At 40.2% G+C, this 72,089-nt stretch overlaps 1 protein-coding gene across 1 annotated transcript; it reads left to right on the top strand.

Moving 5' to 3' along the window:
* Positions 1 to 17,609: 17,609 nt before the first annotated feature.
* LOC112641869 (uncharacterized) lies at positions 17,610 to 63,959 on the top strand. The gene is given in 10 exon segments (XM_049092605.1): positions 17,610 to 17,762; positions 51,218 to 51,512; positions 52,529 to 53,083; positions 53,086 to 53,394; positions 53,397 to 54,626; positions 54,792 to 55,748; positions 55,751 to 55,921; positions 55,924 to 56,079; positions 62,558 to 62,713; positions 63,931 to 63,959. Coding segments are annotated over 10 exon segments (4,011 nt in total).
* The last annotated feature ends 8,130 nt before the right edge of the window (positions 63,960 to 72,089 follow it).

Raw genomic sequence — 72,089 nt, 5'->3', positions numbered from 1 at the left:
GACTACATGCCTAACCAAGTAAACTGCTTGGCCCCAGTCTTCCCAATTAAAAAAAAAAAAATCATGTTGTTAAAACATTAAGGACAGAGTAATTAAATCTAATGGATAATTGAGATAATAACGATGAACCTGATTCTCCCTCTGCTTTGAGGAACAGCTCCGCATCAACCCCTGCTTTCTTACCCTGTGGGCAAAAGCTAACTTGTAAACTTGGCCACACCAGCTTCAGTTATCAGACCTCAATTTCTGCTTTAAGAACAGACAAATATCAGGTCCAATAATAAGAACAAGTGTTATAGGGGAAATCAATGTTTGCTAATGCTTTCAGATCTTGATTGAAAACTGCCTGGGGGAGAACATTTTTTAATAATTATGTTTGCATTCTGTTCACATAAATTCACTCAATTTTCAGTGTGGTTGAAGTTCAGCTCACCCTCAAGTTTTTTCTATTACATTCTACCTTGAGAAAAATCTTGCAGAAGCATGTTTGGGGTGTTGTTTTGTTATTGTTACTTTTTTTTTTTTTTTTTTGCAAAGTAGGTTTTGAGAAATTCCTTTTTCCTAGAAGATAAAAATTTGTAACTGAACAGTAGTTGACAACATCCTGTTAAAAAAAAAAAAAAAAAAAAAAACGTATACCCTGCCTCTAGACAAGGCAGATTTAGGCAGCCTCAGTTAACATCCCTGAAAACAGGGATAGACAACATAATGAAAGCACGATAGATGTGGGCAGGGACAATTATAATAAACTCACCCGACTGTCCAATTAATAAATTTTTTTAAAAAAAGAAGCAGATCTTACCAAATGCCAATGGAGCTTTCATTTCAAACCATTTGTTTAATTTCATGCACAAATCATGGAGATGCATTTGTTTCCAAACTATTGAAACAGATTTTGGAGCCATGTTGTTTGAAGTGACTGTAGTTCAGAAACATCTCTTTTCAATTAGCTCTGAAACCTCTTTCAACAGCCTTTCATAAATAGGCCAACATCAATGGCATGCTCAGATTCAGTGCGGATCTCTAATGGAAATGCACAATGGGCCTTGCGCCATGCCTGCAGGGGCAAACAGCTTCCATTTCAGACAGATCCAATGAGAAGTTCTGCCAGCTATTCTGGGTCTCTCACTTTTCGGTCTCAGGTTTAGCTCATCGCTAATCGATGCCTGTGCTTTTTAATTACATTGTACAGTCAGTAATGATTTGTCACTCGTTGAACCTGGGCGGTCTTCTGAGCTATCACTGATGTAAACAACTGCAAAGGCAAGGTAACCTTAGCTGCCAGGACGCCACAATGCAAAAGAAAGAAATTTCCCTGATAAAAGGCAATGCTGAGTTTGTTAGAAAGGAAGGAAGGGTAATACCCTCATATTTAAATTGTACCAAATACTAGAGGCTTATCTTTTCACTGTCCAGAATCCTGGACTGGAAACACCTGCCCACCAAAGGGTTTATGTAACTCTTATGTCTTCTGTAGTGCTTATCAACGACCTGGGTGAAATTAGACACTCAGTAAATATCTATTGACTGATTAAGAACAAGTTTTATCTTCTTTTTTATGTTGACTTTTCCCTCTGGTAGATAGAAGAGAAATGCTGAAATTGACTTTATGTTCCATTAACTAGGGATGCAATACTGCATGGCACTTGTGAATAAAAATCTTATTTTCCAAAAATGAATAACTATCTCATAATATGAGGTGACCAGTCAATATATTTGTTATTGGACAGTAATCAATAAGAATATTTAACCAATCAGAATGGACACCAACCAGTATGCCATAGCAATACTTATATCAGTCATTGATGCTAAACAAAAAACAAAAAAGGAAAAAGGAAAATCCTTGTAAAGACAAGGAAATAAAAAGCTAAGTTTTGAAATCTCTCACTATGTCTTCATTTTTCTTTACTGTTTTAAAGACATAGTGTATTTCTACCAAAATACACTATTTCTATCAAAATACACTATAACACAAATACAAGACTCCAGTTGCACAAACATTATATGTTCTGATTCATTTGGGGAATATAAATAATAGTGAAAGGGAATATAAGGGAAGGGGGAAGAAATGTGTGGGAAATATCAGAAAGGGAGACAGAACGTAAAGACTGCTAACTCTGGGAAACGAACTAGGGGTGTTGGAAGGGGAGGAGGGCGGGGGGTGGGAGTGAATGGGTGATGGGCACTGGGGGTTATTCTGTATGTTAGTAAATTGAACACCAATAAAAAATAAAAAAATAAAAGAAAAAAAAAATAAACCCAGAAAAAAAAAAAAAAGACTCCAGTTGCAAAAGTGAGTAACCAGGCAATAAAATTTCTGTATTCATTTGGATGCTGTACCTCCAACAGATTTAATTCTACTATTCCCAAGGATAGCAAGAAGAGGACGAGTTATGTATTAATATAATGAGTGAGAGAAGCAAGATACTGGTATACTACTTCTAACATAAAATTAATAAGTAAAGGTATGTCTTGTTTTACACAGATAAATTAATAGGTAATTACTCCATTTGCAAAATATACATCAATTGTGCTCTTACAATCCCTTTAAATAGCAAGAATCTGCAGTGCCTTTAAAAATATGCTGTTTCCATGAAACACTAGAGGCATTCACACTAGAGTTGGGAAGAAAGACAAGGAAGTATTTAGGCTCACCTCATCTAAAAGATCTGGCCAGTACAATAATAAGAAAAAGAAGTAAGAGGTATAAAGGTCAGAGAGGAGACATACTATTTCTTTATTTTATTTTTCTTTAAGATTTTATTTATTTATTCATGAGAGATACACAGAGAGAGAGGCAGAGACACAGGCAGAGGGAGAAGCAGGCTCCATGCAGGGAGCCTGACGTGAGACTCGATCCCAGGTCTCCAGGATCACACCCTGGGCTAAAGTCAGCGCTAAACCACTGAGCCACCCGGGCTGCCCTCATATTTCTTTATTTTAATATGATGTGATTGCCTATGAAAAAATATGATTATCAATGAAGGATCAATGTGAACATCTAGTCGAAGTATTAGAATGTAAATATTAATTTCTTTCATATTTCAAAGAAATTACAGTTTAGAAAAAGGAATTGTAACTTAACAATGAATACTAAAAATTTGCAATACTGAAAAATATAAAATATCTAGAATTAAACTTAATAATATATTAGTACAATCCCAAACTAAGAAAACTGGACCATAAAAGAAGATCTAATTAATGGAAAAATGCATCCTACCTTGGTCTGAAAAAAAAGATAGTTTTGGAAAGGTACCAGTTCTTCCTTAATTTAGCCTGTGAATTTAATTCTATTTGAACTTATAATGTGGATTTTATAATAAAGAAAATATATCTAAAGTTCATTCAAAAGAAAAGCCTGGAGAAAACTACCAAGATTTTTTTTTTTTTTTTTTTTTTACCAAGAACTTTTATGAAGAAGAATAATTAAAGAAGACATCTACTAAATATCAAATTATATAGCAAAAGTACAGTAACTTCTAATACTGTGGTAGTGCCATAACAATTAATTAACAGAAACATTGAGCCTCATAGAAAGCTAAAAAAATAGATCATTACATATGTGAATTTAGTTATGTAAAAAATCGTTTCAAATCAATGGAGAAAAGAAATTCTTCTGATAAATGATATTCACAGAGGAGATCCAGGGGGAAAAATGATATTCACAAAATCAGTTAATTATTTAGAGGGAAACTTAGATCTCTATACTAAACAAAATAACAAAATATAAATTTTAAATTGACTAACGGGTTAAATGGAAAAACCAAAATCAAAAAAATTAGGTAAAATAATGAATGACTCAAAAGGAGTCATGCAATAACATCAATATTAAATGTATATTGCCAACTAAAAGAAGCCAGTCCTAGAAGACTATGTATTGTAGACTCCATTTATAAGGCATTCTGGAAAAGGTAAAACTATATAGAGAGGGAGAACAGATCAGTGGTGGCCAGGGATTTGAATATGAGAGGACATTGAAAAGGTGAAGCACCAAGAATTTTTAAGGCTATGAAATTATTCCATATGGTACTGCTATGGTGGACACAGGACACTGTGCATTTGTCAAAATTCATACACCACCTTACTGTATGCAAATTAAAATATCAACCGGAAGGGTGGAGGATCGCAGAATGCAATGCTGGTGTAATAAAAGAATCTATCTGTATCACAGATGTGTGATGTAACCTCAGTGTAGACGTGGGGAAAAAGAAGTACTGACCTGAGTAACTTGAGAAATGACTGGAAAGAGGATCCCTGGGTGGCTCAGCGGTTTAGCGCCGCCTTCAGCCCAGGGCATAATCCTGAAGTCCTGGGACCCAAGTCCCACGTAGGGCTCCCTGCATGGAGCCTGCTTCTCCCTCTGCCTGTGTCTCTGCCCCTCTCTCTCTCTCTCAATCTGTGTCTCTCATGAATAAATAAATAAAATTTTTTTAAAAAAGAAATTACTGGAAATAAGCTAAAGAAATGTAACTACATATGCATCGCACTCTAGCTGGAAAATTGTTTCCCATGGGTTATAGGTTAACAAGTGAAACCACTATACATGTATACTTGGAATGAACAAATAAGTAAATGGAGAGTGGATGGTGGGAGCCAGATTTCTTATTATCGGAATGTGGATAAACAAGGGGCTAAAGCTAGAGGGAACCAGTTGGTAATAGATTAGAATTGGAGACATCAGTATGACCTCATGTTTAGCTTTAAAAAGATACTGATAAATATAACTGAAAATAGCTATAGCAATTAAAATTATTATAATTACAAAATTTTAATTATACATAAATGAATACACACAGGTTAGTATACATACTCTATATCCTCTCGCTCTATTAGCTGAGAGGGCCTACAAACAGTGACTCCCCAATGGCACCAAGTACACCCAGGACTCAAATCTTGGTCTCTGATACTACTCTACAAGAAAAGGAAGCAGGGCCCCTTAGAGAACTGACTGATCCTAGGGCTGGAGAAGGGAATATACAAAATGAGCCTGGAACATCTTAGTATCCAAAAGTAAGGCTCAACAAGCAAAATGAGTGGAGGATGTCAAAGGGACACAGAAGTCAATTGACAGAGCTCCTAATGGCCAAGACTGAAACAATTAGAGCAACAAAACAAATAATATGATACTGAAATTATAACCCAAGGCATAAAATATATGTCCACCAGTGCAAAGAGACATAAATAAAACAATGAATATGTAAACACATGGGAAGAAACGACTCATCTCCTATAGAGAATTCCAAATAATCTATAAAGATACTCCCTCTGACAAAGAGGTGAAACATTACTCTCCACAACTTAAATGTGAGATATGCATAATAACATCCTTTCAAAGATTACAATATGGAGAAGGAGAGTAGGAGAGAAAAACTGTAGAGTAGACAAATCTGATGACCACTACCTTAGCAGGCAGTTAAGTCTCAACAAAAAAAAGGATGTCACACTGATAGTATGAATCCTTGATGTCATATGATACAATAGAATTCCTCTTCTGTGTTCTTTCTCCCAAAACCCTATAATCTCAGTCTAATCATGAGGAGGGAAAAAATCAGACTAACTCAAATTAAGGGACATTCTACAAAATATCTGACCAATACATCTAAAAATACCAACATTATGAAAAACAATAACAGTATTAGGAAATGTCACACCAGAGGAGCTTAAAGAAGCATGATAACAAATGCAATATGGTATCCTGGGTAGGATTCTGGAAAAAAAGTACTTCATTTGAAACTAGGGAAACCTGAATAAAGTACAGCCTTTAGTTAATAATAATGTATGGATGAATTAGTTGTGACAAATGTGCCATAGCTGGGTAAGAAATTAAACTGAGCTCAGAGTTATGGGAAATCTCTGTATTATCTTTGCAACTTCTCTGTAAAACTATTCTTTTTTTTTTTATTTTAAAGTTTTACTTGAATTCCTGTTTGTTAACACAGTATAATATTAGTTTCAGGTGTACAAGATAGTGATTCAACCCTTGGATTCAATGCCTGGTACTCATCCCAGGTGCCCTCCGTCATCCCCATCCCCTATTTCTTTTTTCTTTTTTTTTTTATTGGAGTTCAATTTACCAACATATAGCATAACACGCAGTGCTCATACCATCAAGTGCCCCCCTCAGTGCCCGTGTAAAACTATTCTAAAATTAAAAGTTTGTTTTTAATAAATGAATGGATATTTATCTGATTCCAAGTGAAGTCCTTTCTAATAGAACATATTGCATCTATAACTAAAAGATTAACAAATTTGACCACAAAAAAAAAAAAAAAAGAACTCATAACACAATGAAAAGGCAAATTAGGAGCACCTGGGTGACTCAGTCAGTTAAGCATATGCCTTTGGCTCAGGTCATGATCCCAAGGTCCTGGAATCGAGCCCCACATTGGGCTCCTTGCTCAACCGAGTCTGCTTCTCCCTCTGCCTCTGCCTGCTGCTCTGCATGCTTGTGCGCTCTCTCTCTGTCAAATGAATAAATAAAATCTTTAAAAAAAGACAAATGAACTGAGAAGAAAATTTTTTTTGAGAAGAAAATTTTTGCAACATATACTTTAGAAAAAAGTTTTAGTATCTTTAACATTTAGAGAATGCTTTTACACCAATAAAACCAATTTTTAAGAGCAACCTCATAACTTAGTAATTCTCAAAGAAAATGCAAACGCTCAGTAAGTACAGGAAAAATGTTCAGCCTTACTAAATAAATGCAAATAAAATCAAAAGGAGCTAATTTTAACCACGATTATTAAATATTATAAAGTATCCTAGTTAGGGCAAAAAGAAATGGGTACAGTTGTAGGTACAACTCTGGCTGAGCACAAACTCTAGTATGCTTCTGGAAACAAAATTTGGCCACATGTATATAAAAGCTTTAACATAAAAGTTCTATTTATTGGAAGTCATCTTAAGGAGGATACAAAAAATTATCATTAAAGATCTACAATAATAGGGATTTAATAAAGTCAATTGTAATACATGAAACATAAAACTGTGTGACTAATAAAATCAGTATGGATGATTCTTTAATATGAAAATATTTATAATGTGTGAGAAACAAAAGTTGCTATCTATTTCTAAAAACATACACATATAGGCAAAAACAAAGCAAAACACCAAATAGCAGCTTCTCTATGGGAAGGACTGAATGTGGGGGAGGACAGAAAGGTTTTTATCTTCTTAATTTAAAAATTGTATTATTTAGGTTTTTAAATGTTTTAGGTTTTTAAATGTGTTACTTTATAATTTTAAAACTAATAAAGATGATGTTTTTACAAGCCAGTTACCAAAAAAGCACTGCCTGAGAAATCCCAGTTTATATTTTGGGTATGTAACCTTAGAAAAAAGTAGCTGGAAAAATATACACTGAAATGTTAACAATGTTACTTTCTAATTACAAGATTACTGAAGATTTTTTTGCATGTTTCTAAATTTTCCAATTTTTAAGGAGATAAGCTATAAAAATAGATTTTGTTAGAAAAACAGAAATAAGGTAATTTAAAAATCCTTTTTAAAATTCAAAAACAATACATGCAAATATATTTATTTTAATATGAAATCTAGAGTACTAGAATTATCCTTAGAAGACTAAATCTCATTTTATTTTGCTTCATGGATTCACTTATTCAAGTATTTATTGATCCAACCTCTAAATGAAAAACAATTTCAAAAAACAGATAAGATACCCAAGATTAAAGAGAAATAAAAATTAAAGTTTAAAAATCTAAGAAGGGACTCCTGGGTGGCTCAGTGGTTGAGCATCTGCTTTCCGCTCAGGTCATGATCCTGGGGTCCTGGGACCGAGTCCCACATCAGGCTCCCTGGGGAGAGCCTGCTTCTCCCTCTGCCTATGTCTCTGCCTCTTTTTCTGTGCCTCTCATGAATAAATAAATAAAATCTTTAAACAAATAAAATAAAATCTAAGAAAAGCCAAAAGTAGAGAAATTTTATTTTTATAGGTTATGGCATATAATTTTTTGGCTATTCAGAAGTTTTAAATTCTTGAAATTAAACATGGACCATATTTGCAAAACTGTAACATAACTGGTCAGCATAATTTACTATTAATGGTGACGGAACTAATATTTCTAAATTCTCCTATTGCTCATGGAACAAAAGAGATAAGGCAGGGTGAAGTAATTTAATCTATAGTCATGAATTAAAACCTTTAGAGAATTCTGAACTCAGTGATCAAATATCAGAATCACCTGTAGAGCTTTTTTTCTTTAAACAAATAGCACAGTCCCATCCCAGTACTGAGGAGTTCAAGTCTCAGTGACAGGCTCCAACACAGGCATTTTCCAAAAGCTCCAAAGATCAGTCTGATACACACGCCAGCATTGCAAACTTGGGCTCTAGTAGATATGTTGTGCTTGAGCCTAAATTTTTCACTGAGAGAACTACAGAAATGGGAGTTTGTAAACAATTATTCACCTAGCTCCCAGTGTCTTTCTTTTAGTCACTAAATAAATATGACATCTTCTTACATCTCACTGGTTGCTTACTTTGCACCACAAATTGAGTTGGCTCTTATCCAAAACTCACTATCTTCCAAAAGAATCTGTAGGACGTAATAGATTTTCTTTCTTTAAGAAAGTAGATATATTTATTTTTTCTTAAGATTTTATTTATTCATGAAAGACACTGAAAGAGAGGCAGAGACATAGGCAGAGGGAGAAGCAGGCTCCTCGCAGGGAGCCCAATGGGGGGACTCGATCCTGAGACACTGGGATTGCACCCTGAGCCAAAGGCAGATAGATGCTCAACCACTGAGCCACCCAGGTGTCCCGAAAGTAGATATACTTAATTGCTACAATATTGTATAACTAGATTTGAACTACTATGATTATAAAACATATAGAGTTTCTAAGGCAATTAAATGTAGTATTTGGCCATGATGCCCACAAGGTAAAAACAGTAAGGGGGGTGCTAAATTAATGATACTGAAGCCTCTGGAAGTTACAACCCTATAATACTTTGATAAAATAGTATAAGATTTTTGAAGTAGGAGCCAAATTTGTAATCAAAAGGAATTTCTGAGGATAGTCACCTCCTCCAAATTAAAAAAAAAAAATCAGCAAATTATAACAATCTATCTAAGGTGAATAATCCCTAAAAAGTACCTAATATATATATTTTTTTTTCCATAGGGAAGTGCAATTGTGCTTTTAAAATAGGCAAGAGGAAGTGATTTGGAATTAACTGCTTTAACCAAGTTTAACTTGAGGAAATTTTCCTATTAAATGTCACCTATTCTTTTAATAGAATCAAAATTTAGGTCCTACCGGTCAGCTGAGATCAAAACAGAAGGCTGTGTCTAATCAGCATACCGATGTTAGCCAAAATTATGCCTCTGAATGACGAGAGCTAATAGGTACACAGGGCAATTCCCTCCCAGAGGATATTAAAAAATATGTCCTGCTTTTCCCAAAGCCGTTGTTGCCTTTTATTGGGCTACTTGCTCTTTGCATTTTTCAAAGGAAGTTACAAAATGAGCTGATTTTCACACACAATTTAGTCTCCTTATCATCAAATTCTCCTATTAAGGCCTTTGAGGCATTGCTTTAGGAGCTCTGGACTTTAGTCCTTTTTAGAACAAATTAATTATACGAGCAGCACCCCTGCACATCAGTTTCCTTATCTGAAAAATGAGAGTTGCAAACTCTCATTTCAAATACTCCTTACAGTTTTCTGTCTTTTTGGTCTCAAAATAAGTGAGTTTATTTAACTGACAGATATCAGTTTTTAAATAGCCTCACTAAATCTCTGAACCAAAGCATATTATTTCCTAGACTATAGAGGTGTTACAGACATAGAAGTGTATTGGTCAACTATTGCTTTTCTAATGCTGCATAACAAAGCAGCCCCAAAAATCTGCAGTTTAAACAACATTATTTATCATCTCACTCACAGTGCCTGGGAATTCTCTGCTTCAGCCTGTAGATGTTGGGTGTCTGGGGCAACTCTGCTCTGTTTGTCTCATGCAAAGGCCCAAGTTGGAAGGGTCGCAAATACCTAGATTATGTTCTATTAATGTAGAAGTTTGGAGGCTCCCAAACTTCTACAAGAGGCAGGTGGAAAGAGACTAATGCTTCCTAAGATGTCTACTCAAAATTAGCAGATTGTCACTTCCATCTACTCCTGTTAGTCAAAGCTGGTGCATGGCCAAGTTTAACCTGAATAAGGCAGGAAGCAGACCTCTTCCACTGAGGTGAGGAGTTGGAAAGGGAGTAAGTATTTATGGAAAAAAAATCTAATCTATTTACAATGTCAGACAGCCAGAAGAGGAAGGAATTCATGGAAGCAATTATCTAGGTGACTTAATCCAGGGAATAATTATCTTTCACTTACTCAACAAACATTGCAGAGGCCTTTCTATGTGTCAGGCACTATTCTAAAGGTAACAGACTTGCTGACAGATTAGACATGAAAGATAAAGGAATAAAGGAAGGAATAAAATCTTTTTAAAAGATTATTTATTTATTTATTCATGAGAGACAGAGAGAGAGAGAGAGGGAGAGAGGCAAAGACACAGGCAGAGGGAGAAGCACAGGGAGCCCGACGTGGGATTCGACCCTGGGTCTCAAGGATCACACTCTGGGCCAAAGGCAGCACTAAACCACTGAGCCACCCGGACTGCCCAGGAAGGAATAAAATTAAGGAAGAAGATAGCTCCTAGGTTTTTGGGTTGTATTAGCTGGATGATGGCACCATCTGCTGAAGCAGGAAAGACTCAGGGAGAAGCAATTTTAGGGTGGGATGCATAGGACCTGTTCTGGACTTTGACCACACACACCAGTCTTCATGCTTTACATTTACAAAGTGCTATCCATATATCTTGTCCTGTCAATCTGCACCCTCACAAAGCAAGATGGCTAATAAGCTGTTTTAGTTTTCTATTGCTGCCTTAACAAATTAACACAAATTTGGCACCTTAAAACAATACAAATTCATTATCTCATTATTTCCTTGGGTCAAAAGTCCAAGTACAAGTTACCTGGGTCTTCTGCTCACACCTCACAAGGTGAAATCAATCTGTCAGCCAACTGCATACCCTTAGCTGAGATTTGACATCCTCTTCCAAACCTACTGCTTGATGACAAAATTCATTTCCTTGAGAGTATGGCATTGAGGTCTTTATTGTCTTAATAAAAATCAGGATCCCTCTTAGCTTTTAGAACATACTTGCCTTCATAGACAGGTCACAAGATAGCTGGTCTCTTCCTTACTCTAAGCCCGCAGAAACCTATCTCTCTGATCTATTCTCTTGATGGCTAAGAAAACCCTCTGCTTTTAACAGATTCATGTGATTAAATTAGACCCAAACAGATCATCTCATATTTCAAGGTCAATTAACTTGGGAATTCCATTTCATCTGTAAAATCCCTTCACAGCAATACCTAGATTTATATTTGACTGAATAAGCAGAGGACAGCAATCTTGGGGGGGGGGGGGGGGCATCTTTAGAATTCTAGCTCCTACATAAGCTCACTTTGCAGATGACACAATTAAACCTTGGTCAAATTGACTGCCATCCAAAAGCCTGCCCAATGACAAGGCTTCTTCCTTAATTTGGTCTTGTGATTCAGTCCAGGGCTTCTTTTACCTGATCAGGCCTCCTCTCTTCCCCCAGGAACACTTCCTGCAACAGGGTATGAACCTTCCTATGAACCCTTAAACCATAAACAACACAACATTATACAAAAGTATAATTGCGGTATTATTTACATCTTCATGCATCATATCTAACATAGCACCTAATAAGCACTTGCTATAGGAATTAACCAAAGTAGAAAGTTTTGTTCTGTACATTTACAGAGATCTCAGACACCTGAGAATCATGACTGTGTACATCTGATGTCAGCATTTACTATGCAATGTTTTCACAGCCATAAAAAAGACCAGCATGATATTAGACCAGAATATTAAAGTGGTGCTAGTGTTAATTACATTACTGTGAAAAAAGTTCCATTATCAAATATTCCTGAGAAACACTGAATTAAACAAAATTACTCTAGTAATGCAGAAGCTTTTAAGGCCTTTGATATGCTAATATGTAATACAGCAACAAAAGAGAGATATATTGAACTTAATATAGAACCCTTTTTCTATAGAACATCTCACAATGCCAGCATTCCATAAAATGGTCACTTAGGTAAAACTCTTCCACTTCCTTTCCATTGTGATCACAGTCAAGAAGTTCCCTTATATTTCATGCTTGTAGTCATGGTTAGAAATAGGATGGGAAATCCTATTTACCCAGAGGAACTCTGTGTTCTCAAAATGACTAGACAAGGTTCTGTTGCCCTTCTGACGGTATTCAAGAATAGATTCTTTTGATTTAAAGAATCAAAAAGAGGGACGCCTGGGTGGCTCAGGGGTTGAGCATCTACCTTCAGCTCAAGGCATGATCCTGGAGTCCAGGGATAGAGTTTGCATTGGGCTCCCTGCAGGGAGCCTGCTCCTCCCTCTGCCTGTATCTCTGCCTCTCTCTCTCTCTCTCTCTCTCTCTCTCTCCCTCACATGAATGAATAAATAAAATCTTTAAAAAGAAAAATCAAAGAGAAAAAGCATTAAAACTCACTCTTCTTAGGCCACACAACATACATTTTGGAAATGAACTTGGACAGAACATGAGGTCTAAAATGAATGAGAAAAGAATATATTGGAAGAAAAAGGGGAGGAAAAAAGGCCCTCTAATGCAGACATAAATTCTCATGTCAAGGGACCTGAGAGCCGTATCAAAGTGAATAGTAAATTCGTCCAGGAAAACTCACCTAAAAGACCTAAAAGTCAAATCTGATATCGACCCCCAAAACTTGGTGATAAATCTTTGGCTGGACATAAGAAAGATAATAGACCTAACTTAAACCATGCATATCAGTTTCCAACACACTTAAAGGAGATGTGGGAATATACCACAGGTGACCCTAAATGTACACTAAATGCCAGACAGCTCTTTCCACTCAGGTTTTCAAATTAAGAGACATAATCATAACATTATTTTTCCTTGATCCAAACAGTGAGTTGAGCAACAACAAACAAGGCAACATCTTTCAATTATTAATATTTCTCCAAGTGCCTGCATCTTTCTCCAATGCTCTTTCAACTTTTCTTCATTGTCATCAGGAAAACATTGCTTATAGCCAATTGTAGGGTCTACAGAGAAGAAACCCAACAGACCCACCACGTAGGCTTGCCAGAGATCATGGCAACTCAACTAAGAAATAATTGGAAAATCAAAAAAAAAAAAAAAAAGAAAGAAATAATTGGAAAATCATCACCACATGGCCAATTCACTGCTGCTGCCAATGGACAAAGGAGCATGTCCTATTGCTTACATGCCCATCCTGGGAGCTTAATAAGACCAACACAGAGGCTGTAAGACTTTAATTACTTATATCTAACAGTTAGGAACTGGGTAGTGGGGGAAGTGGGGAGAGAGTGAGTTTTCTTTCAGGTAAAAACACCTTTCTTTGGGCTAACCCACATCCTCTCCATATTCTCCTCCTCTGCTCTTCAGTGCCTGCTCTAAGGAGCCATCATCATCACCCTGAAAACTAAGTTATTTCACTGCTCAGAGGAGATTTTAAACACCAACCTTACAACATCTTCTGGGTCCTTGGCACTCTTCAGCAAACACACTGTGACCAACCTAGAGATAATCACCTTGAAAACAGCAGCTCTAGAAGTGTGCACAGAAAAATTATCCTCCCATATTTTCAAAGAGTGATCAAGGAAGTAGTACATCACTGTTCCAGAAGGTAGTCATGTGTTCCTAGTAGTAGAGTTGACGTGATCCAAAGTTCTATATTCTTCAGTTTGTACAATTATTCATTTATTCAGTGAACACTTTATCACATGTTTAACATGTGCAAACACTGCCCTGGAACTGGAAATACAATGATAAAGGCTAACACGTCCACATCGAGAAGTTCAGTTCAGTAGAGAAACAGAAATTTACCCTACAGATTGATTAGAGGTAGAACAGTAACTCAAAGTAATATGGGATCTTAGAAGCCTAAGAGCTAAACCAAAAGGTAGGAAGGCATGGTCCAACAAGGCAAAGGAGAGGATATTTAAGCTGGGTTTGGAGGATAAGTAGGAGCAGTATTTATTTGTTTGTTTGTTTGTTTGTTTTATATAGTTGGTTACTATGAACCTTGTTCCAGAAAGGATTGAAGGAAATTTTCAAAGATTCATACAATATCAAAGGGTAACAAAAATGCAAAATACATTTCTATTCTTTTTTTAAGAAAGTGGAGGAGGGCAGTAATGGAAAAAAAAGTAGGGAAAACTAGTGGACCTAAAGAAAAAAATGAAATGCACACTATTAGATGTCTATGTATTTGTGAGATGAGGACCACAAATTTGGTTCCGACTGTTGTAGTAATCAAGTCAATAAGGAGAATTTACAGATCATATATGAATCATACAGTCACAAAACAGAGAAAAGAAATAAAAATAAAAGCAAACATTTTTCAGGATAAGCATTTGCAAATGAAAGAAGTCCGGAGGAAGATGAGTAATTTCCCGAGGTTTGAAGCGTAGAGTGGAATGAGAAGGAAATGAGAACTGGTGAAGCTCCCAAGATAAGGGGCTGCCTTGGCATGAAGACACTTTTATGCCACATTAGATGGAGCTATTAAAGGATTTAAGAGGGGTAGACATGGCCAGACATTTTATTTTAGGAAGCCTGTGATCCATCCAGGACAAACTCAAATGATATTGAGGAAGTAGAACTGATAGGACTATAGATAAACAGGAGTGTTGTATGGGTGTACTATACCACCAAGCCTTGGATGTTGCATTTCCCATCTATATGATGGGAATTTGATCTAGCCTAACCACCTATTTTTCATAAAGATAGATATAAAAGTAAAGTCTAATGTGAACTAATTTATCTGATTAATTTCCTCCGCCAGGAAAAGGAGAGAAAACTTTAGAACAAATTGCATTGCAATTGCTTGAGGTAAAATAGTGTGGCTTGGGGAGGGGTTCATAGCTGTGAGCAGCTGGAGAGGCAAGATGAGCACCCCTCTAACAGATTTGGATAAGGAGATGGGGGAGGGGGAGGATAAAGGGAATGGAATGAATTCCAAGATATATTTTACTTGGTTCAAAATTTTGCCCAGGGTTTGCCCAGTGGAGATGAAAGTCATATATATCACATTCAACCATTCAGCAGCATACACATCAGGCAAAACGATTTCACTGATAGAATGATTTGCTTTGAAAATAACATCTCTAGTTCCTGGGATTTTTTTTTCTTTTACTTTTAAAAATTCTGGTTCATTGTGAAGCTATTTCTTTTCACTATTTTTATATCTTTAACATTTCTTTTTCTAGAGCTATTTCTCAGTTTTAAAATTTTGAAATCATTTTTAATAAATGATTCTTTTTATAGCCTTAAATTCAAAGTTCAGGGAAATTAAATAAGTTATATAGAGACAATTGTGGTACAGTAATAATTGATGATGGCTAATATTTATTGGGCACCAATTAGGTACCAGAGACTTTTCTAAAAGTTTTGAATTATTTACAAAATTACCTTAATTTTCGTAGCAACTTTTTGAGCCAATTATCATTAACAGCATCATTTTACAGATGAGGAAATTAAAGCACAGAAAAGTGAAGCACCTTACCCTAGAGCCAACTCTCTTCATGTTTCACCAAAATCACATCTACACTGGAAGAATTTCACCAGGAAAAGTAAACGTGCTAGTTTTCAATAAAATGGGTGATATTTTGAGTGCCTGGGTGGCTCAGTCAAGTCAGTTAAGCATCCAGCTATTGGGTTTGGGCTCAGGTAGCAATCTCGGGATCTTGGGATTCTGAGATCAAGCCCTGCCACAGTGGGACTCCTTGCTCAGCGAGGAGTCTGCTTCCCCTCTGCCTCTGCCCTCCTCCTGCTCATGTACACTCTCTCTGTAAAATAAATAAATAAATAAATATTTTAAAAAATGAATTACATTTGACACTCTCAAGTGTCCTCCTACCCTTATTAATAACAAATGATCATATTAACAATGTATTCCATTTGCTTTCATATTCTGTCCTCATAAGAACACTGTGAGGTTAAATGCACAAAAGCTAAGAATTTGAGGAACCATAGAAAAAGAGACAAAATAGGCGATCCCTGGGTGGCTCAGTGGTTTAGCGCCTGCCTTCGGCCCAGGGAGTGATCCTGGGGTCCCGGGATCAAGTCCCACGTCGGGCTCCCTGCATGGAGTCTGCTTCTCCCTCTGCCTGTGTCTCTGCTTCTCTGTGACTCTCATGAATGAATAAGTAAAATCTTTAAAAAAGAGAGAGAGAGAGAGAGAGAGAGAAAATTGTAATAGAACAGGTCTTCTGGCTTCCATTCTGTGTTTTTCCTAATGTATGAATTATTATTCCTAAAGATATAAACTACTTCTGGTTTCCTCCTGATTTATTATAATACCTTAATAGCTATGAGTCCCCTATCATCATGAATGGTCATCATCCCCTGTTAAATGACACAGAATATTCAGCCAGCTAACTTACAAAAATAGTATTAACTTCCCTGAGTATGTTCAAAAATTCCACAAAGAAATCTCCAGCAAAAGTAATCATGAAACTACACAAAAATCAGAAACTTAAAGACAAACCACTAAAGAAGAGTATAATACTACTACTTCAATTTTAATTTTTTTTTATGTTGCTATTGCAGCTGACATTATTGTTGCCATATACGTCTGAGAGTAGAAATCAGTGCACTCATCAGAAAGGGATTTTGACAGTATCTGTCAAAATCACAAAACGTACACCCACAATATGCACACAATGCCCAAATCCCAGAAAGGTTACATTTGGGATTTGCTCTCACACAGGTACAAAAAATATTTAGATACAGGTATTCATTGCAGCACTGCTTTGAACAGAAAATGATAGAAATAATCAGATAATAGAGAACAGGTCAAATTAATTATAACACATTCAAACAATTGAATACTATACAGGCAAAAGAAAATAAAAAGGGAAAGGCAATTGTACATGTACCAGTAAGGTAAGACCTGTCCCCAAGATATGTGAAGTGAAAAAGCAACAAGTAGGACAATACACATTGTATGCTACCAGCCTTGTTAAGGAAAAGAAGGTAAAGAAAAATATAGAAAAAGCAGGAGAAAGAAAAAAAAAGAGAAGACAAAATATATGAAATACATGAAATGGTTGTATATAAATAAAGAACTCTAGAAGGATACGCAAGAAAGTACCAGCAAGGTTGACTTTGAAGAAGGGCACTGAGTAGATAAGAGGCAGAAGTAGAAAGGACACTTACCCTTAAATACCTATATCAATTTGGGTTGTCCAAGAAGAAGCTTCCCACATGAGATCAGAAGAGAAAACACTTATGAAAGAGAAAAGGGAGAATGGTTAAGAGTAAGCAAGGAGATCCTTCTGACTGGGATACCAACTTGACATCTATGAAAGAAGAGAAGAAAAGAAGGAAGGAAGTTGAGGTAGGAGGATCCTGGGAGGGCACTGCAGCTCTGAAAAACTTGTAGCCAGGTTAACGGGGTAGCACAGAGCAACACAGGTGCCTTTTAGAGGGGTTCTGCATCAGGCAGAAATGGCCTGGTTCCAAAACTCGCTTCATGTCCAGTGCAATCGTGTGCGGCCTCAGCATGAACACAGGGGCATATCCCGAAGTGTGGCAGCTAGAGGCTGTCAGTTCACTACATCCATCACAGGAGCCCATAGAGGAGGCTGAGTGGCATGCCTCCATGGTTACCGAAATACTGTTTCATGTACTGCGATTTTAATTTCCTAGGCCTATGATGGAGCAATTTTATAGAGATGCTGTTGACTAAGAAGCTTAATGACATGAATTGCACATGCAATATTATTAAGCTGAAGAAAGATTTTAAACATAATTTATATGGTGTAACTCCAAACTTTCCAAAACAATATATGATGTATATGAATGCATATATCATGGTATAAATCAAGGCATAATCCCCCAGAAAATGTTGGGAGTGCATGCAATAAAATAACAGCTAAATATTGAGAATAAAAGTCATTCGTTTTATCTTTTCTCTGTACTTTCCATATTTTTTTTTTTTTAAATTATGGTGAAGACAAAGTGCCTTTTTTTGTTTTGTACTGTTTCATTTTCAAAGAAACTCTACCAGATACTACAAACACTATTTGGCTAATTCAAAAGTGTTTTATGCCCCTTCTCATTTTTTCAATAGCTCAGGTAACTCCAGAAGTATGAGCCAATTATACCCTAAAAATAGGCTCTGTGTTCACTCCCTTGAAGTTCACAATGAATTAGACATTCAAGTCAATTCAATGAATGAGATTGTGGTGTACAGAGCTACAGAACCTATTCAGTTGTTCTATGTCTACAGGAAACTCTCTTATGAAGGATGAACTCCATAATATGAGACCAACACACACGAAAGAATAGAGAATCATGGGAATGCAAGGCAAGATTACAGACCTGCCTCTCTAGCACCAAGCCCATGACACACTTTTCAATGTCTACAGACATTACAGAATGAACTTATATTCTGCATACAAACAAGAGAACTGTTTGTATGCATGTCTTACCCTGCTGGTTAGTATATGAGTTCTTTCAAGGCCGAAGAACTGGCTTTATCTATTTGTCCTATCTCTATAGCATCAAGCACTATACCTTGTAATGGTACAAGTGTTGACACTGAGCACTTATAATTACCAGGTATTGCACTGTTTTAGGAACTAATATATAATATCTTATTTAATCTACACAATGGCCTATAAAATATGAATGAAAACTATCCCATTCACAGAAAAGTCACCAGAGGCCCAGGGAGGTTAACTAGCCTGAGATCACAGAGCTGGCAACCGGTAAAACCCATATCCTAAACTATATGAGTCAGCATTTAGTCAGTATTTGCAGCTAAGCATCATATAGCTCATGAGTTAGCAGACTATGGCCCATAGGTCAAATACAACACACGGCCCATTTTTGTATACCCTGCAAGCTAAGAAATGACTTTGTTGTTTTTAAATGGCTAGGGGAAACATTTTTTTTAAAGATTTTATTTATTTATTCATGGGACACACACACACACAGAGAGAGAGAGAGAGAGAGGCAGAGACACAGGCAGAGGGAGAAGCAGGCTCCATGTAGGGAACCTGACATGGGACTCTATCCCGGGTCTCCAGGATCAGGCCCTGGGCTAAAGGTGGTGTGAAACCGCTGAGCCACCCAGGCTGCCCAGAAAGATATTTAAAAAAAAAAAGATTTAAAAAAAATATTTTTGGGGGGGACGGGGGGAGAGATATTGAGAGAGAGATAGAGACTGAGAGAGAGAATGGTGTGAGCACAGGGAGGGAGGGGCAGAGGAAGAGGGAGAGAGAATGAAAGAAGACTCTCCACTGAGTGGAGGACCTTCTGAGATGCGGGGCTTGATTCTGCAACCCTGAGATCACCACCCAAGCTGAAATCAAGAGTCAGAAGCTCAACCAGCTGAGCCAGCCAGGTGCCCCAGAGGAAAAGATTTTAATAATGTAGGCTCAAGTTGCTGTCGTGAATCATTCAGAATTTCTACTAGGAAAAGAAAAGGTTTCTGTTATGGATCCTGGGGAACATCATTATGTAAGCTAGGTGAGGGCTTTCAGAAGAGGCTGAGCAGATGTAGCTAGAGAAGTAAGAGAACAACCAAGGGTGATGTGGGTAGAAACCCTACGAGTATGAAGGAGGTGTACCAAAGTAAGGTGACGTTGAAAGCTGTTCTTGGATTTAGCAACAAGACTGACTTTGGTGAGCTTTGTGACTTAATTTCACTGTGGCAATAGAAGTGGAAGCCAGCTAGCGAGGTCTGAGGAGAGGGCATTGGAGTTTAGGACTGGAATTATTCCTTTAGAGATGCTGTGTTGAAGGAGTTTCTCAGGCCTTCTCAATGTGCTTCTGTTAATGGTGGGAGAGGGTTGGGTGCTAAGGCAGTCTGTCAGCCGCCCTGTGCTAAAGGGAAGCAGCTCATCTGCAAAAACGGACAAGCAGGTTGTAGACGTTACCATTGAACTTGACAAGTAGGAGCCTTCAACATAGTCATTTCCTCCCCCTTAGGATATATTGTTTCTAATGAACTGTGTGCTAGTAGAGAAAGGGGGCTTGTCTCTTCTTAATCCTGTTGATTCCTGAGTGCTTTCATTTTTCCCAGTTTCTATCATGTCAAGGATTGGAGGATGGTTTGTTCCGGAGCATGGAGAGGTCTTCCTTGCCTTATCCACCCCTTTCTACTCAGCTGGAGTAAAAGGGTCCTGAGGAGTAACTGCCCAAGGCCAAAGTACTTGCCGGCTGACCTTCCCAAACTTGGCTGATCACTTGGATCACCTGGGGGAACTTTTTAAAACACAGATTCTTGGCCCTCACTCTTGGGGAGCCTTAACTCAGTAGGTCTGAGCCCTACAAGTCCAGTTTATTTAAAAAAAGAAAAGCACTCTGGATGATTCTGAGGAAGTATTGGGTTAAGGCTTTCCTCTGTAGCAGCAGTGTGCAAGCTTTTTCTGTGAAGGGCCAGATAGTCTCTGTTGCAACTACTCTGCTGCTATAGTATGAAAACAATCCTAGACACTACGTCAATGAACAGGTGAGGCCCCATTATGATAAAACACACTGAAATCAGAATTTCATGTAATTCCTGTGTGTCCCGAAATATTACTTTAAAAAAAAATATTGGGCAGCCAGGGTGGCTCAGTGGTTTAGCTCTGCCTTCGGCCCAGGGCATGATCCTGGGGTCCCGGGATTGAGTCTCACGTTGGGCTCCCTGCATGGAGCCTGCTTCTCCTTCTGCCTGTGTCTCTGCCTCTCTCTCTCTCTCTCTCTCTCTCTCTGTGTGTGTGTGTGTGTGTGTGTGTGTGTCTCATGAATAAATAAATAAAATCTTTAAAAAAAAATGTCTTTCTCTAGGCTGTTTTACTCCTGAGCGGTAGCACGGAGCAGTCGTTAGACAGGGGGAGTCGAAGACAGAATGCTTCTGGTTCTGCTCCTTCCTCTCTGCCTGACTTTGAACAAGTCCTTAACCTCTGTGTCTCTGAGTCCTCCTGTAAGATGAGAATAACAACAATCATTTGCACATCACAGAACTATTGTGAGGGTATGAGTTTTTGGCAGTGGTTCTCAACAGGGGGGCGATTTTACCCCCACCCCTCACAGGACATTTTACAATGTCTAGAGACATTTCTGGCATTAACAACTGGTGGGTGCTACTGGCATGTGGTGGGTAGACTCTAGGGATGCTACTCAAACCTCCTACAAAAATGAACAAGACTGCCTCCATGGCAATGAGTTATCTGGCCCAAAATGTCAACTCTGCTGAGATTGGGAAAGTCCAGTTTATAGATGTAGATTTCATTAGGAAAATATCTGGCACCTAGGAAATACTATGTATGCATTAGTCATTATTGTTATTATATCCAACTGTACCAGGCATTTCTATTTGAATGTGCACGAGCCATCAAATTCAGCATGGGCAAAACTAAACTCATTATTCTTCCATGCACTCTTAATGCATCTCCTGCTGGCCACCCTTCTCAGTGCTGACACAATTGTCCACCCAGAGGAATCACCATCAATTCATTTTTCTCTCTCGCTCAAATCCTAATTGGCCCCAAATCCTGTGGGCTTTACCACCTATAATTGGTCTCAAAACCATCCTGTTCTAGTCCTTTACCAAAATCTTTGCGTTGGCACAGACATTGGTCATTTTCACTCAGATACAGCTATCCCTTTCTCCCTCTCCACAGGCCACATTCTTTCCAGGCCCTTCTTCCTACAGCAGCTGGAACCACCTTTCAAGTAAAGATTCCTAAACAGTCCTAAGCCCTCAGGTTTTCAGGTCCAGGGCAAGAGCAAGAGGAGGTCTGCGGTCTGCAGCCCACTGCTATTACATTCCATTCTCACCCCACCTTCCACCCTCACTGGGAGCTCCACATATGCATGTGCATGCGCACACACACACACACACACACACACACACATCCCCTAAACAGTGTTGGGGCCACCCCTGAGGCCTGGACACTCATGGAGGTGTGAAGCCATCTGTGAAGTAGGCTCAGTGCAGTTTTGGCAGGGACATTGAGGGTCCTAGGTATACAGAATGCGATCTGGAATACAGAGAAATCAACTCTAGTTGGGTATGTCCCTTCATCCCCTAGACTCCTTGCCTCTGAGAAGGAGCGTAGCCATAAGAACAAGTGGGATCCTCTAACAGAACCATTGCATGTGGTTGTGTGGTTTGTTCCCTGAACATGTATGGTGTTGAAACAGCACATTTTCTACCAACCAACTGGGAATGCTGGTAAAGAGTTGTACCCCTGGAGAAGAGGGGCCAGTTTTGTAATTTCATGTAAAAGTACCCTGAAATCTGCTATGCTTAGCATGCACACAAACCTTTTACTCTTAGCTTAGCCCATCTCTCCAAGCTCATCTGTAGCCACTCCCTTTCTGACCTGCAGTTAAACTGACCCCACAATTCTTTCATGTGTGCCATGCTCTCCCTGTCTCCAAGTGTGCATGGTGTCTACAAGCCAGTCCCAACCCTGCCTTATCTACCTCTAAGGCTCAGCTCAGGGATGACCTCTACTGAGAAGATAATCCCTGTTTTATTTCCATGCCTCTGTCCTCACCAAGTCTTCTATTTCTCACATCGGTTTATCTTTTGTCTCTCCCACTAGGGACTAATTTCTTGAGAGCAGAGATTTTGCCTTAATGATCCTTGATGCCTAGGTTGGTGTCTTGCCTAATAGGAGATTCTTGATAAATATTTTTTTTTCTTTTCAAAGATTTTATTTTATTCATGAGACACACACACACACACACACACAGAGGCAGAGACACAGGCAGAGGGAGAAGCAGGCCCCACGCAGGGAACCCGACGCAGGACTCGATCCCAGGTCTCCAGGATCAGGCCCTAGGCTGAAGGCAGTGCTAAACCACTGAGCCACTCAGGCTGCCCAATTATTTTGAAAATAAACAAATGCACACACCTGAATGTACTATCATACTCTGACAATCAGATGATAATAAGAAAATAAAAATAATAATAGCAGCAACATATATTGGATCCTTACTTTTCAGGCATTGTTGTATTTTTAATATACTAACTCATTTAATCATTATCACATGACATAGACAATGATTTTTGCAAACTGAGGCACAAGGATGATAGGTCACTTGTCTGAGTTCAAATAGCTAGTAAGAAGAAAAAAGAATCTGAACCCTCTGGGTTTATCACTCTCAGAGCCCACCCTTTTCATCAATGTATTAATGTATTATATTGCCTCTCATAAAGGAGCAAAATTCTAGACAAGTAAAAATCTATGGATTTGAAAAGTACCAGAAGACTAATATTCTAGTCTAAGTGCAAGCCCAGTTTGCTGAGTATTTGGGGCAAATTATTTTAATTTCAGTGTATTTTTAGAAATAAAGAAGGAAATAAGAAGCCTTCTTATCTCCTCTCAGAAAACATCCAAGCTTCCCTTCCCATGGTCAGTTGACTTGGCCACGCACAGTCAATGTGACAGCTATGCAGCAGGGGCTGGCAGACAGGACAAATACAAAATGTAGCAAGACATCAAGAACTTAGTCCCCTTCTCCCAATACTGCAGCAACACCATCGCTATAACTATTTAAAAAAAAATCTTCAGATTGGGCAAGGGTCAACCAAGCTGGAGAAAAAGTCATCTAAAAACCTAAAAGCCACCATATTACTTCTTAAGCAGGAGGATGTTTAACACAGAATTCCAAGAATGGAATGAATAACCTGAGTTAAACCTTCCCTCACAGGAGTTGGGAAAGGGCCAAAAAGAAAAAGCAGGCGAAAATGATAAATTGTGCTCAATCTTAATAAATTTGCAATTTTGCTTAGAGCCTTTAAGGCAGAAACCATCTGTGTGCCTCTGAGGAAGGGGCTGGTACAGGGAGCAGAACCCAGTCCCATAGGTAAGCCAGTGTGGCTCCAGCCCTGGGTTGGGGCACCCTGTGAAGGGTGTTGCTTCTATTTACTTCCCTCCTGGTGACCATCAGCCATACGGGATCTGCTCCGACTTGTGTTTTCAGCAGAAATGATGAATTATTTTTACTGATTTGTTCCCACCTTCTCTTGCCCTGGTCTCAGCAGCCAAGGGAAATAAGAGAGAACATTGTGCCCGTCGCTGTGCCCTTGTATATATGCATCTGCTGGCCTTGTGAACTCCATCTGTGGCTTCCCAATAAAACAGACACCTCGTCCGGATGCAGAGATGAAACCTACATGCAGCTTCAGAAACAGTAACCAAACAGAAACTAATCAAACTGACCCATCTTGGGAAAGGGCCCCAGGGTGATCACCCCCACTCACTCTCCTTCTCCACCCCTAGGTTTTCCTTCTTCTTCCATGGCCCCACAAATCAATAACATGAAACTTATAACTTAAGCACCTGTGGTGTCTGGGTGAACTGTTAATTATGAAATTTGGATATACCATCTGGGTTAACATTTGGCTGAGGACAGCTGAAGCTCTCAGTGCTTCTGAGAAAAACTATGAATATTTCCTCTATTAATTATTATACTATTTTCCCCAGCTGGCATTTCCTCGCCTGTCCTCTCTGCCTATTCAAATCCTAGCACTCCTCCATGGTCCCGCCAAGCCCTTCCTTCCCAGTATGCTTGCTCTGCCTTTCCAGCCCACGTTAAGAATCCCAGTTGCAGTTTTAGTCAGTATCCAAAAGTTCATTCCTTAAATGTCTTCTAATTGTCTTACATGGAGTAGCTCAGACTCATGAATGCTATGGCCACGCAGCACGTCATCATATTCCTTTTTATCTCTCCTCATCCACAGCACAGGGAATGAATATGCTTTTAGCACTGAATTTCACAGACAGTTCAGGGCATTAACAAAACTGAATCACCAATCTCTTAAGGGCAGGTACCCTAACGTGTTACTCTGTGCAAGAGTCCCAGCACCAACTAAATTATCTGAACTTATGGTAGATGCTCAACGATTTGAAGAATGAAAAAAACCCTGCATGAGGGATCCCTAGGTGGCGCAGCGGTTTGGCGCCTGCCTTCGGCCTAGGGCGTGATCCTGGAGACCCGGGATCGAATCCCACATCGGGCTCCCAGTGCATGGAGCCTGCTTCTCCCTCTGCCTGTGTCTCTGCCTCTCTCTCTCTCTGTGACTATCATAAATAAATAAAAATTAAAAAAAAAAAAAAAAAGCCCTGCATGGGATTCCCAAGACTCAGAATGTATTTTTCTAGTCAAAGCTTTTATTTTTATAGAAAAGAACCAAGAGCCAGTCGGTGGTAAGACAATATCAGGCGTTTCTATTTTAGGACATAGAAATGAGACCCTCCTTTTCTCTGCTTTGTACTCTGAGTTCTTTTGCTATACTTGGGCACATCATTCTTGGCTTCCTGACCCTCAAGTGCCCTCTCTTGACCAGCTAATCACAATTACACACACAGAGACTTAACCACAGGTTATTGGATCCTTTCAATGCCCTCTCCTGATTATGGTTTTCCTCCAGAATCTATAACCAGAATGTCTCCCCAAGACCCAAGGGCATCCTTTCAAAAATTACTCAAAAGTTGGGTTTGGTTGTATATTTGTTTCTACCAAACTCTAATTGTTCGTTTGGTCTTTGATTTTCTCAGACATCATTATGCAGTTACCATTACACTTCTAGCCCGAAGAGCTGGCCACACAGCTCTCCTCAGAACAGCTGCCAAGAGTGCCAGCGGTGCCATTTCCCAGGCTGAGAAGAGCAGGGTAACATTTCTCCCTGTCAGGAACCAGAACTGCTTTGTTTTTTGGTTTTTGTTTTGTTTTGTTTTTAAGCTTGAGGTAAAAGGCTTTCGTCACATTTAAACGAGTACTAAAACCCGCCGCCCCAGCCAGAATGCTATCACGTTCTCTGGACCTGCCATTTCCCTCGCTGCCCTATTTATCAGAATCAGAGGTTCAATGGAAGCTGTCCATGTGAGGGCCCAGTGGGCTCACCCTGACATGCCAAATATTTGGAAGGGTATCAGTTTAACCTCTTGCTCCTAGGTGCCAGATGCTTCCAAACTTTGGCCTATAAACTATGCATAAACTGTATAAACTGTTTTCTAAGAGTATTGTTTGAGTCTTCCATCAACTCTGAGTGAAACGCCAAGAGTGACTAGAGGCATTCTCAAGAAAGAGGTGACAATAGCTCATGCCTTCCCAAATGTTACTAATGGTCTAGACTTTCTGACAGGACTGGTCATTGGCAAAATTGCACCGTTCACCCTTCTCATGATAGGCATCTCCTATTTCGGAGGTTCCTTCCACCTCAGATCCTCAGGGCAGTGATCCCCTGGACGTCTGCAGTTTCTCTATATGCTATTTACCATTATGCTCTCCACTACGAAGGACCCCTAACATTGGACATGTCTGCCCATCCCTCACTCTCAATCAAATTTCACCTGTGTTATCCCCTGAAGGTCCTGATTTCTGATAAAATAAACACACAAGTTATGTAATTCTGAGGAGTTTCCTTATCCTCTCTGCATCCCAGTTTCACCATTTATAAAAAGAGGGTTGGTTAAATTGTTCCAAAGCCTCTTTCTGCTCCATATGATTCTATCATTGAACTATGGCAAGGGGCGGGGGTACAGGAGCTGATTAATATGACTCCCACACTGTACTTGTTCTGGGTACACATTTGATAAGTACCTTCTAGAAATGATATATTTCAGTGAGGGCAAGTTCAGGCCCTGTGGCAGATCAATGACAGAGAAATTTCTGACCAGACAGAATTTCTGGCATCATTTTCAGAGATATCAAGACATGACAGAAAGAGCCCAAGTTTGATGTCACAAAAATCTGGATCTGGATGCAACTCAACCATTTACAAGTAGAGTGACCTTGGGCAATTTACCTCAGCTCACTGAAAGTCAATTTGCTTAACTATAAAGTATCATAATGCTTTTTGCAAAGAGGTGTTATTGTTGTTACTATTGTAATGATGAGTAAAATAAGAAAATGTATAAAGCCTCTAAACAATACTTGGCATACGAAGCATATTCAGTAAACATTAATCCTTTTTTCATTACTAGTTTATCCAAATTTACTTTGCATATGCAAAAACTCCAAATTACTTCTTTTGACTAATCCAAACTATGAATCTTTTCCTTTTCTAGAATGAGGCATGAATTTTTAATGTAGTAAAAATAATACCACCCCACTGATGAGAAAAAGCTAACTGAAAATGACGTATAAAAGACATAACTCAATCCTTCCATAGCTATTTGCTCTGTATTATTTCGGAGATCTGGCTCCAAATTTTCACTGCGCCAGGAGGCCAGATTAGCTGGCCTGACCCCAGAATGTGCTCAATTTGCAACTATCTAAACACACAAAACTCAAAAATGTCCTCTTCCCTAATTCTAATAGGAAAACAAACAAACAAATAAACAAACATACAAATCAAGATTTCTTAAACATGGATATAGCACCTGCCTCCCCCAGCTAGCATCAAACCAAGTCCTAGAAGATAAATATTGCCTCATTTTTTCAGGAAGAAGTCCAAAACCACCTCCATCCTCCTTTCCCTGTAGGCATTTCCTTTTCTCATTATCTTTCTTACAGGGAAATTGGAGTGCACAGTCCAGTGAATCATCACTTGAACAAATATGGCTCCAGCTGTGAGGAAGCTGAGGAGAGAATTCTCAGCATGGACATGGTTGGACTGCATGGGCCTAAAAAGCCCAGATACCTTGGAACCTGGGATTGCAGGCCCTCAAACCCGTAGCAGTAAACTTTAGGAAAAATGAGCATGTTGCTCTATCATCACAATAGAGGAGAAGGCTGCCAGAAACCAGTTATAGGGGCAGAATCATTCTGTTGCTCTCAGAAGTTGCATGCATGCTGGGACATGGCCTTGGGAGTAAGCTATGCTGTCTCCGGTATCCTCTCCCTTAGGCTCATGTACCTCACGCTTGTCCCCACACACCTCAGAGTCTCCCTTCTCACTGACTTCTCCCTCCACCTATCTCCAAACTTCAATTCCCTAATACTCTTAAGATAGATGGAAGGGAAAATATTTGGACATTTAAGCCAATTTAAATATAAATAACTAATCCTTATTAACCCAACTGATAGAATTTAAGACAGTGGGACAAAGTAAAGATTTAGTGCTGGGTGAGATATTCTGAGAAAATGGTCTCCTTCCTTGGTGGCCTTAATCCACCTATGTCAATAATCACTTTCACAGACATATTCTCAGAGTCAAAACCCCGTGAAATCCTTTAGGAGTGAAAGCAGATGAGAAGTGGATGGGTTGTAGTTAAAGAACTCTGATCTCAAATGATCATAAGGTCAGCTTGAAGAGCCACATGATAATATCAACTTTAGAAGGTGTTTTGTTTGTTTTGTTTTGTTTTGTTTTAGGATGCCATGGAGAAGAAAAATAAAAAAACTACTTAGTGGCAGTGGCCATAATCAAATTCAGAAATTTGAACATTTCCAAGAGTTAAAGAATCCAGAAGGATTGGTTGCATCAAAATTGACATGGGCATATGCCGTAAGTTTTTCCATAAGTGACAATCGTTAAGGCTAACATTAACAAAATACCCAGACCTCCTTTTATGAGCTAGGAAATAAGGAAGTAGATCTGAAATGAAAGTAACTGAGGCTCAAACCTATATGTGTGTGTATTTGTATATACTTACACGTGTATATGCACGTATATGTGTATATATGTATATGTGTGTATGGCACATAAATGTATTTTTATATACACATGTGTATATATAGAGATATATATGTGTCTGTGTGTGTATATACCTATGTGTATATATAAGCGTACATATATAAGTATGTGTATATATATATAGTGCATCTATATGTATTTACATAAGCACTTGTATATATATGGACGTGTATGTATATTTAGATAGACATAAATATAGATAGATATGTGACACTACTGACAAAAAATTCAATAGCAACCTGTAAACAGAATTTCCAATCTGAAGTAATTCTGACTAAGCTAGGATTAAACCTTAGCTACCACCATCAGCCTTCCAATTTCAAAGAAACTGTTATCCACTTCCTAGTTTTATAAAGACGTATTCTGAAGCCTTGTTGATTCATCCTTGTGCAGTTCTGACTCACTGTTCTTTCAGGCTGTCCAGAATAATTTGATTATTGGAATGCATATGATAAGGTCAGCTGCCTCTCACCCTCACCCCAAGGGTATTTGCACTTTAACAGGTGAAGGCCAAGATTTTGTTTGTTTAGTTTTGTTTTTTCAAGATGGTCGATTGACCATAGTAGAATATGCCTTCCTTCAGGCCTGCTATGAAATAGTTAAACTGATGATAAGAGATAAAAGTGTTCTTTAAAAGTGAATAAATCCCTAACAATGGAAAAAGAAGAGAGACTCCATAGATTCCTCGAAGACGGACAGGACATGGAAGCACTGTTTTGCAGAAACACAGGAGGAAGCCACAGTCTAGAATACAAGGCAGAAAGAGGCTGTAGAGGAGTGGATTCCTCCGGGTTTTAGGAAAAGTTATTTTGATCCTAATGTTTTCCATTTCTTCCAACTATCAATAAATTGTAATAGGAAAATATAGACATCTTTCATACAAAAAAAAAAAAAAGTTTACCGCCCTCATACCCTTTTTGAGGAAGTGACTTGAAGATAGATACATTCTAACCAAGTAAGTGGGAAGTCCAAGAAAGAAAAAGCCTTGAGCTATAACAGTTTCTGGAATGACTCAAAGCCCAATAAAAATGAATCAGAGGTTGATAGCACCATAGACAACACATAAAGCAATTGCTCCAAATTAGAACAGACACTGAGTGGGCTCCACGGCTAACTTTATAAGCAAGAGAAAGGAACTGATCCCATTCGATAGATGGAATGAGCATGAAGCTGTAAGATCATAATAATATGGTACAGGAGGCTAAATTTCTTCTTCTAGTAATTAGAAACTGTAGGAAATGAAAAATTGCTCAAAAAAGTTATGGTCTAAATATGAAACAAACTCAAATATGACACAATTAGAATATTTGAAAGAATCCAAGTAGACGAAATTCCTTTAACCCTAATGGGTCAAGGGGCACAAAGAGGAAAGGAGGACATGATATTTCCTTAAAGTATAACGAAGCGGTATTTAAATAAGCCTAATAATGTAAAGGCAGTTGTAACGGATTTCAAATTTGAAAATGTATGCACAGGGCAGCCTGGGTGGCTCAGCAGTTTAGTGCTGCCTTCAGCCCAGGGCGTGATTCTGGAGACCTGGGATCAAGTCCCACGTCGGGCTCCCTGCATGGAGTCTGCTTCTCCCTCTGCCTCTCTCTCTCATTCTGTGTGTGTGTGTGTGTGTGTGTGTGTGTGTGTGTGTGTGTCTCATGAATAAATAAATAAAAATTTTTAAAAAATGATTGAAAAGAAAATGTACACACAGATGAAGTAGAGATCTCTGGGGGAAAAAGGCACGCCCAAAAGGTCTGGAGATGTTATGCTAACTTCCTGATCTGCAAAGGAGGGACTGTTTGTCAGTACTAAGAGAAGAGCACCTAGCACTTACATGTGTGAACATGATAAACTTCCAGAGCAGGAAGGAGGTCAGGAGGAAGAGAAGCCTGGTGTGGCAGAAAGAGCACGTACATTACTATTAAGGGTAACTCAGTTCAATCCCGACTCCACAGTCTACTGTGACCAGGGCAATCACATAAGCTTTCTGAACTTCATTTTCCTCATCTATAAAGTTACGTGTATACCTCATGAGATAATACAAAGTTCCTGGCACTTAGAGGTGTCCCATATACGACACTTGCTTTCCTTCACCACAAGTATTTCATGCATCACGCTTCTTCCTCAAAACCCATTCTGAAGAAGTGAGTTCTTTATAAATGCTCACTAGTTCTATCAGGAAATGTGAGATATTTGATTATTGGAATGCGTGTGATAAGTCAGTTCCTCAGTCACTTCCTCTTACCTCTCATCATCTGTCATCAGCTTCCTCACATTACCCTCCTAATAGTAAAAAAAAAAAAAAAAAAAAAAAAAAAAAAACACTGTCTTGATTCCTGAGAGCCTTACAGAAATGCCCAGGATCAAGCAAGTACATTGTGCTGAATACCCTACAGTCAACCAAGACATCAGGCAGGTGACACTGACAAAAAAAATAAAAAACCCAGGCAGATCCTGTAGGCCTGGCTCAGCTTTGTGTCTACACCTTCCCCAACACCCCCACCCCTCCCTCCTCCTCACTGCCACCCTAGGTCCAGAACCCAGCTAGTCTCTCCATCAGCAAATTCAAGCTCAAAATGATGGGTTTGAATATATCCTATAATGTTCGTATTGTAAGGAAACAAAACAAAGAGGAATCTTCAGAAGCAATTCCCGCATATTTCCCCTTCAGACACATCAGCAGTCAGGTAACCCACACATTTGTGGAATACTATGTCTTTAGACATCCCAGGTAACCGTGGGAGAGAGAAAAACACACAACTGGAAGGACGTCAAAGAATCGTTTTCTCACCAGAGGTTTGTCACTTTGCAAGGCAGCACCAAACCTGTGTCCATGAGCAGCTCATCTGCAAACAGAATATTGTCATGGAAGGCAAGCTTCAAAGGGGGAAGGTTAGGGTACTAAAAAAAATAAATAATTTTTTTAAAAAATTAAAATTAAAAAAAAAGAGCTCTGGATCTGGAGTTTGCAGTGGGAGCTGCCTTTAGTCAATGTCTATGAAGTGCTGGAGCCACCAGGCCTTTCAGATACTGACTTCTCTTTAGACTTAGAAATTCCACCTTTCAAAATGTTCCTCACGAATATTTCCCATCATGTCTATCTTGTTATGATTAGGTTGAGAGAAAAAGAATTTTCCACTGGTCAGTCTTCCTCGGTGGATGTACTTTTTAGTAAAAATTCTGAACTTTTCCCTTTATTGATGGTCTCTTAAAAATCATCTTGTTATTATTCCTTTTTTTCTTTAAATGTCGTGGCCAAGAATTACTTCCTGACAGTTTACTGTGGAAAACTCAGATCATCAGTCCACTTAATGTCACTTCACTTTACGGTTTGTGCCAATTAACTAGGTTCAGTAAGAATGCACTATGATGGTGACAACCTGAGTGCATGCTTCTTTGTAGCCAGATAGCATGTGCAGGATTTAACAAGGCAGTAGCCCTTCTCCCATTAACAAGGAGGGAATTTTTAAGTTGAACCCCAAAAAAGAACAAATAGGGCTCAACCATAAAGCTGAGGTCTGAAAATAAGTTAATCATATTTGTTTACACAAATAATACAAAGGCTCCAGGGTCTTACCACTGGGCCTACAAAACCAGCCCACATTAATACACCCAGCCTTGCTTAGTTTTCATAGACATAGCCAGTTCCTCCACCACCTTTTACCATCCCCTTTCCACCACTGCCACCACCAGTATCTCTGGAAGCTTCCAGGAATATCTCGTAGAACTCAGAGTTTCTTCAGGCCAACCATTTAGACCAAAGCCAATTTAGACCACTGAGCTTTTTCAGGGCACTGTCCACACCTGACCATCTTGTAGGATCAGCCCTCATTGCATGCCTTATCATGGCTGTTCTATTTCAGACCTCTGATCCTCTTTGGGGATGCTGCTGTCCCCTAGCCTGTGCTGATGTTGATTCTTGGCAGGGCAGCCAAGTACAACCATGAAAGTTGTATATATACATCGCAGTCTGTGTAAAGGATAATTCCTGAAACTGTGCAATGTACAACCTGCACAACCATACATGACAGCCCTGATGCTAATCCAAACCCTCAGTTCTCACCTCTTACTACTGGAGAAAAACCACTTTCCACTCATTAACTCCCACTTCACAACATTCATACAGAATCCATTTGGCAAAATCCAGAATGAGAACTACTTTAGTTTCTAGACATGTATCATTTAAATAAAGGGGGTATAAAGGACAGTCATATGGCCAGAGGGACTGGGACAATGCACATTCAGATAACAGTTATATACTGTGCCTAGATAGGCTTCTCTTCTCTGACTCTCTTCTATACCCTGCTGCTGAGTAGTTTGATATTCTGTGTTTGGCCCTCCAGTTCTTTCTACTATGTCTATATATCTCTGGACTGCAGTAACTGATCCTGCTCATGGTCTTTTCTCAGATGCTTCTCAAGTCTGTAGGCCTGACACAACAAATGAAGCCTAGTTGAGGGCAAGGTCACCAACCCCTTAGAGTCTACCTTTCCTTTAGACTTCAGTGGGACACCCTGTTAAGTAAACACAGAGACTCACCGGAGTGACATAAGTCTTCTTTTATGTCAAAGAAGCCAAGTAGACACCTCCTTTGCAAAACAGGACTTTGATCTTAAGCAGCAAGAACATAAGAAAATGGTCAGTGTTGGGGCGCCTGGGTGGCTCAGTTGGTTAAGTGTCTGCCTTGGGCTGGGTCATGATCCCAGGGTCCTAGAATTATATTTTTTTTTAATTTTTATTTATTTATGATAGGCACACAGTGAGAGAGAGAGAGGCAGAGACACAGGCAGAGGGAGAAGCAGGCTCCCTGCACCGGGAGCCCGACGTGGGATTCGATCCCGGATCTCCAGGATCACGCCCTGGGCCAAAGGCAGGCGCCAAACCGCTGCGCCACAGGGTCCTAGAATTAAACCTCACATTGGGCTCCCTGCTCAGCAGGGAGTCTATTTGTCCCTCTCTCTCTGTTCATGCTCTCTCTTGCTAACTCTCTCTACCTCTCAAATAAATAAAATCTTAAAAAAAAAAAAAAAAAAGGCAATGGTCAATGTTCATCTTTCTTGCTTTGGGTCTCAGACAATTCTGTTGCCCAGTGCATCCTGCCAGGTCTGCCCTGACTTCTTTTACCCACGATTAGTTCATCAGTGTATATTTAAGCAACAGTTGACAGGTTTGTGAGGTCGGTGAGGATCAGTGAGAGGTCAGCTGGGTGACAGAGTAGAGCACTAATGCTCTCATGTGACCAGCGGAGGATCAAGAGATGTTACGCTAACTTCATGACTTACGGATGTGGGGCCATTTGCTAATTCTCAGAAAAACTATAAAGGATGAGCCAAGAATAGCCTCATTGTTGTTAGATGGTATGAATGCTTAGGGGATACTTTTCAGTAGAATCCTCACTATCAAATGTTGGATTGGTGCACAAAAATAAATTTAAGAATACAAGAGGAACAAGAAGACCCCATTAGGGATAACAGCCAGTGGTGATGATCCTTCTATCCCTTGGGAAAACCACAGAGCAAACAAGAAGGGATTTGAGGCACCTTGGTATTAGTTGATGGGGTAACTATCTTTAAGTGCACAGGAAAGTCACTGGCTTGTCAGCTCTACGAAGACTTACATAAGTGAACTTTAGATACACATTCCATTTGTGAGAACACTATGAATGTTATTTTAAAAAGCATTTTACATTCATTCTCACACCTTCACATATAACCTAAGAAAATAAACTGGTGGTGGGAGGGTGGACCTGGGTGGCTTAGTGGGTAAGTGGCCAGCTCTTTATTTCAGATTGGGTCATGATCTGAGTCAAGGGATCAAGCCCTGCATCATAGGGCTCCATGCTCAGTGGGGAGTGTATATGGGTTCTCTCTCTCACACACACACCCTGTTCCCCTCCCCTCACTCTCTCTAAAATAAATTAAATCTTCAAAAAAGGAAAAAAGAAGAGAAAGAAGAAAGAAAGAAAGAGAAAGAGAGAAAGAAAAAAAGGAAGAAAGGAAGGAAGGAAGGAAGGAAGGAAGGAAGGAAGAAGGAAGAAGAAAGAAAGAAAGAAAGAAAGAAAGAAAGAAAGAAGAAAGAAGAAGAAGAAGGAAGGAAGGAAGGAAGGAAGGAAGGAAGAAGAAAGAAAGAAAGAAAGAAAGAAAGAAAGAAAGAAAGAAAGAAAGAAAGAAAGAAAGAAGGAAAGAAAGAAAGAAAATAAAAAGGAAAAGAAACCAGGGCACCTACCTGGCTCAGTCAGAGGAGTGTGCAACTCTTGATCTCAGGGTTGTAAGTTCGAGCCCTATGTTGTGTGTAGAGATTACTTAAATAAATAAATATAAAAAAAAAAGAAAGAAAAGAAAAAGGAAAATAAACTCATCAATCTAGTATCCAATGTAAGTTTTAGGAACATACCAAAATCCAAGTAGCTTCCCTGTAAAATACATAATTGAGTTTATTTACAAAAAAAAGAAAGAAAGAAAGAAAGAAAGAAAGAAAGAAAGAAAGAAAGAAAGAAGGAAGGAAGGAAGGAAGGAAGGAAGGAAGGAAGGAAGGAAGGAAAGAAAAAAGAAAGAAAGAAAGAAAGAAAGAAAGAAAGAAAGAAAGAAAGAAAGAAAGAAAGAAGAAAAGAAAGAAAGAAAGAAAGAAAGAAAGAAAGAAAGAAAGAAAGAAAGAAAAAACCTTCAAAACTGGAAATAAAATGGAGCTCCAGCTTTGCCCCACAATTTCCAATTTCAATGTGATATGCTATAAAAAAAAATCACAAAAGAGCTTCAGAAACAATCAGAAGGCAAAAAGGCCTCATCATGTAGAAAATTTATTCTAAAGAGTAAGGACAGAGAGAGGAATAAGGAACCACTGTGATGCTGTTTTTCCATAGCACAAATTGTTGATGAAGCCTGTTTCTTAAAAGCTAGATTTTTAAGATTTTACCTGGAAATTTCCTGGACCCTGCCAATCCTTGCAAATTCAAGGGGAGGGGGCGCCCTAATGTTCTCTCATTTAGCATGCACCACCAAGGTGAGACAAAGAGCTCTGTAAATTACTCACTGTTTTTATTTTACCCCTGCTGGGCTCCCTGTGAGCCTTCCTGGGTTTGTTATACTCTGAAATATGGAGCATTAATGACCTTTTAGAAAGTGCCAACACATGTCAGGAGGTGGCTACTTGCTCTGCTCGCCATAAAAAAAGGGTGTTAATAGGCTCCAAAGGGGGCCCTCAGTAAGGAAAAAAGTACTTCAAATCTTTATTAACTGACTGCTATCTTGTAGGGATCCAAAGTAGTGAGCCCTAATTTAGAGAAAGGCTACCATTCAAGAGCAAGGGAGAGAAGGCACTAATGGAGTCCTTTTGTAATTCGAATTAGATATGTGACCTTGTAAAACCCGATTAACTATTGTGTTTTCATCTCCCCCTGTTGACAATTGGTTTGTTAAGTAGCTTCTCTTAATAGTAAAATGAGTGTCACAGAGAGGGTGCTGCTGGTGCTGGAAGCCAGCCTTTCCAATTTCCAGTATGCCACAGATCCTTCTCAGCTGATTTTTGTTCATAAAATTATTTGAAAATAGAAACCAAAATCAGAAGATGGGACCTGTAATAGCCCCATCTCTGCCATTTCCATTTCCATTACAAGAATTTTTAGAACATTTGGATGAGAAGGGTAATAAGATACTGCATTTTTTTGTTGGTTTGTTTTTGGCCTTTCTACCTTTCAGAATAGTATTGCAGATAATGTCTGGCTTGATTAACAATTAACTCCAAATTGCTGAGCTACCACATTTGCATCCCAACAATAAAGCCAGGGAAGGCCAGCCACTACCTCTGCACATAACTGTTCAGGAAACAGTATGTAAGACACTCTATAGAGGCGGCCAGTCCTTGCCAATAGGTGCCTTCACTTGGGCTAATTCAGGGAAGAAATATACCTAAGCTCCTCCCACTCTTCTCATCACCCAGTCACCCCAGTTCACCTATTGATACACTTAATATGGAACTAAGCTTTTTCACTAACATTCTAAATGTTTACTTGAAAGTTGTTTCACTACTCGATTCCAGCCGGGACCAGAAACTGAAGCACTAAAATCCCCTGGGAAAAGCTGATCTCCTGCTATGTCTGGTTGAGACCGGACGCAGTAATATTAGATATCTTGCCAAAGAACCTGTTCTCACGACATTTGTAACTCAACTGTGTAATGCCAAACTCCTGAAGAGTTTTGGACCCAATTACGTGAAAGGAACTAGATACTCCCCCAACTGTCCCATGAGTGAATTATAAGTTAGAGTTGCATGGGCATGTGGCCCCTGTCCTAGATGCACAATTTTGCACACAGGTGAAATGAGGATAAAATGAACATTAAGGCAGCTTTGAAGGAGAAAAGGAATCACAAAGGGCCTCATGCAGTTTAGAAGGAAGGGGCAGTGTGCTGCCTGAATTGACATGGTGATGACAACAGGGAGGTTGGCATTTTGTCTTGGTGTTCTCCGTTGATTGAGCATTTAATTTCACTTTGGTACTAGCTTAGGGAGGGAGTGGGGGGGAAAGGAGCCAGAGCACACTGGGTGACCAAGAGCAGATTACTCCGCCTCTCTGAACCTTTTATTTTCTAGAAAAGTAAATTAAAATTTATGAAAGGCTAATATTAATTAAAGTGAGTGAAATACTTAGCATAATGTCTAGCACACAGTTTAACTTCAGTAAGTAGCCACGGTTTCTTGTGCCAATAAGATTACCACGGTAGGAAGAATAACCGCTCCCCCAAAAGAGAACCACTTTCTAATCTGTGGAGTCTGTGAATGTCACCTTATACAGCACAAGCATTTTGCAGGTGTGATAAGGATTTTAAGATGGGGAGATTATCCTGGATTACCCATGTGGACCCCAAACGAAACCACAAGTGCCTCCTTCATAAGACAAACACGAAGGAAGACGTGATACAGACAGAAGAGAAGAAGGCAATGTGGTAACAGAAGCCGAAACTCGAGTGATATGACCATGAGTCAAAGAAATCCAGCAGCCACTGGAATCTGGAAACAGGAATGGGTTTTTCCTTGGAGCCTCTGGAGGCAAGTCAACCCTGCTGACATGCAGATTTTGGCCCAGTGATACTGATTTCAGACTTCTGGCTTCCAAAATGGTGACAAAATAAACCAATGCTTTAAGCCACTAAACATGTGGTAATTTGTTACACCAGACATAGGAAATAAATACAATTATGCTGAAATATTTTCAGGGTTCTAATCAATGCAACCACCCACGTTAACAGATGGTAAGTAGATCTACAAAGTAATTGGCTCAATCAGATTATCAAAGATTTGGAGAAATGGAGGTCAGCTCCAAAGAGGAATTTGACAAATTCCTGTTTAAGGGCCCCTATCAACAGTTATCAACTACAAGTACTGACAGTTCCCTGCCAATTGCAAGTTTAAAAAGTTAACTGAGTGCTTGCTTCAGCAGCACATATGCTAAAAACGTTAACTCATAACTTCAAAGAATCCAGAGAAGAATCTTAACACTTGTCCAGCTAGCATCTTAATTTTATGCATTAAAACATTCACCAAACAAACATCTACCCTTCACATTACAGACCGCAGGTGAAAAGCAAAATAGGACCAAGTATCTGAATCAAGGAATACCCAACCAACAAGAAAACACTGCTTAAACACCAAATAATGCATGAATGTTTAACTAAGCATTAGCAATTCTGATAGAGATGACAAGTTGTTCCCCAATATCTGTTTTCTTTTTATATGGTAATGAAATTTTCAGGTGGACACATGGCCATTCAGATAAAAAACTAGATTCTTCCCTCCCTTATAGCTAGGTGACCATGATATTCAGTTACAGCCTCTAAGCAATGAGCAGAAGCAACATATGCAACCTCCACTTGGTGCCCATAAGAGACAGGGAATGTGGTGCCTTCATCTCCTTCCTCTGTGTCTCACGTTGGTGAGAGAACTTAGCAAAGCAGGAAAGGGTAACAAGTGCATAACAGATGGAAGATGTCTAGCTCTGGGCCACCTTAAAGCAACCATAGCTTTCCTGTACTATTTATCTACAGTTTTACATGATAAAGAGGGAAATAAAAACTAAAGCTTTGGAGTTTTTTTAAGATTTTATTTATTTACTTATTTACTTATTTATTTTTATTTAGAGGGTGGGGTGGGGCAGAGAGAGAGAGAGAATTCCAAGCAAACTCGGTGCTGAGCACAGAGCCCAACATGGGGCCCAATTTCACGACCCTGAGATCATGATCTGAGCCAAAATCAGGAGTCAGACACAATCAACAGAGCCATCCAGGTGCCCCAAAACAAGTTTTATCTTGTTTAAAATATTATTTTCGTTGTTTCATAGCAACCAAATCTAGACTCAAACCTACAGAGCTATAAGTTCTCAATGATTCAAACTGATAATCTGATATCTGTAGAGACACGTGTATGACAAGAGAAACGGGCCTACCTGGGAATTAATAATACCAAAGTGGAAGCAACTTTATTTTAATTACAATTATAATGCTGCATTTTAGTTGCTTGGACCAGACTGGTTGGAACAGAGAGAGGAACATGAGTAAGAGAGTGCTAGACAGTCCTAAGAAGAATATAAACCCAAATTTGTGAACAAAAACACATGCTTTGTCTTTTACCTTCTGCTCCCAAAGACATGTGTAGAATAATCTGAATAATATTCTGGAATGTGCACAGGATTTGAGGTCAGAAAACCTGAATTCAGTTTCCAGTTCTATAACATACCAGTGTTGTGACCTTAACTCAATTAACTTCTCTGAGTCTCTGTGATCTTCGGTATAATATAGACATAATACTGTCTATGCTACTCAGCACATGTAAAGAAGGAATGCAGTAATAAAAGTGAGCAAATACAGACAACAAAACATTGTATGAGCTACTACTGACAGCAGAGGTTGAAAACTGGGAGTTTGAGCTGAATTCTCCTCTCAGATATGTTTTTGTTTGACCTGCACAGTGCTTTAACATTTTTAATTTGTTGCCAACATTTGAAACCAAGAGATTCCACATAAAAGCAGACTCTCTGCTCTATCTGGAGAAATCTAAGTGTTGAACATTAGGTCCTCTCTGCTGCCTTGCAACAGTCACCCTGTACTGAGCATTTATTGTTTCATTTTTTCAACCAATATTTATCCATAAAGGGCTTTGTGGCAGTCACTGTTCCAGGTACTGAATGGACACAACTGAAAAAACAGATGAGGTGGCTGCTCTCACTGGCCTAGCTTTCTGGGGGTACTCATAAAAGACAGTCACACAGCCCTTTAGACTCCCTGTCTGGCCTCTGTGGGCTCAGGAATATGTGAACCCACACTGCTTCCAGGAAAATGCTTTCTGCAATGAGAAGTGGTAGAGAGATTGCAGAATTTTGTGCCTAGATTGGGGTTTCAGTATTTGGCAGGATGGGGTAGTTAGGCAAAATGAGGAAGAAAACAAAGGAATTTCAGTTTGTGCCAGAATGATATGGTCTCAATCAAATAACTCTCAGAATTAGACAAGATTAGTCACTTTTCTACTCCTTCATCCCCTCATTCAATAAACATTCACTAAATGTGAAGCCTGGGCCAAATACTGTACCAAGGGGGAAGTTATAAGAATAGATTTACACATACATACACACACACACACACAGATAGACAGACATACCTCAGTACATTGACCATTTAATCACCCTCCAAAGCCTGTGAAATACCTCATTCAGACTTAGAGTATTTCAACCCAAGGAGGAACCCCCTCCCCATAATCACTGGCATGACACTAGGTCTATAATTCTTTTTATCCATTAATGACAATACCTGACTTCTTTTCCCATGTGCTCTAACTGCTTCATACCACCCCCACATAGTAAGCATTATTTCATTCCCATTTTATAGCTGCCACTTAAAAATATACTGTTAAAGGCAGCCTGGGTGGCTCAGCGGTTTAGTGCTGCCTTCAGCCCAGGGCGTGATCCTGGAAACCTGGGATGGAGTCCCACATCAGGCTCCCTAAATGGAGCCTGCTTCTCCCTCTGCCTATGTCTCTGCCTCCCTCTCTCTCTCTCTCTCTCTCTCATGAATAAATAAAATCTTTAAAAGTATATATACTGTTAAATCCTACAACCACATTTTACTTTTTTTAAGATCTAGAGTTTCTTCTCTATGATCTGATTTTTTGGACTGGGTATGATAGTTTGTTGTCTGTTTGTTTAAATATCATATCTTTTACAAGCAAAATTTGGTGAAAAGTCATTTTAACTTCTTCACTTACCACTCTCTGCTTTGAGTGATTTTATTACCAGTAGCACTAGAACTAGTTCAATGAAACAATAATAATATTATAAAAAAAAGCTTTTGTTTATTCCAAGTATATAATGCTAGGTACTTCATAGATTTGATCTCACTTCTGCGTCTCTCTTCAGACAAATTAGGAAACTGAGGTTCAAAGAGACAAGTAATTATCCCAGCTCACACATCTGACAAGGATCGGTGCTCAAATATAAGCCAAGACTTCAAACCCACAAACTTCTTTATATGTTCCACATAACATATCCTAAAGGGACTGAAAAGAAAAGTGTAAACAAACAAATAAATAAAATTGAAGTAGAGAACATCAAATTTTTGATGAGTCTGAGGATTTCCATGCAGAGGACTAGGCCTAGTTAGACGAGAATGGGGGATCCTAGAAGAGAAATGGGCTTTCCAAGAGGGGCCACCCCACTAGCAATAATTAGAACAATCCCAAACAGGGACATGGCATCATCTACCCACTGGTGATATGCCTGGTATGGCTTCAGAATCTACCAGTAGAAGCTGAGGTACTCTTTATCTGAAGATATTTTTCAGTAGCATTGGTTTTAATGTTGGCTTCCCTCATGTGGTCATTTTCACCTAATTAAATCATATTCTGTTCAAAATTATATAGAAACAGCTTAAAAAAAAAAAAAGACCTTAGGGGAAACAGGTTCTTCTGGATGAAAAATCAAATTTAGCCACCAATAAACTCAATTCAATGAAAAATGGAAACAAGAAACCAGACTCCCTGGTTACACTGCATGTATGCTAATGTGCCATGAGTATCCAATGCATTAGCACAAGATATCCAGTATGCTTCAGATGTGAAACCATGTACACTAAAAATAAACAGATTCAAATAATAAATGGCAAATGATCACTGTTAATCTTTGAGTCTGATTTTGAAAGTGTGGCACTATCTGGAAGATCAAATAATGCATATGTAATGTTAGAAAAACAAAGTGGCTGATTTATAGTTGGCCTTCATTTAGAGAGGTCCAGTGACTTCAATATGAGTCTTCTACCTCAGCCCTCTAAAAAGAGGAGATATAAAGAAACAAAAAGAAAGGCCAAGAAGGAATTTAAAGAGAAAAACTAGAAAAGGAAACAGTACATGGGGATATTTTTGCTCCCAGCTATGGGCAAGTGTCACACTTTCTCCTGATAACCTTGACCTGCTTTTCCTAGCTCAGCAGTAGCAGCTGTGTCACATCGGCTTAGCATCTGCTTATCAATCTAATTGTGCAAACCTGACTCCCGCTTCCAGTGTCCTTAGCATGCGGGATATCACAGTGACCGGGTTGACTGAGCAGCCTGCAGAACACAGGAAACAATCAGTTCTTAGGGGAAGGAGGGCAAGGCAAGAGTTGGAGAGATGACCAGAATATGGTTTCTTTATTGTTCAATGATCACAAGTGGAAAGAATATTTGTTGGGCAGTACATGGGGCAGGTTGTTCTAAAGTTGCAAAATTAATGGGTTGTTGAATCTTAAAAAGAAAAATGTCATACCACCACATACTTCAGTAAATATGTAATGGTCTGTCAATCCTCTGATGGGATTGTTGCCTTGACACTGTGGCATGATAATCACATCTTCTAAACCAAAAATGGGGACACAGAAATAGGATGAGACTATGAAGCAGAGCTATGGTGATTGAGAGTATGGCTCTCTTGTCAGGCTTCTGAGGTTCAAATTCTGCCTCCACCATTGACCAATCATGTGGCCTTGGAAAAGCTACTGAAACTCAGGAGCACCCTTTGGTTCTGGTGAAGATCAGATGAGTTAATGAATGCCTCTAGTATGGACTCAATATATACGGAATCAGAGAAAATGAGTGCTTACTTTTGGAAGTAAAATAATAGTAACAGCCAACCTAAGACAGACTATTTGAAACTAAATCTGTCTCCTAAAGAAGTCTGGATTATATGATTTATATAGTATATACTCAACCACGGTGAAGTTTACAGTGTGTGATCACTCCTTATCAGAGGATTTCTTATGATCTGGTCTCTTCTTTATTTATCTGTATCTATATCTATCTATCTATCTATCTATATCAAATATATCAAATACCTATGCTTTTTTTTTTTAATTTTTATTTATTTATGATAGTCACAGAGAGAGAGAGAGAGAGAGAGAGAGGCAGAGACATAGGCAGAGGGAGAAGCAGGCTCCATGCACCGGGAGCCCGACGTGGGATTCGATCCCGGGTCTCCAGGATCGCGCCCTGGGCCAAAGGCAGGCGCTAAACCGCTGCGCCACCCAGGGATCCCTACCTATGCTTTTTTAAATTTAAATTCAATTATCTAACATATAGTACCTCATTAGCTTCAGATGTAGTGTTCGATAATTTATCAGTTGTGTATAACACCCAGCGCCCATCACATTATGTGCCCTCCTTAATGCCTTTCACCTGGTTACTGCATCTCCCCACTCACCTCCCCTTTAGCAATCCTCAGTTTGTTTCCCAGAGTTAAGAGTCTCTCATGGCCCTTGTACATGGCCTACCCTGCAGTATCTGCCACCAGTCACTGAGTGAACAAATTATTGAGTTTGGCTTAATCTGTTTTAGGGTTTAGAAACTGTTCTAGGTGTTGGGGACACAATAACAAACAAAAGTCATAATTCTCTCACATACAGGGCTTACCTGCTTGTAGAGGCAACAAAAAATACACAAATACACAAAACAAAAACAAAAGAGAAATATAGAGGAAGGAAGGAAGGAAGGAAGGAAGGAAGGAAGGAAGGAAGGAAGGAAGGAAGGAAGGAAGGAAGGAAGGAAGGAAGGAAAGAAGGAAGGGATAATTACTGTGAAGAGAAATGAAAGGGGACCCTAAGGCAGTGAGATGCAATTTCTAGTTTATGTGGTCAGGTATCTCTGAAGAGGTGATAGGTGAGCAGAAACCTGAAGGTAGTGAAAGAGGAGATAATGCAAACATCTTGATATAATTCCAAGCAGAAGGATCAGCAATAGCAAAGAAGCCCAGTGTGCCTGGCAATCTGAGGAAAAGCCGGTGAGCATGTCCAGAGCATAGTGAAGTAGGGAGAGAAGGAAATGAGTACAGAGAATTACTCAGTGGCCCACTGTGTTGGTCAGAGCATCGTAGGGAGTTTGGAATGCCTAAAAATGAGCTGAGAAGCTATTAGAAAACTTTGAGCAGAGGAGTACCATAATCTGACTTCTCTTTAAAAGGACCCTTCTGGCAGCTATGTGGAAAATAGACTGTAGGTAGTAAGAATTAAATCAAGGGAATGAGTGTGGAATCTTCTGTAACGAAGGAGCTGAGAAAAGAGTGGCTTGTAATAGGATGGCAATGTGAGAAATGATCAGATTTGTTATATATATTCAAAGTAGGGCAAACACAATCAACTGATACGTTAAATAAATGGCTTAAAAGAAAGATAATCAATATGGACTCTGAGGTTTTTAGCAAAAGCCAGCTGGGCTATTGTCACATTGAGAAAGCTTGGAAGAAGTTGGTTTTGAGATGGAAGGGTATTAAGATCTTGGACAAGCTAAGTTTGAAATGCCTATTAAATACCCTGATGGATGTCAAGTAAGAAAGATAAATGAAACTTGAGTTCAAGGGAGAGATCAAATCAAAAGATATCTATTTAGGAGTCATTAGCATATAGATGGTATTTAAAATGGAACTGAATGAGATCACCAAGAAAGTGAGTACAGCTGAAGAAAATGTCCTAGCGTTTAAGGCTGAGTGAAGCAGGATCCAACAAAGACTAGAAAGATTGCTTAGTTAGGACAAAATGTGCAGTAGAAAGAGGCTGACGTTAAGCACCTAGAGACCCATACTTTAATCACAGCTGTATAGCTGGCTACCATTAAGGTTTCCTCATGTCCAGCGTGTAACCTGAAAAAAGAGGCATATCACCTGTGTCTGCACCACCCTTACAGTTCATGGGAAGCACAACATATGTCTTCTGTGAGAAGTCACCAGGGAAATGGTGTGGCAAGGCTAGCAGACAAGGAGAGAAAAGGCGTGAGCCAAAGACATACCATACCCTACTGGGAAGAAGAAAGACCAGTATAATGGCCAGAGTTAAATTCCAAAATGTGCTACAGTCTGTATCTCCAGCCTCCAGCCCCAATTCCTCCTTCCCATCTCCTAGGCAATGCCAACTCTAAGCTACAAATGAATACACTCAGGAGAGTGTTAAAATGGTAAGTCAGAGCAGCATCAAAGAAGAAGAAAACAGTTACTAGGGAGATTTAGAGAGTAAAGAAAATAGAAAATATTCTTGTCTTCCTTACTGGTTAGGAATTGAAGAAAGAAAAGATAATGCAATATTGGCTACTTGCCATTTCCATGAGGGGAGGCAGCATGCAGGGCCCTTTGAGGGAGATCAATGCTCAGGATCCTGGTGGGTAAGAGGTTATGTAGTGGAGTCTCTGATTAGTAATTCAACTAGGATTGATTCCAAGGGCCGATGTGTAGGGATTCAATCCTGGGAAGGAAGAAGTTTGATCTGTGTTCCAAATTGGCTGTGAAAGATTAATTTATTTTAGATATTGTTTCTGAATGGAGAAAAGGGATGAGACCATTGAAAAAAGAAATGATGAACTATCCAGAATTCTAGCTTCCCTTCATTGTTTCAGGAATAAAACAACGAGCAAAAGAGAGGATATGAACTGGTACAAATGTTCCAATACACGAACATACCATTAAAAAGAGAACATTAATTAGTTGTCTTTTCTTTCCCTCAAACTTTTCATTTAGGAACAGACACAGTTTTATTTTGTTTTGTTTTGTTTTGTTTTGTTTTGTTTTGTTTTGTTTTGTTTTATTGGAGTTCAATTTGCCAACATATAGCATAACACCCAGTGCTCATCCCATCAAGTGCCCCCCTCAGTGCCCATCACCCAGTCACCCCCACCCCTGCCCACCTCCCTTTCCACCACCCCTTGTTACTTTACCAGAGTAAGGAGTCTCTCATGTGGAACAGACACAGTTTTATGGACTAGACAAAGAAAGAAAAAAAAAAAAAAAAAAAAAAAAAATATATATATATATATATATATATATATAACTCAAGAAACTTCATGGCCACATTTAAGTGGTATTTTACATATTTGGGAGGATATCCTTAAAAGTACCCTACAAAGCACGTGTGCGCATGCACATACACACACACAAAACCCAAATACAATTATTTTACATATTTAATCTAAATGCTTCTTTTTAAAAACAAAAAAGCAATATATATCGATCTCAAGCCCATTTTGTCCTCATACCCAGTCCTAAGCTTCTAGCAATAAATGCTGTTGTTTTGTTTAGTTTTGTTTTAAGATTTTATTTATTTATTCATGAGAGACACAGAGAAAGAGAGAGGCAGAGACAGAGGGAAAAGCAGGCTCCCTGAAGGGAGACCGATGCGGGACTTGATCCCAGAACCCCGGGATCACAACCTGAGCCAAAGGCAGATGCTTAACTGCTGAGCCACCCAGGCATCCCTTTGTATTTATTTTAAATACAAATGCTATCACACTGTATCTACCATTCTGCAACTAGCTCTTTTTCACTAAACATTGCCTTTTTTTGGTTACATATATGTTGATACAAGTAGTTTACGTCATACCTTAAATTATTTCTCAGTTACTCATGCATCCTCACACTATTCCATGTAATCTTCTCAAATAAATTAAAGAAAATACTCTTCACTTTACAGAGGACAGGACAGTCCTGAACCCTGCCCAGCTGGTAAGACAGAACCTTCTATCTGCATGGTCTTTGCTCCTTCACTATACCAACCATCTTCCAAACTATATTATTAGTAGTAAAACTATTCTTTTTATATGTAAACCTTACACTGAATCCCAATATCTAAGAAGAATTCATGTTAATATCAGAGGCAGAGGTCCTGGGCCATGCCCATCCGCCTCTCCTACACCCAGCAGTGGCTCTCCAGGCAGCTTCATGAACCTCTAGTCCTCTACAACACCTGGTCCAAGAGCCCATGTAGTAGAGCAGCTGTCCTTCTGCAAGCACTGTGCAGTCTAGACAAGGATTGTAAACATACCAAGAAGCCCACAGCGATATGGTCAATGAGAACACACTTACTGTGATGCCACCTGTGTAAGATGGAGCAATGGGCAAAAGGACGTTGGCAAAGATGATCCTATATTGAAGACCCAGAGTGAAAGATGTTTAATATTCTCCTGGGATTAAAACTCAGCAAAAGGTTTCAAGAAAATAAACACTGCATATTGTGATGCGAAAATAGAGATGCTGGAGATGGACAAGAGCAGTTAGCAACCTCAAGGAAAGGTGGCTCCTGCCAAGGAAGGAAAAGAGAACAAATTTCTCAAAAGAGGCAATTCAGTTCTTGGGAGAAAAAATAGCATCCAGAGAAATTAATGGATAAGATTAAAAAAAAAAAGACTGAAAAAAATATGTTCAGTATATATGCAGACAAAGTCTCAGAAGGGAGAAAAAATGAGAAGACTTGCATGGAGCATAAAGGAATAAGAACGAACAACTTTCAAGTAGAACGACAGGAGTCTGAGAAGGAAAAAGGCCTCAACACTAAATAAATTCTCAAAAATATAGGGATAGCACAATGCAAAGGTGGACATGTAATAAAAATAGCATAAAGTTCAAGAAGCCTACAGTGTGTGGCACGCTGAATGAAAGAATGATTTAATTTGACATGAAAAAATAAGATTATGGATCAAGAGTGACACACTGCATACAAATAAATATGGCAGAAATCCTGACGACAAGGGTGATGCTGAAAATTGGTATCAACTAAATCTCAGGGTTGGAAGGTTCAGGATTAGAAGAATAAGAAAACAGTAGGAAACTCAACATATGTCAAAAATATAGATCAAACCTGCTTTATAGGTTGTGATGCCATAGCATTGTTCAACCAGGAAATGTTTTACTGCTAATCCTAAAACAGCTATTTAAAGCAAGACACTTTTTAAAATGTATTTTTTTTAATTTATTTATTCATAAAAGACACAGAGAAAGGCAGAGACCTAGGCAGAGAGAGAAGCAGGCTCCCTGTGGGGACCCTGATGCAGGACTCCATCCCAGGACCCTGGGATCATGCCCTGAGCCCAAGGCGGACACTCAACCACTGAGCCACCCAGGTGTCCCTAAAGCAAGACACTTTTAAGGAAAAAAAAAACCCACACACACATTTATTAGGGAGAACTAAACACACAACAGATTACATGCATTTTACTGTAGGTTAACTAACTCTATTCAATGGCACTTGTGAATAATACATAAGGGCAAGTACAAATCAAGTCCTTCCTCAAGAAATTATTTGCAAGAATTTTGCCAGAAGACCTGCTGAGTGTTAAGGCTCAACTTTCAGTCTTGTTCCTTCATGTTCCATGCAAGTCTTGTTAACTATAGGCATCAATGGGGATATGCTAAGAGTAATGGGCTCTATAATCTCTCAATGATACAGGTTTCCTGCTTTTGCTACAGAAGTTTATCAACTGTTTCTATTGCTCTATTTCTATTGTTATAGTGAAAGTTGATACTGTACATAAAATATACAAGGCATGCCTCCAATTTCCTTTGCTAATTCCCTCTACACTAGACTGCCATAGTTAGAGGAATATTAACTTTCATGACTTGGGGTAGGAAAAATAATACCTTCAAGACTGAGCACAGGCCACCCAAATGCCTTTCCCCTACACTTTTTTTTCTATTTCTTACTCTAAATGCCACTATTACAAAGCACTTTATTACCTTGGGCATGAGCCCAGTGTAGCAAACTCAACTGAGATATACTAAGAAACTGTTTTCATGACTGTTTCGTGTGGGTTACACCAAGAGTCTGAAAAATAATAATTTGAAAAAAAAAATGGTCAGTTACAATGGATAAGATTTATTTACAAGAGAGTCTGAGCTTGCATAATAGAGAATGAAAAACAGCATCTTTGCTAATCATGCTCTGGTCATAATTGATATTACTTTCTCAAAGATCCTTGAACTACTGAATAAATAAAAATTAGCCAAGTCCTGTTATAAACAAGAAAAACTCAAACTCTGGTAAGAAGAAAGGTAAAACAACTAGAAGCCTTAATCTCAAGATATCACAGGAGTAATAATATGTTAAAATATGATATTAAGAAAATGTTCAAAAAAAAAAAAGAAAAGAAAATGTTCTTTGGAAGGATATAAAAATGGGAAAAAAGTAAATGGAAATAGTTTAAGCAAATAAAATGAAACAAATAGAAAAGAAATTGAGAAAACCCTATACAGGCAAAGTAAAGTGGATAAGATAGTAAAGAGAAACTAAAAGTAGGATTCCATATGTATACAGAAAATAGATGGTAATAAAACAACAAAAAAAGATTTTTTAAATAAATTTTTATTTATTTATGATAGTCACACACACACAAAGAGAGAGAGAGTGGCAGAGACACAGGCAGAGGGAGAAGCAGGCTCCATGCACCGGGAGCCTGACGGGGGATTCGATCCCGGGTCCTCAGGATCACGCCCTGGGCCAAAGGCAGGCGCCAAACCGCTGTGCCACCCAGGGATCCCCAAAAAAAGATTTTTAAGAATGAACAGAAAGAAGAACTATTGAGATGATGGTATTCATTTTGAAACTACCCCAAGAGCAAGAAAAAAAAAAATTGCAAGACATATATTGATAAATACTGAGAAACTTATCAAAAGGTAAAGAATAAACATGCTTTTTTAAAAAAAGATTTATATATTTGAGAGAGCCTGTAAACAGGTGTGGGACCCAGGAAATTTAACAAAAATCCCCAACCCTTGGACAAGCAGAGCAGGACTAACTCCATTTTGTGCAGCCCCCGCCACCTCCTGTAGGACCCCCACATGACCTGCTTATTGCTTAGGGCGCTGCCCCACCCTAGTCAAACTGCTGGGCACACCCTAATCGGAAATCGGCTCATGACAATGTAACCCCGCCTTGTGCCCGCCAAAAGTGCGCGCCAATTTGGTCAGACCAAAGTAATAGGCCAGCTCAAGTGGATGCTATAGGGTAAGATGTAATTCAATTGGCCACCTGCGTGTGGCCACCTGCGACATGACTGTGCAAATTTCTGCGTATCCCATTGGCCACTGGCCCCTATAAAGTTGCTAGGCCTCTTAGTCTCGGGATCCAAGTCCCTACTCCGCTGTGTCAGGTACACTTGGACCCAAGCTCGAGCTTGTAATAAACCCTTGTGTGTTTGCATCGGTGTCGGCTCCTTGGTGGTTTCTCGGATTCGCAAACTTGGGCACAACATTTGGGGGCTCGTCCGGGATCCAAGAAACCTCCAGGACCCCATCCGGAGGGTTTCACGTGTGGTGAGTGCACTCAGCTTTTTTCCACCTTTTGCGTGCATATTCTCTGAGAGCTCTAACCAGTAGGAATTCCAATCTGTATTAGGTCCGCATTGGCTTAGGTGGACCCGCTGGCGGGCCATTGACCGGGGGTCTTGAGGAGACGTCTCTTGCCCCTGCCTGGAGGACGGAGGTCCTCATCTGTAAGGAGGACGGAGGTCCTCATCTGTAGGAGGACGGGAGTCCTCATCTGTAAGGAGGACGGGGGTCCTCATCTGTAGGAGGACGGGGGTCCTCATCTGTAAGGAGGACGGAGGTCCTCATCTGTAGGAGGACAGGAGTCCTCATCTGTAAGGAGGATGGGGGTCCTCATCTGTAAGGAGGTCTGACTGTCAGCCCTTCGGGTTGCTTTCTGTTTTGTCTCTGCAGCCGCACTGGAACGTTTGTCTGTGTTACTATGTCCTTGTTAACTTTTTTTGCATTTGTCTGTGTTGTTGTGTCCTTGTTAATCGTCTTTACTGTCTGTGTCTTGGTGTGGATTGGGGACATAACTGGGGAGACAGAAACCACTCCCCTGTCTCTTAAGCTCTCCCACCTCTCGGATGTTAGGGAAAGAGCTCGTATTCTGAGCATAGACATACAGAGAGAGAGATTCCAAATTTATTGCATATCAGAATGGCCAATCCCCTTTGGCGTGGGATGGCCCGGAGAAGGAACTTTCCACCTACCTATTATCTTACAGGTTAAGGCCGTGATCTTCAGGGACAAACCGGACGGCCACTCTGACCAGGTGCCCTACATCCTGATCTGGCAGGACATGACCGAGAATCCCCCTCCTTGGCTAAAACCATTTTACCCCCCAAAGCAGGACCCACCGAGATTCTAGCCCTGCGGAAAGCCGGGAAGGAGACCGACTCTACGCCCCATCACCCCTTTATCCGGTCTTCCAGGATTCCTCCCCAGAGGACCTGATCCTCCCGCCACCCTACCGGGCACCCCCTCCCCCTTCCGCCCCTCCATTGGAGACACCGGGGGCTGCAGAAGGGGCGCCACCCCTCCCTGACAAGGGAGTCCCTGTGCGCAGGCCAGCAGTGGGGACACGTGGTTGGACCCACCAGACGGCCCCACCTCCGAATTCGGGCCGGCTGACTCCACCGCCCTTCCTCTCCGCGCCATGGAGCCCCCCTCCCCCCCCCACCCATGAGACTGGCGAACAGCTAATGTTATATTGGCCGTTCTCCACCAGTGATTTATATAATTGGAAAACCCAAAATGCAAAGTTCTCTGATAATCCGAGAGATCTGATCGGACTTTAAGATACTGTTCTCTTCACCCACCAGCCTACTTGGGATGACTGCCCACAGCTCTTGCAGGTTCTCTTCACCACCAAGGAGAGAGAACCAATTCAGGTGGAAGCCTGGAAGTCTGTCCTGGGAGAGGAGGACAGACAGCCGACTCAAAACCCAGACCTCATAAATGCTGCCTTCCCTTTATCCCGCCCCACCTGGGACTACAACTCAGCTGAAGGTAAGGAGAGACTCCGGGTCCCCCGCCAGGCTCTAGGGGCAGGTCTCCAGGCTGCCGCGTGCAAACCTCCCAATCTGGCCAAGGTCTATGATGTGAGGCAGGGTAAGGATGAGAGTCCAGCAGCCTTCTTAGAGAGGGTCATAGAGGCTTTTAGGCAGTACACCCCTATGAACCAGAAGCCCCAGAAACCAAGGCCGCAATTATCATGGCTTTTGTTAACCAGGCCGCTCCGGACATTAAAAAGAAATTGCAAAGAGTAGAGAGACTGGGAGAAAAGAGCTTGCAGGCCTTAGTGATAGAGGCAGAACGAGTCTATAATAATAGAGAAAGTCCGGAAGAGCAACAAACCAAACTAAGTGACCGGCAGACCCGAAACCTGGCCAAGATCCTGCTGGCCACAACCATGGACGACCCACAGGAAAGACGGAGGTACCTCAAGAAGCTGGCTTCGGGGACAGGTAAGGAGGATGGCCCTGGTCCCCGTCGGGAGCGCCCAAAGCTGAACAAAAACCAATGTGCTTTTTGCAAAGAAGAGGGCCACTGGGTGAAAAGCTGCCCTAACAAAAGATCTAAGGCCCCTGCCAAGATCTTGGAAATGGAAGACCTGGACAATTAGGGGAGTCAGGGTTCGGCACCCCTCCCCAAGCCTAGGGTAACTCTTAAAGTGGAGGGGCAACCTGTTGAATTCCTAGTGGACACTGGGGCACAACATTCGGTTTTATTACAACCCCAAGGGAAATTGGCAAACAAAACTTCATGGGTACAAGAGGCCACGGGCACCAAACAATACTCATGGACTACCCGAAGAACTGTGGATCTCAGCATGGCCCGGGTATCCCACTCCTTCATGGTCATCCCTGAGTGTCCCTACCCGTTGTTAGGTCGGGATTTGCTCACCAAGATGGGGGCACAAATTTGCTTCCACCCCAAAGGGGCAAAAGTTCTAAACAAGAAGGGGCACCCGATTCAGGTGCTTGTCCTGAGTTTAGAAGACGAATATCGTCTCCACCAAATGCCCTCAGCCCCAATGACTGACACTGACCATTGGCTGCGGGAATTTCCCCAAGCATGAGCAGAAACTGGGGGAATCGGGCTGGCCCAGCATCGACCGGCCATATACATAGAACTAAAGCCAGGGGCAGACCCTGTCAGGGTCCGCCAATACCCCATGCCTCTAGTAGCACGAAAGGGAATCACACCCCACATACGGCGACTACTGGACTCGGGCATGTTAAGGCCCTGCCAATCGGCCTGGAACACTCCCTTGCTGCCGATTCGGAAACCGCACTCTACGATTACAGGCCAGTCCAGGACTTGAGGGAAGTCAACCGGCGAGTAGAGGATATGCACCCTACGGTCCCAAACCCATACACCCTCCTCTCCACCCTGCCTCCAGACAAAACTTGGTATACGGTATTAGATTTAAAAGATGCCTTTTTCAGCCTGCCTTTAGCGCCCAAGAGCCAAGACCTCTTTGCCTTTGAATGGACGGACCCTGAGAAAGGCATCAATGGCCAGCTCACCTGGACTCGACTACCACAAGGATTCAAAAATTCACCGACCATCTTTGATGAGGCCTTACACGAAGACTTGGGTGAGTTCCTTCCGAGCACCCTCATTTGACTTTATTACAGTATGTAGATGATATCCTGTTGACGGCGGAGGACCAGGACACATGCCTGCAAAGCACCAGGGACTTGCTCCAGACCATAGCGGCCTTAGGATACTGGGCCTCAGCTAAAAAAGCCCAGATACACAGAGCAGAGGTGAGCTACCTTGGGTACAAATTAAAGGATGGACAAAGATGGTTGACGGATGCCCGGAAGGCAACTGTCTTAAGAATCCCACAGCCGCAGACCATCCGCCAGGTACGTGAATTCCTGGGGTCAGCAGGGTTCTGTCGCTTATGGATTCCGGGTTTTGCTGAGATGGTCAGACACCTCTATGAGGCCACCAGGCACCAGCAAAATTTTGAATGGACAGAGGCCATGAACAGAGTTTTTAATGACCTTAAACAGGCCTTACTGTCTGCCCCGGCTCTTGGGTTGCCTGATCTAGCCAAGCCCTTCTACCTGTATGTGGATGAGAAAGACGGGGTGGCAAAAGGGGTCCTTGTCCAGTACTTAGGTCCCTGGAAGAGACCCATAGCCTATCTCTCCAAAAAGCTGGACACGGTGGCTGCTGGATGGCCCCCATGCTTAAAAATTATTGCTGCGGTGGCCACTATGGTCAAGGATGCAGACAAACTGGCCATGGGGCAAGAACTGCATGTTACCACCCCACATGCCATTGAAGGGGCACTCAAACAGCCCCCAGACCGCTGGATCAGCAATGCCCGTCTGACCCATTATCAGAGCCTGCTGCTAAACCCCACCAGAATTTTATTTAAGCCACCGACAACCCTGAATCCGGCAACGCTACTCCCTAACCCAGACTGGGACCCCCCTCTGCATGACTGTCAAGAAATTTTGGCACAGGTGCACGGAATCAGAGCTGATCTCCAGGACCAGCCACTGCCGAATGCGGACGCCACCTGGTACACGGACGGCAGCAGTTTTGTCCGAGAAGGAGTCAGATATGCGGGGGCAGCCGGAACCGCAGAGACGGAGACCGTCTGGGAGGGGCCACTGGCAGCCGGAGCGTCGGCTCAACGGGCAGAACTGATCGCACTGGCCAAGGCGCTGGCCATGGGGGAAGGTAAACGAATAAACATCTACGCGGACAGCAGGTCCGCCTTCGCCACCGCTCACATCCACGGAGCCCTTTACAGGGAGAGAGGGCTTCTGACAGCAGAGGGGAAGACTGTTAAAAACAAAACAGGGGGATCCCTGGGTGGCGCAGCGGTTTGGCGCCTGCCTTTGGCCCAGGGCGCGATCCTGGAGACCCGGGATCGAATCCCACGTCGGGCTCCCGGTGCATGGAACCTGCTTCTCCCTCTCCCTGTGTCTCTGCCTCTCTCTCTCTGTGAGGACTATCATAAAAAAAAATAAAAAACAGAGATTCCTGAACTTCTGAGGGCCCTCTGGCTGCCCAAGGCCCTAGCCATCATCCACTGTCCAGGGCACCAAAAGGCAGACACGCCAGTAGCCAGGGGAAACCGCCTAGCCGATTTAAAAGCAAAGGAGGCAGCCCTTTTGGTGACCGAGGTCTTAACTACCACGCTACCTGATCCGGGGGCACCGACCCTGCCTGACACCCCCAACTCTACTGATGCTGACTTACACTGGATCAAACACTTGCCTATGACCCAGTGCTTGCGTGGCTGGTGGAGGGCCGCAGACTCCAGCATCATCTTGCCAGAGGAACTAGGAAGGCGAGTCCTATCCAAAATGCATGGGAGTCCTCACATGGGGACAAGGAAGATGGAAGACCTCATACGACATGCAAAGATCACTATTAAAGACTCTCGAGCAAAGATTGAGCAGATTGTGGCAAGCTGCCACGCATGCCAGTTAACTAATGCCACCGCCCATGGATCTAACCCGGGCACCCGGCTCCGAGGGGACCACCCAGGAGCCTACTGGGAAGTGGACTTCACTGAGGTAAAACCTGGAAAATACAGGTATAGGTATTTACTAGTGTTTGTAGATACTTTTTCAGGATGGACAGAGGCATTTCCCACCAAACATGAAACGGCACAGACCGTGACCAAGAAACTGCTGGAAAACATCTTACCGAGGTATGGTTTTCCCGTTAGAATTGGGTCAGACAACGGCCCAGGATTCGTCTCTAAGGTAACACGGGGAGTGGCACTCGTACTTGGGGCAGATTGGAAATTACATTGTGCACATAGGCCCCAGAGCTCAGGACTGGTAGAGAGGATGAACAGAACATTAGAGGAGACCTTAACTAAATTAACCCTGGAGACTGGCGGGGACTGGGTGACTCTCCTCCCCTTTGCCCTATATAGGGTGAGGAACTCCCCATATAAGATGGGATTAACTCCCTACGAGATCTTCCTCCACCTATTATCCCCAATTTAAAACCTGAGGTGCTTGCTGAATTTGATGATCACCAACTTCTTTTCTCCCTCCAAATGTTACAACGAACCCATGAGCAGGTGTGGCCTAAGCTGAGGGCCCTCTATGAGACTGGGCCACCCCCCAGACCTCCATCAATATCGGCCAGGTGACACTTCAACCTCGCTGGAAGGGACCTTACATCATGATCCTGACCACTCCCACCACTCTCAAGGTGGACAGGATTACTCCCTGGGTCCACTACACCCACGTCCGGCCAGCTGACCCACACACCGTTCTCAAGAACTTTGTTCCAAAATGGAAAAGCCAACCGGACAAGGACAATCCCCTAAAGCTAAGACTACGCCGTTCTCACTTATTTCGCATCTCCAAGACTCCCTAGTCTGAGGTTGTCCTTCAAAATAGAAGGGGATTAGACTTAGTCTTCTTACAACAAAGGGTGTGTGTGTGGGGGGGGGGGGGGTGGTTATGTGCTGCCTTAAACGTAGAATGTTGCTTCTTCGCTGGAATATAAAGGAGAGCGAGAACAGCAACAAGGTTGGTTAGAATCCTGGTTTATTTTTTTTTAATTTTTTATTTATTTATGATAGTCACAGAGAGAGAGAGAGAGAGAGAGAGAAGCAGAGACATAGGCAGAGGGAGAAGCAGGCTCCATGCACTGGGAGCCTGATGTGGGATTCGATCCCGGGTCTCCAGGATCGCGCCCTGGGCCAAAGGCAGGCGCCAAACCGCTGCGCCACCCAGGGATCCCAGAATCCTGGTTTAATCATTCCCCCTGGCTCATTCTAAGAGCAACTTGGACCCATGATTGGGTCCTGCATAGGATCCTCCGAAAAGGGGGGGAATGTGGGACCCAGGAAATTTAACAAAAATCCGCTACCCCTGGACAAAGCAGAGCAGGACTGATTCCATTTTGTGCTACACCTGCCACCTCCTGTATGACCCCCACATAACCTGCTTATTGCTTAAGGCGCTGCCCCAGCCCTAGTCAAGCTGCTGGGCACACCCTAATCGGAAATCGGCTCATGACAATGTAACCCCGCCTTGTGCCCGCCAAAAGTGCGCGCCAATTCTGACCAAAGTAATAGGCCAGCTCAAGTGGATACTATAGGGTAAGATGTAATTCAATCGGCCACCTGCATGTGGACCGACATGACTGTGCAACTTTCTGTGTATCCCATTGGCCACTGGCCCCTATAAAGCTGCTACACCTCTTCGTCTCAGGGTCCAAGTCCCTGCTCCGCTGTGTCAGGTACACTTGGACCCAGGCTCGAGCTTGTAAATAAACCCTCGTGTGATTGTATCAGTGTCGGCTCCTTGGCGGTTTCTCGGATTCGCAATCTTGGGCACAACAGATGTAGAAAGGCATCGTGAAAATATGAAACTGGAGTTCACAAGAAATTGTGTTGGCTTTGACAATGAAAGAGGAACAGTAAAAATATACTTGTAGTACATATTTGTATGTACGTAATCATAGTATATACTTTAGTATGTAAATAAATTTTATTTTTTAAAAACTGCAGGCCTAATGAGAAGTACCTCAAAAGAGTAAGTCTCCAAAAGAGTAAGTCTCCACAAATGTTTGGTATAAAGTCTTCCAATTGTTTTATACTGCCAATCCTATTAGTATGATGTTTTTTCAAATTTTGTATGCTCCTAAGTCCAATGCTGTAGCATTATTAAACAAAATTTAGTTCCACCTTCCAAATTTCCTTCAAATGTATTAACTGGCTGTTTAAATTCAACAGTTAGGATCTCCTGATAGTAAAAAATCAGTAAAGAAGGCATCACTTGGGACTCCTGGGTGGCTCAGTGGTTGAGCATCTGCCTTCGGCTCAAGGCGTGATCCCGGGATCCAGGATCAAGTCCCACACCGGGCTCCTTATGGGGAGCCTGCTTCTCCCTCTGCCTGTGTCTCTGCCTCTCTCTATGTCTCTCATGAATAAATAAATAAAATCTTAAAAAAAAAAAAAAGAAGGCATCACTCATTCAAAGCCACAGTTTGGCGGAATTTGAACTAAGAGGAATTTGGGGTAGGGGCCAACAAGGTTTAGAAGGTAAACTGCTAACCAAACTATTATCAACCAATGAGGGCTAGTCATGAAATACATTAGAAAACTCGTCTGAGGCAGTGAAAACCATGCAACTGGCAACAATTCATTTTTAAAGAACCATGAGGCAAGTTGGGAGGGAAATCACTTGACCTTTGGCATCAGGAGTGAAGCAAAAAAATTACAGAGCTGAATTCACCCCAGTATTACAGATATTTTCTTCCTAATTCACGTGGGCAAGACAGGGCAAAGCCTCGGCCCATGTCATTGTCACCACCACCTAAGCATGGAGCTAGCCATTTAAGGGGAGCATCCAGCTTCTGGGGCTCCTACATGCTTACTGGAAAGTGATCAAGCCACACACCTGCAGGACTTCCCATTACATATCTACAGGCAAAGAACTAATACTCTCTCTCTTAGGTACTTCATTTTAAACATTTTGCAAAATCCTGGCCATGTCTGCACATATGCACAGCAGAACTGAATTAACCAAGTGTCTGAATCTTTCTTTACTTAGGCATATCATTGCAGTTTTACATGCATCTGGAAATTCTGGTTTTCCAGGCTGTTACTGGGATGATCAAATAAGTCAATATGTCCATCTGGATGTTGGAATCTTCTGTAGAAGCTACTGCATAAATATAACTGAATTCTTCCATATTTCCAAGTAGATAATAAAATTCCACTGACCCCCATTCCAGTTAAAGAAATACTTTTTTTTTTTTTTTAAATGAATTAACTACTCAGGAAGATAGAAAGGGTACATAAAGAGAAAAAAATTAAGCTACTTTATTTGATTTCTACTAACAAGGCCGGGCTGTTGTGAGTTTGAGGAAAAAATGATATGAGTAGTAATTATGTGTGTGTTTTAGTTATCCTATCCCTATTCCTTGATGATGTTTAGTTGGCAATTTACTGAAAAAGATGAAAGATCTCAGTAAAGAAGTTTATTCAGATTAATTTCTGAGAATTCTTGTCCTTTGATCAGTGACTTGCCCACTCACTAAAATAAAATCTAGCAAATCCCTCCTTAAATGATCTAACATCAGAATGGGGGCAAGACTTCATGCCAGTCCTGATATCTGTGTGCTGTTTCCACAAAACATCCTGAAAAAAAAAAAAAAAAAAAAACACAGACCAAATCCCCACGAGACCAAGACAAGACATTCCATAATTCCATAATTAAAGGATATCCCCTTATGTGATGAATTTGCCATCCCTTTCACACTGACGTACTCCCAAGACTTCAGAACCTCATGAAACAGCCCAGAGAGCATAAGTGACAAGCAAAATAGCATGGCACTTCTATGACCAAAATAAACATTTGGTGGATGAAAGCCCCACATTTCATTCCTCTGATCACACATTGGCAGGGCCTTTGTCAGCTGCTTGGAACTGGCTTGGCCATTTCCTCTCAAAAGCTGTTCACTTCAAGAGATGTCTTTTGCATAAGATGCAACTGAATCCCATGTAACAGGGTAACACGTCTGTAGTTCTGCTGTTTGTCAAACAGAGACTTTTCTTTCCTATCCCATAACAATTAGGAAAACATCAGGCAGTAGTGTCATGCAATGCTAGTCTTTAGAATCATGTACGACGCTTGTTAAAAATATGGATTCCTGGTACCCAGACTTACTTAATCAGAGTCTCTGAGGGACAGATGAACCTTGGAATCACATATTTATCCCCTGCCCCTAGGTGATGCTGATGATTAGCCAAGTTTGGGGAAGCCCAGTCAAATGGAAAGCATGTGGAACCTCAGTGGAGAGAGGCTTCATTTCATCTTTCCCTCTGCAGGTGTGGCCTCCCTAGGTCTCTCTTCTCTGGCTTGTGAAATGGTGATAAGGCTGACTGCCTCCTTTCTCCTTCATCTCACTAAGATGTTGTATAGGCCAAAGAGATACTGACCTTAATTTTCTGATCTGTGGATCAGAGAGGACGGAAGCATGCCCTTCTCATATTTATGCAGGACTGGAGGGTATGCCTCATTTGCCCGCATACAGTGGCCAGCTTGCATGCTGCCACTCTATTCCCATGTTTCTGGAGTGGCACAGCCAGGGGCAGAACAAGAACAAGGATGAATGAATCTGTCAAATATGTGGACCAGTTGATGATACATTCTTGCTGAGCCTCACCACTCTTGACATCCAGCCTCCCTCCTAAGAAAATATTAATTCCTAAGTAATCAGGACTATGGTGTTGTCAGCCACCTGGAGTGGTCAGGAACAAGCTTGGTCTCTTCAGAAAATACTGTGAAAGAAGAGACAGTCAAGGCAGCCTTTTTTTTTTTTTTTTTTTTTTGGTCTGCATTTTGAAGATAAGGTTTGTTATTTTAGAAAGCAAAACAGTCAAATGAAAATAAATTATAATAAATATTTTTTTCAGGAGTCTTCATGGAAGATGAATGTGCTGTTTTAGGATGAAAGAGAGCCCTCACCTCGTTCAAATCCAGATTACACTTTAGAGAGCTCATAGGAAAATATCTGAATATTCAATAACAATGGGATGTAGTATTTCAATGCTTACCTGTTTCTACCATAGTACCTGCCAGAGAGCTGGACACATAGTAAGCACTCAATAAATACAGTTGTCTAATTGATCCTTACATCTGTCCACAGGGGTCTTGAGATTTCTTCTAAAGAAGAAATAAGCCAAACGGATCTTGTTAATAATGTCTCTGTATGCTCGAAACTGGAGAAAGCTGTTTAAATACAATGAAATTAGATGTCACCAGACCCTTGCATTTTCTTGGGCTCTTGGACAAGACCCAGAGGGCCATGCTGCCGCCACAGATATATTCTCTAATGGAGTATTTATACCTCAGAGACTCCAGCCAGCTAGGAGAATATTTATGCGGCAGTAAAAAACTTTAACAGAAAGCTGTTTGGCTCTAATAGTTTCAGGTATTTCTACACATCTTTGCTCACCATGTGTCATGTTGAATTATACTGTGTCCAGAGTGTGACAGCAGAGGCCCATAATGGGACTTCCATAATGGAATGGCCTAAGAGAGGGAATGGAGGAGGTGGGAAGAGAATGGAGGAGAAGGGAAGAGGAAGGGACTTTACAAATTATTTGGTTGTTTGATTTCCAGATTTAGAAGAAAAGGAAGAATGTAAAGAAATATATGTGACTTCGGGATCCCTGGGTGGCGCAGCGGTTTGGCGCCTGCCTTTGGCCCAGGGCGCGATCCTGGAGACCCGGGATCGAATCCCACATCAGGCTACCGGTGCATGGAGCCTGCTTCTCCCTCTGCCTTTGTCTCTGGCGCTCTCTGTCTCCCAGTCTTTCATGAATAAATAAATAAATAAAATCTTAAAAAAAAAAAAAACAAATAAAATCTTTAAAAAAAAAAAAAAAGAAATATATGTGACTTCACCTGCCTTTTTCCAGTGAGATACTCTGAGTAAGGGCTGCAACACTTAGAGGTAGCACAGTGTCGTGAATCAGAGCACAAATCCCACCTTCACCATGTACTAGCTCTGAGATCCTGAAAAGTTACTTAATCTCTCCCTGACTCCATTTCTTTATCTGTAAAATGAGGATGATAATAACAGTACTACTTCATGGAAATCAATATAAAAATAAAGTGAATTAATATTTTTCAGTACTTGGGACAAATGTTTCACACAGAGTCAATGCTACATAAATGCAATATCTATGTGCATATTATTCATATATTTATACATTTTTTAAATCAAGCATTCACTGAATACCTAGAATTGAATGCTGCAGCAGGGAGCACCAGTAGAGAATCTGATTTTGGTAGGTGTCATTCAAACTGTAATGAATATTCTTCAGAGAATAAGTTCTTCCTAAGCTTGGCCACATAATTCTCTAGAAGAAAATGGCAAATTATGCAACTATTACTAATAGATACTCTAGGATAATAATGTGCCAGTCACTATAAAGAGCATTTCATTAGGATCCTCTAATTTCAGCCTCACAGCAACACTATGAGCTTGGAATAGTATACTCAACTCACAAATAAGGGACCTTAAAACAGATGTTAAGTAATTTGCCCAAGATCACACAGCTGGTATATGATAGATTTGGGATTGGCTGGACCAAGTCTATTTGACTCTAAACTCTGGGCCTTTCATCTCTCTTTATAAACTCTTCAGGTATGTATTAAAATTACCATAAGTGCTGGCTGAGACTAGTAGTACTATGTAGTTTAGCTCTTCACTCCTCGAGTACCAGGCACAAAGCCATAGGCAACAAACTAAAGGAAAAATCTCCTCAGCCTTGATAGGTAAACGTTTCACTGGAGAAGCCAAGCCAATGAGGTAAGGCACACCTAACATGGTTTAAGCACTCTGTGCCAAGTTACTTTAGAACATGTACTGTGCTGGTCACTGTGATGGTCTAATTTACAAGGGTTGTCTAATTTCAGTCACAACAATGTTATGACGTTGGAACAAGTATCTCTAGACCATAACAGATAATAATAAAAGGTAATATTGTTATTGTTCTTGCCATGTTACATAAGAGGAGTTACACATAACTGCTTAGAAATTAATCCAAATAATGGTAGAGTCATGCTCTGAAGATACAGCCAAACATCAAAACCAGCAGTCTGGATTGAAAATGCCACAGAAATCATAAGTTTAAATAAGCAGGGAAATGGTGAAAAAAGAGGGCAGAAAATTCGAGAAGGAAGAAGAACCCTCTGGTAATTCATAAATCGGATATTCAGTTCCTTGTACCTGTACTTGTACTTCTGTCTTAGGTGGCAAAGAGGACAACATAAAGCTTTCACAGTATACAAGAGAAAAGTCTAAGTTTGTCTTGCTGACGCTCATAAACTTTGAACTTGTCATTCAATACGAGTCTGAGAAACAGCCAGAAAAGAATAAAAGCATTATTGCTAGCTGCTACTATGATAGTGCTTTCAGATTGATTAAGCACTTAACACTGCAAATGATCTCAAATGAAAACAGCCCTACATTTAAGGAACTTCCCTTACAACAGCTTTCTGGGGGAATTTTTCATTTATCCTTTGACCTCTGCAACCTCTCTCCTCCTTCCTCCTTTCCCTATCACAAAAAATCACCTAGATTCCTTAAAATGACTTGCATCCCATTGGATACAAAAGCCTTAAATTCCAAGTTTCCAAGCTCAGTTTGCAAAGGAACTTTCCCCTTCCACTTAACTGGCCTCAGAAGCAATCACCATCTTGATCCTCAAAAGAATTTTTTTTTTCTTTTTCTTTTTTGTGGGCCTGAACAAAGGCAGGGGCTGCTTAAGCAGTAACATAAGAGCATTTAGGAAAACAACTCTACTAACTAGAGAACATCTTGTTTAGTACTTAACGCTACATGATGAAGACAAACTTCATCCTAGAGTTTGCTGGGTCTACTTTCTCCCCCATTTCCATCTGTTATTTGGCTGTGATACTGACAGCAACTCATATGGCTAAGTGCTTATATAGGGCTCCTAGATTAGCGTCCGTCTGTTAGCCCATGAGTTTTGATCAGTCACTCACAGGCTCCATTTCTTTGATGCCTACAAAAGAGTTTCATAGGTTGGTCATAGTTACCCTGCAAAGAAGAGCTTTACTTTTTCCAAAAAAGGAAGTAAATTACCCTATCTTCCCTCTTCTTGTGGCATCTAGGGAGTATGTTTTCTAGCACTATGTCACTATGACCCTCCCCAAAGTACTGTATCTAAATTAAATCTTTTATGTAATATTTATTAATATTTATTTATTTATAGTTTTTAGATCTAGAAGTTTATTCACAGATCATTAGCTGAGACACACACACAAAGAATTGAAAATTAATCACTAGAATGTTTACCATGTGTTCAATGTGATTTTTTTAGATGGTGGGTTTATGAGAGGTTTCCTAAAGTTCATGTTATATAATAGTATTTTCTAGATTTTCTATAATGGCTACCTCTGTGTCTTGTAAAACAAACCAAAAGACTTTTTAAAATGTAAATTAAATGCCTAGTCTCTCTCACATCTAGGAAAGGTACAAAAATGAACAGAGAAGTTCAGATATTTCCGTAGGTCAATTCACGACCTTGATAAGTTAGAAAGCCAGGTAAAACTAGTCTAGTTGTGGTTGAATCCAACTATCTCCTATTGTTTTCCTATAGGAACTTGTGTCTTTGAGGAGTTCATCTAGCTGTGCTGTCCAATATGGTAGCCACTAGCTACAGGTAGAATTTAGCTTTAAATTTTATTTAATTAAACTTAAGTAAAATTCAAACCTCAATTCCTCAATGGCACAAGCTCTATTTCAAATTCCCAGCAGCCTAATGTGGCTAATGGCTACTAATTGGACAGCAGAGAAAGAGAAAATCCCCTCACTGCAGAAAGATGAATTAGACTGCACTGGCCTAGAAGTTCGGCTGCTAACTGAACACAATGTCACCATCAACTATGAGCAAACCTCCAGAGGGAAGGCCTCCCACAAATTTATATGAAATAGGAGAGCAGGACTCAATTTATACCTGTTTTTTCCCCCAAGCTGCATCTGGTTCAGAGAGTAACAAAGAATGTCCTCAAGGTTATGATGTGAATAATACATGGTTAAACCAAAGACCCCAATCTGAATAGTGTCTGAACAATCATAAGACCTAAATAGAAAATGCAGGAGCCACAAAAGTTCCAGAGGAAGTCCAGGCCTTCAGGCAATACCAGATTACAGATAGTTTCCTGAGAAACTGAGCCACTTGTTTCAAGAGGTAGAATGGTGGAAGCCTATCCCTGCCTCATTTAGCAAATGCAAACACACTGTACACATGAAGAATAGTATGCGGTACCGACAATGTGTACTAGCATGGGACACTTAAACATCTTTAGTCACTGCTAAGCCACAGAGAGGAGACAAATGTAACTCTCTGTGCCCAGAGGAGACCATATTTAGAATTTAGTAATCAGAGCTCATCATATTTTATATCATATATCCTTGACCTGTCATTTAGATTTTTGCTACACAAAGTGTGACTGTTGGACGAGCAACATGAGCATCACCTGGAAACCTCTTACAAATGCAGAATCCCATGCCCCACAAGTCAGAAACTCATTCTAACAAGATCCCCAGGTGATTGGTATGCCCACTGAAGATTGGGGAGGTCACTGATTTCTCTGCCGATTACCTCTACTTTCAATTTCTAGAATGTAGAAGAGGCTACGATGTCTCAGCCAAATTTTATGTAGTTCTCTGGAACTGGAAAACAGTGTGGGATTTAATAAATATTTATTGATTATTAATAAATATTAATAATATTTATTGATTTAATATTGATTAAATCTGTGACCTGGCTTTCAAAATAAGGAAGCCAGTGTACTTTCAATGTGTTGTCAAAATATACTTAAAAAATAATTGTGAGCATTTTAGTGTTTCCTTTTGTTTCAAAATGCAAAAAGTAGAGAGTATCATATAGTAATACTAATAAGCAAATAATAAGCCACGCAAGATTCCTTTGTTCTTTACATTGCTGTCTATAAGGGCAATCATTTTTAAAAGCTTTTATTTGATAGCTTGAATAGAATCATGCCCTAATTATAGTCTTCCTTTTTATTTGCTATTGAGAGGAAATGCACCAGATGAAGCTGTTTGAGACTCTATGGTTTGTTCAGCTGTATTAAATGCTTCTAACTGCTGACTTTTATCGTTCTTAACAAGTCAAGACCAGACTGAATGTCTTTGAGGATAATTGTTTTTATTCATTTCCCTTCTGCATTGCTAAAATGGAGGCAGTATGTAAATTAAGGAAAGAGATGCGGATTCAGAACTGCCCCAGACCTCTGCTGATTCGCAGATAGAGGCAAAACCAAATCTCCCATTTAGACTACTGCATGTCTCAGTGATCATTTGGTGCTCTTCAAAAATGGACAGAGTTTCTTGATTCTTTAAGGCAGTCTTTATGCCACTAGGTTTAACCAGACTTGTGGATAGGATCCATTCCCAAAAAATCCATGCCGATCTATATCAATGCTCCTAACATTATGTTCCTATCCATGTAGTCGGCAATGCAATGTGTAGGGTTGTATCACAGAAATTACTGGAGGCCAGGGCTCAGAGCTTCTGGGTGTTAGCCTCAATTCTACCATTTATTTGCTGTGTGACCTTGGGATAAAGAAATAAAGCCATGGTTTTTAAATGAAGGTGATTTTGTAACCCCTGTGGGGACATCTGGCAATGTCTGGAGACATTTTTGACTGTCATAATTTGGGGGTGCTACTGGCATCTAGTGCATAGAAACTAGGGATGCTATGAAACATTTTGTAATGTGCAGGATAGCCCCCACAATAAAGAATTATCTGACTTAAAAAGTCAATAGTACAAGGCAGAGATAGGCTGGACCTAAAGAACCCATCAACATTGCCATGGTTTCAGCACTGATCTGCTCACACAAAAACCACAGCTACAAAAACACCAGAGACTTTGAGTGATGGAATCCTCAGATCAATAAACAAGGATCCCGAGTTCTTCGTGTTCAGTGCTGTTTTAGGTTCTGTGAAAAACACAAAAGTGTAAGATGTCTTTTACTTATTCTCTCAGAAACTAGAAATTAGAATAAACCATCGAGGTCTAATAGGATAATTCCTCATTGATCCATTCCAGTAATTTTTTGCTGCCTCTCTACATGATGCCCAGTCTAATTACGGGATGACTCCCTATTCCCCTGGGATGCCACTTTTCATTCTCGTTCACTTCCTTGTTCTGAAGGAACAGCAATTTGCCACTGAATGGTTATTAGCCTTTTTCCCTTTAAGAGACTAAGAAGGAAAAAAAGCCCACAGGATAATTTTAAAAGTTGTTGCTCTAGTTTTTCTCCAACTTTAGAAATCTCTGTTGGCTTTTAATTAAGAACTTGCATTTAGACTGTGAGATGAACCAGATTTGAAGGATTGTGGTTTTTTTCCTCTTTTAATGAAATGGCACTCATTTCCCTAGGAGGGGTTTTCCCCAGATTCTCATTGTTCTACTAAAGATGATTTACATGGGCATCTGTGGAGGTAGCTGATTCTCTGATTGGAGAGGGAGGCCAGGGTAGTCACACTGTGCCTTCCCTCTGAGAAACTAGGAAATAAACACCCTCAGGACACTGAGCTGAAATCCTCACAACTTCGGTGTGGAATGGCTTGGAGGTGGGGTAAGTCAGAGTCCCAAAGAGTGGCAGCAGGGGCTATATGACATAAGTCCCAGAAATATGCCGTGAATGTGACTGAATCAGTCAGTTGTCTCAGACACCTGCAATGCACATTTCACTCCACTCCTTCTCTTCATTTAGCCTTAGAATCATGCATATTCAGAAGGACTCAGGGCTAAAATAGACCCATACACCCATGTTTTAAGCTTCCTAAATCCTTTTTTTTTTTTTTCAAAGCTGTTTGGCTAAGCATCAGGGTAAACTGATGATTCTCTTCCTAGAATTTGATAGAAGAAAGTACACAGGATATTTGCAGATTCTCAAAATATATGTCCCCCTCCCCCGAGAGTTATTAATCACAAAAGGAAAAGAGTGAATAAACCTGGCAGACATCCTTAACCAAATGACCAGGATCAACATCACCGGTAATAAGACTCGATATGAGCATCTTGTATCACTTTTATGATGAACAGAGAATGATACTACATCATTTCTGTGGTATTCTTGACCAAAGATATTTAACTTCACTATAAGCATAAGGAAATCATCAGACAACCTAAAATTGAGGAACATTTTACAAAATAACTAACCAGGACTCTTCAAAAGTGTTACCATCATGAAAGACAAGAAAGAAACCGTCACAGACTAGAGAAGACTAAGGAAACATGACATCTAAATACAATGTGGAATCCTGAACAGATCCAGGACCAGGAAAGGACAGTAGTGGGAAAGTAGTGAAATACAAACAAGGTCTGTGTAGAAGTTAATAGTATCATATTAGTGTTAATTTCCTGGTTTGCTTAACTGTTCAATGGTTATATGATTGTAATAGTCTCATTAAAAGAAGTGGTGTGAGGGTATACAGGGACTCTCTATATGGTTTTTCACAGGTTTTCTCTAAGCATAAAGTTATTTCAAAATAAAAAGTGTAAAAAAAAGTGTAAAATTAATATATAAATATTGCCTACAGGGGATCCCTGGGTGGCGCAGCGGTTTGGCGCCTGCCTTTGGCCCAGGGCGCGATCCTGGAGACCCAGGATCGAATCCCACATCAGGCTCCTGGTGCATGGAGCCTGCTTCTCCCTCTGCCTATGTCTCTGCCTCTCTCTCTCTCTCTGTGACTATCATAAATAAAAATTAAAAAAAAAAATATTGCCTACAAATAATCTTAGAATAATATAGACAGTGGAAGACATAAATTGATGATCAGGCCCCACTGTAGTCAATCCCTCTCCCACCCTGGACCCTGGCAACCACTCATCTATTTTCTGTTCCTATACTTTTATCTTTTCTACAATATCACAAAAATGAAATTATACACTATGGAGCTTTCTGTATCTGACTTCTTTTACTTAGTATACAGCTTTTCAGATTTATAAAGGTTGTTGCATTTATTAGTTGCTCATTGCTTTGAAGTGCTGAGTAGTATTCCATTGTACAGATTTATCACAATTTACTTATCTATTCCTTCGCTGATGGGCAATGGAGATGTTTCCAGTTTGCAGTTACTATGAATGACTCTATCAACATTCATATACATTACCTTTTTGTGAACTATGCTTAAGTTTTCATTTCTCTTGCCTAAGAGTGAGATTGCTAGGTCTTATGACAAATGTTATGCTTACATCTATAAGAAACTGATTGTTTTCCAAAGTACATTGTTTTCCAAAATGCATCATTTTGCATTTGCATTTGCAAATGAAGTAGAACTGCATTTCAGATTTCCAGTTGTTCTACCTCCTTGTCAGCACTTGGAGCTCTCAGCCTTTTTAATTTTAGCCATTCTTGTAGGGGTATGAAGGTATCTCAATTTTAGTAAGTTTCAATCAAAATTTCCCTGATAATTAATGATGCTGAGCATATTTTTTGTAAGATCATTGATCATTCATATATCTTCTCTGATGAAATATCTTGTCAGTATGTTATCAAGTAGTTTATCTTATTAATGAAGTGTGAAAGTTCTTTATATATTTTAGATACAAGTCCTTTATCAGATATGCATTTTGCAAATATTTTCTCCTACTCTATGACTTATCTTTTATTTTCTTAAGTGTCTTTTAAAGAGTAGAATTTTTAAAATTTTGACAAAGTCTGACTTATCAGGGCTTTTTTTATGTTTCATGTTTTTTTGTGTGTGTTCTATCCAAGAAATACTTGTCTAACCTAAAGTCAGAAAGATTATTCTATCATCTTTTAGGTATTTCAAAGTTTTCACTCTTACTTTTTAAGGCTATGTCTCATTTCCAGTTAATCTTTATGTACTGTATGAGGTAATGGTTGAGGTACGTTTTGTTTGTACACAGGGATCCAATTGTTCCAGAGCCACTTGTTCAAAGGACTGTCCTTTATCTTACCATCCCTAAGTATTTTACTTTTCTGCTATTGTAAGTGAATTATTGATTTTAGTTCTCAATTGTTTATTGTTAATGTGGGCAAATAAAAATGCAGTTTGGAAAATACACGAAGTCTCCAAAAAAAAAAAAAGATCACTGGCTTTTTTATAAAAAGTTATTTTAGCAAAACTCTAGTCTATTTTCTTAAACCAATCCTTTTTAAAACCTCATTAGTATTTTTAATGATAAAAGTAAAATATACTAGTTGTGAAAGATCAAATTCACAAAAGTGAATAAATAAAATTTCCATAATCTTTCTCCATCTCACCCTTAATCCCATCTCCCTGAAGTAACCAATGATAACATATATTTCTCATGTTGCTATATTCAGGCAAGTAGTCAGTTATTTTTTTCAACACTTGGGGGTGGAAGGGTCATGTGTGATCAATGATGGGAGAAAAAGTAGAATCAGCCTGGGACACTTTCTGATTCTATTTCTAAAAGTCTAGGTCATAAGTGAACACACAGAGAGTGGGCCAAGAAAGCAAACATGCAAAGAGAGGATGCAGGAAGAAGCAGAGTGTCTGTAAAGAAACAAAGGAGAGAGGAGAAAGTTGGTCTTAAAAAAAAAAAAAATTCTTACTGACTTGGGGAAAGGAGACAGACCTCTGGGTCCCAGAGTAGATTAAAAAAACCAGGGATACAAGACCTTCAGGAAAAATAGTGTCATTGAAGATGTAGAGATGGCACTACTGAAACCCTGAAAATTTTCTCATGTCTCAACTGTGATATGAAAACAAAGACCCTCAAACCTAAAGTTGCTTTGCAAATAAGGTAACTATACAACTCAGATGTAAACTATTTGGAAAGAGGGTCAACGGACAGAGGTGGCCACCAGCCAAAGCCTTTGTAACCATCTTGGATGCTGCTTAAGACCCATAAACCTTGACACAGAAGGAGACCCACAAAAATGACCAAATTAGAATTTCCCACCAATGAAAATGAATCAAAATCAAATTTCTTTATAAAAAACGGAATGCCACATTTTATATATTGAGATCATCTTTCATCCTCAACTTTTCCATATGTAAAAATTGGCTTTCTTAAAATGTGCCCTTTAGGGGCACCTGGATAGCTCAGTCAGTTAAGCCTCCAACTCTTGATTTCAGCTCAGGTCATGACCTCAGGACCATGGGGTCAGTCCCACATAAGGCTCCAGCCTTGGTGTAGTGTGTTTCAGATTCTCTCTCTCTCTCTTTTTCTCTCTCTCCCTCTTCCCTCCCTGCTCACTCTCCAAATAAATAAATAAAATCTTTTTCTAAAAAGTCTTCTAAAAAATAAATAAAATGCGCCCTCTAAACAAACCTGAATTTCTTGAAATTTCCTCTATTAAAAACTGCCAGTATATTACAATAAAACTTTTGGTTTTAGCTCAGATCATGATCTCAGGGTCCTGAGATTAAGCCCCATGTCAGACTCCAGAATCTATGCTCAATATGGAGTCGGCTTGGGACTTTCTCTCCCTCTCTGCCCCTCCCCCTGGTGCATGTACACACACGCTCCCTCTCTCTCTAAAAATAAATAAAATAATATTTTTAAAAATATAGAAAATTCATCCAAATACCGTTTATATAGCAACTTCAGCTTTCCAATCACTGTAAAGACCTTGAGCAAGAAGCACTTCATAACATAATCTAATATGCCATACTTTATTCTTCGGATAACCAGCCCTAAGACATCAATTTTTGTTCATGACTTACTTACCATTCCTGTATGGTTGCTTTTCTCAAGCCCACAGGAGATTAGAAGCAGCCAACTAAAGGTAGGGAAAGGAAATCTAGAGATCAAGAGCAAAAATTAGGGTACTATCAAAAGCAGCTAAGGGAATAATCCTAAAGAACAGATATAAGCACTCTACACCATGTTGCACTGAGACCAGTAGTTTGCATGTATGAGTTCATAACGAGTACGTGGACAGGTTTGGAAATGAAATGAACCTTGGAATGTGTCTAAGTCAACTTGCTCACTGGCAGTAAACTCAAGCCTTGAGAGATAATTCAGGCATTGCTCAATGAAGGTGGCCTCTGTCTCTCTCTCCCTCCCTCTTTCTCTCACACACCCAAACACCTCCCCACACATACAAACATACCCCTACTAAATGATTAAGTTGGAATGAGAACCTCAATCCTACCTCATACCCAGGCAACTGATTTTGAGTGATCAAGAAGAGATAACATCTCTTGAAGTAAATTCTATATCATAAGCAAGGGATTTGAAATTTTAGAAAAAGCCTTCAATTTGGTTAAAAATGTAAATACCTCTGTATTTATATCAACAAAAATATACTGTTGAACATCTCATTTCCCAATAGAGGTATATAAATTACCAATGGCAGTGCATTTACGTCAATGCACAAGTACATGTGTCTGTGTATTTGTGTATGTGTATGTTAGGAAGTACACATATACTTGAGCCAGCTTAATGAAGCTTTCAGAAGCCATTGTGAGCATCTTTTCTCAGCTGCACATTAGAGATATCTCACAGGTAGCCTGAAAAATCAACCATGGTGGGCATATTACACCACAGAAATCAACCATCACTACCAATCAAGGCTTTTGTTTTGTTTTATTTAGGAAAGCTAGTTGTTAACTATTTACCAACATACCACTTGATAAACCCATATATGTCTGCCTTGAAAAAAATGTATTCTTAGTAATTACATGTCTAGTTTTTGAATGCTTACAGGATAAAGACAGTATCTTCAATTTTCTTACTATTGATGCTTTAAGAGTTTTATTTGCTTTTATAGACACTGAAGTT

The sequence above is a fragment of the Canis lupus genome, chromosome 12, assembly GCF_003254725.2.
Source record: "Canis lupus dingo isolate Sandy chromosome 12, ASM325472v2, whole genome shotgun sequence".
NCBI classification, from domain to species: domain Eukaryota; kingdom Metazoa; phylum Chordata; class Mammalia; order Carnivora; family Canidae; genus Canis; species Canis lupus.
The sequence above is the reverse complement of the archived record's forward strand: the minus strand, read 5'-3'. Positions and strand labels throughout refer to the sequence as shown.